Raw genomic sequence first — 66509 nt, 5'->3', positions numbered from 1 at the left:
CACTATCTTGATGATTATTATAAAACATAACACTTATGCTCCCACTAGCTTCGACATGTATTCATAAACATCTTAACTTTCAGAAAAACAATGCTTAATGAATTTCTTGAGTCCATGTTTCTAATACATAGTGCTTTGATAATCTTTTATCAAGATTTCTTGAACTTATACACATTTGCCTTCGATAGTCCATATGTGTGTCTAAACAACTAAGACTAATTGCCAAACCTCACAATTCAAATTATGGAAAGGGATGCCGTAACCATGATTGAATTTGAGAATGCAATTTTACAATCACTATCTTCTTAAAATCTCTCTTAGTGAAAGCATTTCTTCACAATCATTTTCATGAAGGAGGAAATCTTATGACACTTAGATTTGAGCGGTGTATGTGCTCTTATCCATGTGAATTTGTTAAAACTAAAGTTTACGACAAATTCAAACTCTTATGGATCGAACTTTCTTAATCTCGATTTCTTGCCTTTATGGTAGCACAGCTGCCCACCATGTCTTCCAAGTAGTTAAGCAGCTCACCCTTTCCTATCAATGTACCTTTCATTGATTAAGGTGCTTTGCCTTTTATGCGTTCAAAATGAGAACTCATAGAACTCACATGCATAATTAACTCGATTGGATTGGCACAGAATCAAAATAATGTCAACACGATAGGTATAAACCTCAACTCGTGTGCTAGTGATGATCGATAAGGTTTATTTGATTTGTTCTTGAAACCTTTCAAGACCATTAAGACTCCCACTGACTCCTTGACATATATGATTCTCTTGTCAAAACATTTCTTGACAAACAAATATTCAAGAGTTAGTGTAGCTTTTATCAAAACACTTCATAAATTGGTCCAAGTTGGTCTTTGTCTTATTCAAGACATCACAATCTTACCACATTTAATGAAAGTTACAAACCTTCTTAATACTTATCACTCATTGTCACAATCTTAACTTTAAGATTTATCATTGGAACGAAGTATGATTGACTTCTCGATTTAACCATTTCTTCAATTCTTGATTCCTTTTCTCAGACATACAATTGTATTAAGACTCACTTAGAGGATCAATTGAGATATGGTTCTTAATCACTAAGACATATCATAAAGCATAAAAGCTACTCTCCCTTCTTCTTAGAATGGAGAAACTTTTATCTTTCTGCCTACTTGATTCTTCTTATTCGTTCTGCTATTGATCTAAAACCTTTAATTAATTCAAAATTACACTTAGTCTTGTAAGTATAATCATATTTACTAACCTTTAGTAAATCATGACGAATATCTTTGTTACTCTTATGGTGGTCTTGATCAACACGCAACTTTGTGTACTCGATCTTCTAGTCCTTCACTTGACACTTTGTCAACGAATTGGTCTAATTTCCAAACATGAAATTTCTCATTCATCGTGCAACCAAGTTGCATGATTCCAAATTTCTGTCCAATTGAAACTTGGGCGATGAGAAAACTCTCCCTATTTGGTAAATTCTTGATTTTTTTTCATAAACACCATAAATAAGAATCATATCTATTTGTTGTAGAAATATTCAAACACCAATTTTCATAACGATTTCATTGCAAGGAAATAACCAAATAAATAAATAAGTCAAATGAAAATTTATTTTATTTATAAAAGCAGCGGAAAACATTTGTCCTTACAATGCAAAATCCATTGAAAACTATGTATTTCAAAAGAAAATTTTCTAACAACTCTATCATAACTTTCTAAGATCAAAATCTAATCTTCAAGTCCATGCGATCAAGATCCATTCCTTGTGATTAGATTCATCTTGCTCTTTCACCAAGCTTCCTTTCTTTTCACCGATCCTGTAAAACATTTAAATGCAATCTTATTACATTATGTATTAAGAATTAATGAATAGGAACTTAATGGAGTTAGATAGTGGATTTTACCTGAAGCGCAGCCACACTCTTTGACTCTCCCAGCTTCTGGACTCTTCAGGCTTTTTGGGCAGACTTGTATCCAACGCCCTTTCTTTTGGCAGCAAACGCAGGTCGGTTCTCCTAGAACGTCCTCGGAAGTATGGTCGGTTGACTCTCCCAACAAATACGCTCCATTGCTTCGCCAAATCATTTCTGATTCAGTAGCAATGAGCATGTAAGTTAGGTCAATGAGGTTGTCATCATGATTCATCATATAATACTTTCTTTTGAACTCATTATATGATTCTGGAAGTGACTGCAAAACCCAATTCACAGCCAACTCATTCGGGAATGACACACCCAACATTTTCAACCTATCAATGTGTGATTTCATTCCTAGAACGTGGGCACACATGGGTTTACCATCTTCATGTTTCATTTCCAATAGGGCTTTAGTGATATTGAACCTTTCAATTCTTCGATCTTGAGGGTTGGGGAGAACAATAGGAGGAGGAGGAGGAAGTGAAGTATGATTTCTCGTTCCTCGATCGAATCGTGGAATATCATCTTCATGTGGAATGCTTGTTCCACGGGATTTGGGAAGACCATAGTTGTCGAACTTTGACATCTACAATACGGGAGAAAACGAATTCAAGTTAGTTGATTGATTGAGTCCTTGGTAAATCACCCAAATGAAATTCCAAGGCTAGGACCCAACACAATACGCTACAACCTAGAAAAGGGATGCCGTAATCTAGTTGTAGAATATTTGAAGGTAAGTGAATGACGATTCACTAATTTCCACCATGAAAAACGAAAAAGAAATTTAAGTTTTAAATCTATGAAAACTCCTAGATCCTTTGAGATACATTGAACTTTCAATGGCATGTTTATATCTCGATATGCCCCTCTTGTTTGTGACTGGGATGCCGAGGATCACAAAGCGGGTGTGAATAACCATGCAAACCACATGGTGCCCTCACATGTTACAGTCACCTATTCGATGTGCCGGTAAACCACACACGCTCCACCGAACTATGACAAACATTGAGTCACCCTTTGCTACCTTTGCTTAGACCCATTTAGTGTGCCGGTTAACCACACACGCTCCACTAACGTCTTTGCAAGGGCACAAAGTGTAATTTCATGGAATTGCATCAATTCACTTTTGCCTAAGTAACTAAGATTGGGAATTTTATAAAACATTTAGTTACTTGATAATTCATTATACTTATAATGGAAGGTTTCGTCCTATCCTACCCGTTCGGCTAACGACCCTCCACTAGTCAAGAGTGCGGTGGGTAAGAGTGGATACCCATTCAATCGCCATTTTATAGGCAATTTCCTTAAACACCCCTTATAGACCAGCTTCGTGAATGAGGCCTACTAACGGTAAGACTGACTTTTAGTTATACATATATATAATGTTAGACTTTTAATGTTATATATAGTATAGGGTGTATTTTATAACTTTTAAAATACTATGTGGTTAACTTTAACAATTACACTTTTAATTCTATTAAATGGTTAACCTAAACTTTAATGGATTTATTAAATCTCTTTTAATTATACACCTTAATTAATTAATAAAACCATAAGGGTGTGATTTGAACATTTTCAAAACTATACTTGAGTTTTAGAATTTTAACATTTCTAATTAAACTTTTAATCAACCTTTAAATTCCAAAACTTGAGGGCAAGTTTTGAAACATTTCAAACCATAAGGGTTTAGAATTTAAATATGCATCAAAATTAAACTATTTAAATCAAAATTTAAATTCCAAAACTTGAGGGCAAGTTTTGAAACATTTCAAAACATTAAGGTTTCAACTATTTAAATTTCAAAACAACAAAACTTTTGGGGTTCAAATTTAAACTATAAAACCTAAAGGGCCAAATATGAAACTTTTCACAACAACAAGGATCAAATAACAAATAATTCAAATTAACATTTAATCACATAATTATCCATATTTGATGATTTCTTGCAAAATAATTTATCAATTTACTTAAAATAATTAATCAATTATCTTATAAGGAAACAATTATCCTATTAATTGATAAATATCTTCAATTAGATTAAAAATATAGTCAAATATATCACATAATCGGATTAATATTAATCTAACATGATAAGGTAATTATCCATAAGCAAAAACAGCAAGAAATCCCGAAGTACCCTCCTTCTGACGAGTTGACTCGTCGAGTCAGCCTTGGACTCGTCGAGTCACCTTGGACTCGGCGAGTTCAGCCATGGACTCGGCGAGTCCAGCCTCCAGAAACCCTAAAAACAAATTTTCCAGATATCTAATGCATCAATAAAATTGAAACCAAGCTAGGCTCTGATACCACTGATGGGTTTTGGTCATAAGACATCCTATGTGCTCATACAAACCCTAAAGCTCGGATCTAGGTTTCTCTATTGTACATACTTTGAATCCAAGACTTTGAACCCTAATTCTAGCATATGGAAATCAGAATTCACATGTAAATAGGTTTAAGAACATACCTTGATTGTTATATAGCAATAACAATCCAATTCCTCCTTGAATTGACCTTGGAAAGCAAAGAGTCACAAGTGTCACTCCTCTAATGGCTTACAAACACCATAAGCAAGTGGAGAAGGTATAAGGAGAGAGGAGGGAGGTTAGAATTCGTATTTGGCACCTCTTGGGAAGGGATACACGAATTCATAACCCTAGGGGTGTTTATATAGGTGTAGAGATAGGGATTCAGTCATTATCCTTATCTAGTTGATTATCCATTAAGCAACCAATAAGATAATCCTTGAATCCTTATCATACTCGAATTCTAAGGCTTTTTAACCTTAAATTCGTTCACCATACTTATAAGGTAATCCTTACCTTATTTTGTAACTATCACATAATTACAATTCAGCCCCTCAAGTTTAATTAATTACACTTGATCACAAAATTAATTCTCAATTAATTATTGACCAATATTAATTAAACAAATATGATTTCTCTTTTAATATATTATTCTTATAACATATTAATAAATCATATTATCCTCTCTCTCTTTATTCATTTCTCCAATCAAGTTGCTTTGGTGAAGGCAACCCAAAAGGACCATGCACCATCGGGTCAAGTACATACCAAAATAGTTATGGACTTAGACACTAATCCAACAAAAACATCTTCAAATCTTTTTCGATCAATCCGGTCAAGAACGCTGTCAGTCTTAGGCTTGCTAGAGCTAGGAGGAGGTTGAGAGGACTGAGCCTTGGACTGAAATTCCAGGAACTTCTGCATCTGAGCTTCGAACGATCCCTTGGCCTGAAGTTTGTGCTGAATAAGAGATTCATCAGCTTGAGCAATGTTCTTTAGAAGCTTAGCTCGATTGGCTTCATCAAGAATTTGCTTGACTTGATCAGGGGATATGTTCCATTCAGTGGCAAGGTTTGAAATACTGACAATAGACTTGGGTTTCTTCACAGTTGAAGAAGTATCAATTTGAGAATGATCCAAGTCAGTATCTGCTACCTTCCGCTTTCGAGACAACGGATGAGATTCTTCACTTGCAACATCCGAATCCTCTCCTTGGACCGGAATGATGGGATCAGCAATAGGATTGGCTAGTATCGGATGAGATTCTTCAAGGTCATCTGAGCTTTCTTGCTGAACTGGAATGAGAGGATCAATGAAGTTCATGTCAAGAATTTGACATTCGTCATCAGGTTCATCATGCTCTTTATCATGCTCACTGTCTTCAAACAATTTTTCAGTAGCTACTGGACTATTATGCCCCGCAGAGTCAGATTCACGAACGGGGTTGGGAGATTCATGCTGAATGATAGTGTTGTCAGCAGCAGGTTCTGTGTCTTTCTCATTTGGTTCACCATCAGCATGAGCATTTGGTTCACCATCAGCATGATCATCAGCATCAGCATCATCATCAGTATCTCCCCCTTTTTGAACATCATCAGAGTTGGGACTAGTGGGAGGGGTAAGTAAGAGAACCTCCTTGATTTGTTGAACATCAGCCTCAATTCGAAGCAGACGCTGACTCATGTCCCGAGTAAGTGACATCAGTTCAGAAAATGCTGAAGCGGAAATTTGAACCATTGAGGTACCTGGGGCAACTGGAGAGCTAGGAGGCATCCTTGGAGAGAAGTGGTGAGCTGCTGGTGACGGATGCTCCCCCTGAGAGTGATGCTCCCCCTGTGAGTGATGCTCCCCCTGAGAAGGTTGCTCCCCCAGAGGCATGGAATCCTGTGGTGCTGAGGAGGCTTTGCCAGAGTCCGAGATGAGGTGATGAGATAGTTGAGGGGAGAAATGACCGTCATCATGATGTTCCACCTCTTGATCAGCATGATCCATATGATTACCATCAGCACCTCCTTCATCAGTGTCAGCGGTGAGAGAAGGCACAGTGTATGGATTGGCAATCCATTCTCTCATCGTATCGGAGATTCCAATGTCAGTATCCAAAGGATCATCCTGATACATACGAACTGACATTCGAGGGCATTGGATTGGATTCCCAGAGTGAGAAAAGTAGTCACCAGCGAAGAATTTATCGAACACCAGGGCAATCCAGCGTGGGAAGGGAACATGATCAGCACGCACATTTGCACGTAGAAGCTGAACAAGCTGATCAAAGAATAGTGCCCCATAATCTAATCTTTTGTTGAGAAGAAGGGAACAGACAACTTGTTGCTCGTAGTTGCTCAATTGATCACCACTGCGAGACTTGTGACCCACACACTTGCATAAAGCACCAGTGAAAAACTTCCAGCCTGGGGTCATGCATTGACGCAAAATAAGAGCTGATCGAGTGCCAGCCTTTGAATGATCATAGCCCAGTTGATCAAACATGCGTTTACATCTTTCAATAGTAGGAGGTTCAGAAAAGGGTTTGAAAATCGGTAACCTTAACGCAGCACTGAGTAGTTCTGCGGTGATGAAGACGGAGTGTCTGCCATGGCCAATGGTTCCGGTGATGGCATTGTTTTCTTTATTAACTGTTGCAGTATAGTAGAACTCACATACTTGTTCTGGGAAGAACTCGGACGGTACATCACTGATTGCATATCGAAGGCGACAAGAAGCCAAGAAATTGACGAAATCATCGAGTTCAAGACCTCGATGAACCTCTGGAATGTCAGAGTTGAAGACGACATTGGTTGCCTTAATGTGAATTGGAAGTGGAGGGGAGTTTGGGGCAGGAACGACTCTTCGAGAGGTTGAGGAGTATGTGAACAGAGATGCCGCCATTGGAGAGTATTTTAGGGTTTTTGAGAGAAGTTCAAGGTTTTGGAAGGAAAAATTAAACCAAGGGAGAAAGAGGTTTAAATATGGAATAAAAGGGGGTTTTTAAAAGGTAATGATTATCTTCATTAAAAAGGTGATGATTATCTTCTGATCTGCTTGATTATCGTCATTAAGGATAACGGCGCATCTTAACAACCTGTCAGAGTAGAAAATAGCCGTTGGATAAAAGAGTCGTTGACTGAAGGTGAAACGTCAATCAGTGTTTGCGGAAGCGCTGAGCTCAGTGTCACAAAGGTTACATGCTGAAAATATTTCTCCGTCAATTCAAGGTACAGCTTGCTTATTCAGGGCTAGCAAGGAGATTGGTGCGTGTGATAGATACTAGTTACATTATCTAACCATCGGCACAGAGTGTTGTGACTTCATCAGTGAGTGGTTTATCTTACTGAATCATTAGACACCGAATAAGAGGAGGGTAAAGAATGGATTGTTGCGTGTGATAAACCTTGGTGTTTTGGTCTAACCATCGGCAAAGATTTTTAGACTCTCATCAGCGTGTGTTTTGGCACACTGAATCACAGAATCAGTGTAAGATTGGTGAGAAGGGGTAGTTGCGTGTGATAGATCTTGGTGTTTTGATCTAACCATCGGCAAAGAGTTTCAAGTCGTTATCAGTGTATGGTTTAATACAGTGAATCATTCAACTTTTATTTAGAAGACTTGAAGAAGAGATAAAGATAAGAAATCAAACCAAAGTGCTCAGTAGCAAATATCATCAGTATGTCATCATCAGCACAATGTACATCAGCTTATAAGACAAAATCAAACATTAGCACAATGAAACATCAAAATTAATTACAAGGTAATCATTCCCAGTTCTCCGATAATGTAAGCAGTTGATTGAGAATCCAGTGCCTTTGTGAAGATATCAGCAAGTTGCTCCGAAGTCTTGACATGTTCAAGAACAACTTTTCCCTTTTCAACATTATCTCTGATGAAGTGATGTCTGATCTCGATATGCTTTGTCTTTGAGTGCTGAACATGATTTTGTGTGATTTGAATGGCACTGGTGTTGTCACAATAGATGGGAGTCTTTGAGAACTTGAACCCATAGTCGAGAAGCTGATTTTGAATCCATAGGAGCTGAGTACAACATCTCCCAGCGGCAACATACTCAGCTTCTGCAGTTGAGATGGCTACTGATGTTTGTTTCTTGCTAGACCAGCTGATGAGACGATTTCCAAGGAAGTGACATCCACCAGATGTGCTCTTTTTGTCTAAATTGCATCCAGCATAATCTGAGTCAGTGTATCCATAAAGTTCAAAAGCTGAGTCGCGAGGATACCACAGAGCAAGGTTTTCAGTTCCCTTCAAGTATCGAAAGATACGTTTGACAGCCATGAGATGAGATTCTTTTGGATTAGCTTGGAATCGAGCACATAGAATGGTTCCAAACATGATATCAGGACGACTTGCTGTGAGATATAAGAGGGATCCAATCATTCCTCGATACAGAGAGTGATTGACATCAGTTCCAGTTGGATCAGCGTGTATCTTATCAGTCTTAGACACTGGGGTAAAGGCTGGTTTGCAGTCACTGAAAGAATACTTAACAAGCAAGTCAGAAATATATTTACTCTGGCAAATGGAAATACCTGACTTTTGTTGTTGAATTTCAAGACCTAAGAAAAAGGTCATCTTCCCCATCATGCTCATTTCGAACCTTTGAGACATGATCTCTGCAAATTCCTTGCTCAGTGTCTCATTTGGAGAGCCAAAAATAATGTCATCGACATAAATTTGAACAAGAACCATATCTGAGCCTTTGTTTTTGATGAAGAGATTATTGTCGATTGCTCCTCGTCTGTATCCATTTTCAAGGAGATACGATGTCAGCGTCTCATACCAAGCCCTGCGAGCTTGCTTCAGTCCATAAACAGCTTTGTCTAACCGGTACACGAAATCAGGATGATCTTTGTCCACAAAGCCTGGGGGCTGACTTAGGAACACTTCTTCTTCTAACACACCATGAAGGAATGTTGTTTTCACATCCATCTGATAGACAATGAAGTTCATGTAGGATGCGTATGCGAGAAATAGCCTGATAGCTTCAATGCGAGCAACTGGGGCAAAAGTTTCCCCGTAGTCGATAGATTCAATCTGAGTAAACCCTTGAGCTACAAGCCTTGCCTTGTTGCGAGTGATGATTCCATCTTTATCAACCTTGTTACGATAGACCCAGCGAGTTCCAGTGATAGTCTTCCCGGATGGTCTTGGGACAAGAGTCCAAACTTTGTGCCTTTCAAACTCATTCAGTTCTTCTTGCATGGCTTTGATCCAATCAGCATCTTGAAGGGCTGTGTGTACTTTATCAGGTAAGATCATTGAAACAAAGTTAACATACATGCAAAAGTTATTAAGAACACTAGATCTGGTTCGAACACCATAATGAATATTCCCTATAATCCGATCAACAGGATGATCTCGATGTTCAATGACTGATGCTGATTCCAGAGAGATAGACATTGACACATTGTCAGTTTCAGGAGAATCTTCAGCTTCAAGGGTTTCATCAGCACTTAATGAATTATCTGCTGATGTGGCTGCAGTATCTTGATTCAAGGAACATGGAACTGGAATGATAGGATCAGAGGAATCAGTCTTATCTTCAACAGAAGGAGCTTCATCGAATGGACAAGAGAGAAGCTCTTGAAAGATAGAAGGAGAATGATTGACTTTTTCATCAGTGAATGATTCCTCATCAAACTTCACATGAATGGATTCTTCAACACATTGCCTGTTCACATGAAAAACACGAAAAGCCTTTGAAATAGATGAGTACCCAACAAAAATACCTTTATCAGCTTTAGGTTCAAACTTGGATCTTGGGTCACGCTGATTTAGAATATAACAAATGCATCCGAACACATGAAAAAAGGATACATCTGGTTTTCGATCTTTCAGCATTTCATATGGAGTCTTCTTGTGAATCCTGTGAATTAGAGATCGATTCTGAGTAAAACATGTTGTATTGACAGCTTCAGCCCAAAACGACATAGGAAGACCAGCATGGATCATCAAGGTCCTTCCTGCCTCAATCAGTGTTCTATTTCTTCGTTCAGCAACACCATTTTGCTGAGGAGTGCGAGGAGCTGAGAAGTTTTGTCCAATTCCTTTATGATCACAAAATTCTTCAAGAGTTGAGTTTCGGAACTCAGTGCCATGATCACTTCTTAGTTGCTTAACTTTAAGACCTGTCAGTGTCTCATTTTTACGAATCAGTGAGATAATTTCCTGTGCAGCATGACTTTTCTTCTTTAAGAAAACTATCCATGTAAATCGAGTGAACTCATCAATGACCACTAGAGTATACTTATTTCCACCTAGAGAACAAACATGAATAGGTCCAAACAAGTCCATGTGGAGTAGATGAAGAGGGACTGATATACAAGAACATGACTTGGGTTTGAAAGAGGACTTGGTTTGTTTTCCTTGTTCACAAGCTGAACACATCTTGTCTTTCACAACGCTGAATTTTGGGAGCCCTCTAACTAGATCTTGATTGGATATCTTGGATAGATTCTTGAAGTTCAGATGAGAAAACCTTTTGTGCCAAATCCAGCTAAGATTCGTCTGAGACTTTGTAAAGAAGCATTGCATCAGTGCCTTGTCACTTGAGAACATGTCAAGAACATATATATCATCTTTTCTACTTGCTGAAAGTACGATGTTCTTGTCAGTGTTTACAACTCTGCCTTCCTTCTTTGTAAAGTGAACTTCATAGTCAGCATCACACAATTGACTGATAGAAATAAGGTTGTGTTTGAGACCCTTAACATATGAAACGTTCTGAAAAACCACGTTATTGCATTTGATGTTTCCATATCCCTTAGTGAACCCCTTTCCATTGTCTCCATAAGTAACTGCAGGACCAGTTTTCTTTACATAATCTTCCAGGAGAGACTTTGATCCTGTCATATGCCTTGAGCAACCACTATCTAAGTACCAAAGATGCTCCTGACCCTGCAGTGCTGAGAAACTAGTTAGAACACACTGACCCATTCGAAGATGGGTCATTCACAAAGTTATTTGATAATAGATTATAACACTCCTTAGGAAGACAGTTTAAAGAGTTTGACTTAAGAGTCCATTTTTCATTCCTAACTTTAATATTTTCAGCTCTTGAGGATGATTTATCAAAAGAACATTCATTGATCTTGTGAGAGGAATCACCACATCTGTAACAAACTCTAGTTCCAAAGTTCTTCTTGGTGAGCAAATTTTTTGATTTAACACATTTTGATATGTAAGATTCACCAATAGAGCTTTGAGTCCTTTTGTTTATCACTGAGTCACGACTAAGTTCAGTGTCAGAATGAATTTGATCAGTGTTAGGAAATGAACTATCAGTATCTGATTTTGACTCATTCATAGATGGATTGCAATCAGAGAAGTGCTTGAGTTGTTCATGAACAGCATGAAACACTCCATTAGAGATAGGAAAAGCAATAATATTCTCAGTTAGAGGGGTTGGTCTAACAAGATGTGCAGGATAAGAGGTAGGATCAATTCCGGTAATTTCAACATTACACTCAGTAATACCATCAGAATTAATAGTACAATATTCATCAACTAAACTTTGATTAATAAAAGAGTTACTGACAAACTTATTTTTGAAATTGTTTTTCATCTCATTCATGGAATAGACCTCAGATTCCTTTTCTTGTGATTTAAAAACTTTTTCAGCTTCTGCAAAATTACCCCCAAGAATTTTTTCACAAAAATGTGGAATTTGAGCTGAAATAATATAATTGGCATTCTTATGAGATTTTGCCCAAGTGTGAAGCACAGTTTGTTCTTTGATCAAAAGATTTTTAACATCGTCAATTTCAGCAGATAAGGATGAATTTTTTCATGGATATATCTGTTTCAAGAAGATCAATTTGATTTTGCAAATTTCTTATGGTTTGATTCTTCTTAGAATTAATGACACCCAAATACTCAAACATTTTGATTTTTTCATTCATTGAATAGGAAACAAAGTTTTTAACCTGGTACATTGAAGAAGAGTCAATGTTGTGCTTCCTGGAATTTTCAGCATCAGACATATCGGTGTCAAAAGTACTTTTGTCTTTATCAGGAATATCCGGGTCCTCTATTTTGACCATGAGACACTTGACTTCATCATCTGATGACTCTTCATCAGTTTTCCATTTTTCTTCTTCAGCTACAAGCACTTTATGTTCCAAATGTTCAGCTTTCAGCTTCTCAATCAGCTTGTTGTACTTCTGCTTCCAATATTCATCTGAGCCTTGTTTCTTTTGTTTACAATCCTTTGCAAAATGATCAGTGCTCCCACAGTTAAAGCACTGAGCCTTCTCTTTCTTATCAGCACCATGCCTTTTATCAGCTCCTGACCCTTTTGAGAACTTTCCACCAATCTTCTTTTGAAACTTTGAGAAGTTTCGACCTGATTTTTCAAAGGTCTTCACAATCAAAGCTGCACTAGCTACAACCTTTTCAAGATCATCAGTGTCAGTTTTAGATGAATCAGTGTCTGAATCACTTTCAGTGTCTGAGTCTGCCACCAGCTTTTTGTTGGAGAACAAGGCTACAGAAGATTCACGCTGAGAATCCTTCATCAGTTCCTTTCTTTGAAGCTTGGATTCTTCATAGTATCGAAGATTTCCATAGAGACTTTGTAAGTCCATAGAGTTGATCTTCTGACTGTTTTTCAGCACATCAACATGATTCTCCCAACCTGCACCCAGAGAATCCAAAAACTTTTGCACTAGAACAGTTCTATGCTTCAACTGATCTAGTCTCCGAAGATCGTTAACAAGAGTATTGAATCTGTTAAAAGTTTGAGTCAAGGTTTCACCCTTCTTAGCAAAAAAATGTTCATACCTTCGGTTAAGATCATTTATTTGAGTAGCCTTGACTTCTTCAGTTCCTTCGAAAGATACAGTCAGAGTATCCATCATCTCTTTTGCTGAGATGCAATTTTAAACCAGCCCAAAGATGTTGTATGGCAACGAGTAGCTGATAGCGGCACGAGCACGAACATCTAAACCATGTTTTCTCTTGTCATCTGCCGTCCAGTTTTCTTTGGGAGTTTTCTTCATAGTGCCATCAGGAACATTATTTTTAAGAGGCTTATACATCGGAACATAAGGACCTTTTTCAACGATGTCCAACATGTCTTCATCAATAGACTCCAAGGCATATAGAGCCTTTATTTTCCACATAGCAAAGTTAGTTTCATCGAAAGTGGGGATTTTAGCAGCAGGATGATTTGATGAGTTTGATGAAGAAGAAGATGAAGCCATTTGTTTGATAAAAGAAACATGCTCTGATACCAATTGAAGAGGCCTTTAGATCAATCGAAATATCAAACAATGACTACAAATAAGAACAAGAGAAATTCACAAAGAAAAACTTTCACTAAGAAAGATAATCTCACAAAGAGATTATCGTGTGCACAAAGCGAAGATTAGGGTTTGTGAAAGGCGTAACCATTCACAAACTTGTACAAGATAATATATACTGCTATTCTAGACAATCCCTACAATTCAGGGATACGCTAGCTAATAAATCAAGATAACTAAGGAAATAGGATAAATACAAGATTTGTTACAACGCACTGAATAAACTAAACTATTACAAACTGAGCTGCTGATACGCTGGTGCTGACGCTGAGTCTGTTTTAAACATTATCATATTTCAAGGTTTGACCTTACACCGTCTGACCTGCTGGATATGCTATGTCGTCTTGAGCATTATCCCGGTGCTCCCTATCACTCTCTTTCCGACCTCCCCCCAACAGATAGGAGTCTGATCCCCCCAGCAGATAGGAGTCCGACATCTCCTTCCATACAAAAGCTAAAACGGAGGCATCCCAATGATAGAGTGATGGTTGTTTTTGTATGAGATCTTAGACAAGTTAGATAGGAATCCCAACTCCCACCAAAGTCCATAACACAAGCGTGTAGCATGTCCTCGAGCGTCAGAATCATTCGCTCGCTCTGCCCGTCTGTCTGCGGATGGTATGCAGTGCTAAAATGTAGTCGGGTACCCAAATCCTCGTGAAATTTCTTCCAGAACTTGGAAGTAAAATGCACATCATGATCAAACATTATCAATTTCGACACTCCGTGCCGAGCCACCACCTCTCGAATGTAGACCTCATCCAATTTCTCCGTAGGAGAGTTATCACTTATAGCCACGAAGTGAGCACTCTTTGTCAATCGATCCACGATCACCCAGATCGTGTCCACACCTTTCGCAGTCCTGGGTAGCTTAGTGATGAAATCCAGGGTAATCTGTTCCCACTTCCATAAGGGAACCTCCAAGGGATGCAGTTTTCCATGAGGGCGTTGGTGCTCTGCCTTGAACTTGCGACATGTTAAACATCTCTCAACAACACATACCATGTCTTTCTTTCATACATGGCCACCAATAATCGCGTTTCAAATCCAAGTACATCTTCGTGGCCCCAAGGTGGATGGACAACCTCGACTTATGGGCCTCCTCCATTAAAATCTATCGTGCTCCACCCGTATATGGCACCCATATCCGTCCATGGAAGGTCATAAGCCCCCTACTGTCTGTCTCAAACTCCGAAACCTACCCAATCACCCGCTCTCTCTTGCGGTTCTCTGGTCTCATGGCCACCGTTTGGGCCTCCCGGTTGACCTCCAAGTCTGGAGTTATCATTGTCATCCTCATACATACATCTCGAATCGGGGCACCCACTGCTATGCGGCTCAGGGCATCAGTCACAACATTGGGCTCGCCCGGATGATACAAGATCTCACAATTGTAGTCCTTCACTACGTCCATCCACCTCCTTTGCCTCATATTTAAGTTGGGCTGGTCCATAATGTATCTCAGGCTCTTATGGTCCATGTAGATGGTACACCGAACACCATAAGGATAATGACACCAAATCTTGAGGGTGAAAACCACCGCCCCAAACTCCAAATCATGGGTGGGATATCTCGTCTCGTGAGGCTTCAGCTGCCTCGACGCATATGCTATAACATGACCTCTATACATCAACACAAAACCTAACCCTGCTATGGATGCATCACAATAAACTACAAAGTCCTCTACTCCCTCAGGGAGGGCTAGTATTGGGGCCTCACACAATCTCTGACGAAGTGTCTCAAATGATGCTTGTTGCTCAGTCCCCCAAACAAAAGCAGCATCCTTCCTTATCAGCTTGGTGATAAGAACAACAATCTTGGAGAAATCTCTGATGAACCTCCAATAATAACTTGTCAGACCAAGGAAACTCTGGATCTTAGATGGAGATCTCGGTACCTCCTGCTGCATTATCAACTCTATTTTGGCAGGGTCAACCAAAATATCGCTCTGGTCGATGAGGTGTCCCAAGAAATGGACCTCTCGCAACGAAAATTCATACTTGGAGAATTTGGCATAAGGCCTCTCCATCCTCAGAACTCACAGGAGCTCTCGCAGGTGCTCCTCATTGTAACACCCGGATTCCCAGGTCTATATTATGTTCCTGTATTTTGGGTTTTGTGGGGGAACTCGGCGAGTTGGCGTCTAGACTCGCCGAGTATGGTCGCGGATTGGTACGCAAGTTCACAGCTGGACTCGGCGAGTACATGAGTGGACTCGGTGAGTCTGCGCTGTTTAATGAAACCCTAATTTCCAGGGTTTGAGACCTATTTATAGGGCCTTATGGCCGTCATTTGCGGCCACCAACCCCAAAGAGAAACCCTAAAGAGACCTAGAGCGTTTGTGAGGAAGGAGAGGCTAATCTTGAGCTTTGGTGGGTGTTTTTGCAAGAAAGAAGTGTTTAAGGCATGATGAGGCTGAAGGAGGTGCGATTTTTGGTGGTTTTGAGCTCATAGAGACTGCATTAAGGTATTATTCTCGGACCTTCTTTAGTTTTGGTGTTGATTCTTTGTGTTAGGGTTTTCCTAACCCTTTTACAGGTTGATTAAGTGGTATTTTGGTCCCTCCTCGAGTTTGTGTTCTGGATCTGGACCCAAAGAGGTCCAGAGACCTTAACCTTTGGAGCTTTATGAGTCATTTTGGAAGTCATAAGCTTGGAATGTCATTTTTGGGGCTAAATCACCATTTTGGATCATTTCTATGTTATATGTGTGTCAAGGTCCGAACTTTACGTGATTATCATGCTTGGGGAGGCCAGGTCTATGATTATATGGAACAGATCTGACCTCAGAAGTTGTTTTGAGTTTGTGCATGGCATGAACTTGCCGAGTCCCAAGAACAGACTCGGCGAGTAGTATGAAGGTTGCTCGTTAATCACTCAGTGAGTGGACTTGCCGAGTTAGGGGAATGACTCAGTGAGTCAGGGAGAGTCAGGGGTCTGAGTTCAAGTTGGAACTCGCCGAGTTGTTCTTGAGACTCGGCGAGTTGAGTCGAGGTGGCCTCGCAATTCATGCCAGGTGGAACTCGTCGAGTTAAGGGAAATACTCGATGTGCCAAGAGAGAATCTAAGACAGTCAGTGGACACATGTAGACTCGCCTAGTCGCCCTTGTGCACTTGCCGAGTCGGGTCAAGTTTGACCGTTGACCTTGTTGACTTTTAGGGTTAAGTATTGTTGTATTTATGAGAGTATTACTTTGTGTGATTAGGTGGAGGCTAGATCACATTTCTTCCGAGATAGATACTTATCGAGACCGCGAGGTGAGTCTTCTCACTATACGTTACCTAGAGTGGTACTATGCGATGACCAGAGGGTCTTATGTGTTATGTATGAGATTATGTGCTATGTGATATTTGTGTGTTGTATGATGATATAGACCGGACCGGAGGGTCCAACGAGCTATGACCGGACCTAAGGGTCCAACGAGCTACGGGACTGGAGGGTCTCGCTGAGACACATCGACCAGAGGGTCATATTATAGCCTCGAGTGGCGTATGTGTTGTATGTGGTATTTTGGGGAACTCACTAAGCATTCATGCTTACAGTTGTTGTGTTATGTGTTTCAGGTACCAGTGATGAGCGCGGGAAGGCGCCGACATGATTCGTACACACTTGAGGAGTTTATGTTTTGGATTCCGGGGAGATGTTCTTGTGATAAATACATTTGATACAATATGTTTGGTGTTATTTTGTGAGTAAATGAATGTTTTAAAAATGAAAAATTGTTTTGAAAATTTACGTTGTTACACTCATGTTGTTCCCTAGACTACGAATACACCAGGATCGATGAAAACGATCATTGAACGATCTAACATAGGTCTACACACCCAGTTCATGAGATCCATGAACAGCGTCAGCGCGTTGGTGAGCCCAAAAGGCATCACCACAAACTCGTAGTGCCCATAGCGGGTTCGGAAGGTTGTTTTCTGGATGTCTTCCTCTTGAACCCTCATCTGGTAATACCCATACCTCAAATCAATCTTGGAGAACCATGACGCTCCCTGCAGCTGGTCAAAAAGGCCATCGATCCTTGGCAATGGATAACAATTCTTCATTGTCAACTTGTTCAGCTCTCTATAATCAATGCACATACGATGCGATATGTCCTTCTTCCTGACGAAAATAATCGGAGCACCCCATGGAGAGTTGGTTGGTCTAATAAACCCCTTTCCCAACAGCTCCTACAGCTGAGAGGATAATTATTGCATCTTGGGAGGTGCAAGACGGTAAAGTGCCTTGGCGATCGGTGCCACACCCGGAATCAAATCAATTCGGAACTCCACCCGCCTCTCAGGGGGCACACCCGATAATTCCTCAGGGAAAACATCGGGTAAATTACATACCACCGAAACATCAGATACAAAAGTTGACCCCTTCTCCTTAGCTCGAGTGTGCACCACATAAGCCAGGAAACCCGCATACCCATGTTGAAAACTCTGCCTTAAACTGGTGGCAGAATAGAAGGTTGATCCTGATCTAGTACCCTGACTGTAGATGGTCAGTACTCCCCCACTAGGATCTCTGATGGTAACCAATTAACGCTCATAATCGATAAGATCCCCAAATTGGCCCAACCAATCCATGCCGACAATAACACTGACATCCCCAATTGGGATAGGGATGAGATCAATCTGATAGCCTATACCAAAAATCTCAAGCGAATAGTCCCGGTGAATCTTTGAAGCTGATACAGAGTGCTCATCCAGAATTGAGACCCTCAGAGGTCGACTCAAGGCCTCCAGTGGAATGCTAAAACTGCGACTAAAAGATAACAACACAAAAGACTGACTCGCACCCAAGTCAAAAAGCACAAGTGCAGGAACAAAGTTCACAAGAAATTTACCTATACAATTAACAATATAAGAAACATAAACAAAAAAACAAAATATAAAGAGTACATACCAGCTACGAGATCTGGAGCTGCATGGGCCTCCTCTACTATCAGCTGAAATGCTCTGCCTCGAGCCCTCGATGCCTCGGCTTTTCCCTGCCAACCATTGGTGATATGAAAAACTGCTGAGGGGGGCACCTGAACCGCCCTGGATGCAAGCTGAGGACAATTGGCCTTCAAATGGCCCATCTAATTGCAATTGAAACATACCTGAAATCCCTTGGGGCGCTCCCTAGCCATATGCCCCTCCTTGCCACATAGATAACAAGTTGACTCGGACAGACATGGCCTGCTTAGTCACCGGCTATGACAGCACTGGTCTCCAGTCCTTACCCTAAGCCTCTATCTCCTCTTTAACTTGAGTCTCCAGCTTGATCTCCCTCATCCTGGCATTGGTCTGAAACTCAGCCAATGTATTGTACGTGGTATTCACCACGAACTCCCTGATGTCCCTCCTCAGAACAATCAAATATCAGGCTACTCGAGCCTACTTAGTTGATACCTGCTCGGGGCAAAACAACGCCCTCTCATGAAACATCCTGGTGATCTCGGTCACCGACTTTGTCCCCTGCTTGAGGGACAAGAACTTTTGGGCTAACCTCTCCCTCTCAACTACAGGCATAAACTCATCTCTGAACATCGCAGTGAACCTCTCCCAAGTCATCGCAACATGCTCCGCAGGCGTGTAATCAGCGGTCACAAATTTCCACCAGTCCTTCGCTCCCAAGCGAAGCAGGTTCAAGGTGAACCGAACCCTCAAATTCTCTGGACAGAAGCAAGTATAGAAACATCCCTCAACATCTGAGATCCATCTCATAGCAACAATCAGTTCCTGGGTCCCATCAAACTCAAGTGGCTTCGTGTTGGTGAACTCCCTGTACCATAATGAGTCACCCCCCTACGGTCTCGTAGCAGCAAGAGCTCCAATGGCTGCGGCAACAACAACCTCGATAATAGGGGCATAGCGTTCATCAAAAGTCTCAATCAGTGTGGTCTTGATAGACCCAAACATCTATGGAATAGCCCCTCTGATCACTGTGGCCACCTCTGCGACAATCATACTACGATCATCATCGCTAGCTCTCGACCTCCCAGGGTCACTAGAGCCTTAACCTCGGGTAAACACCATACTGAAATGCATAAGAAATTTTCCGGCAACAAGTTATTAGCACATATAACAACACCCGCAACCACCTAGGTTCTTTAGTTCCTGTGGTTATTCCCTAAGTCGCATACGGATCTAGTGCTTCCAGTAGTATGGGCAAATACTACCTTCCACACCAACCTATATTCGTCCCGAATCATACCCACAAATCCCAAAACTAACCCTCAACATAGCTGCTATAGACCCGCTCTACCGGCTCCTAAGAACCTCAATTCTTGTCTAGACACCATCTCTAGACTACATCCCTCACTACTCTGGCTCATGAGATCTCCACTGCTCCCACTAATTACATCGTGTATGTCAATCATACATAGTACCAGACTCAATAGATATTCGAATAAATGACCTTGCCTCAATCCACATCCAAACAAGGAAAAAGGAAGAAAGACTAAACCAGGCATTTTAAGGCTATAAAATCCTATCTATGTACAACTATATGACATATGCCAAGTAATTAGTAAGACCAACTTCAAGCTCATGATAAGCGACTTCCTAGGCTAAGGCATTATAGAATGACAACACATCATAATAATTCTGCAAGATTCCTTAGCCTACACCTAATTAGCATGCAAATCTGACTGTTCATAACATAATAATTCTGCCCTGTATTTCTATAACATGATATTTTGGGAAACTACTGCGTGAGCGTTGGTCGATTTTACACACTATGAGTTTTTCTTTTGTAAAGGTCCTCCTTCTTGGTAATTTTCTTAAAAAAGTTTGATTTTGGAATCCCCCTAGGGTTTATCCAAATCCCTCAAACCAGGGCTCTAATACCAAATTGTAACAGCTCAAATTTTAGACCAATTTTTTTTTTAAAGTTTCCAAAACATAATTCCACAAACAAAATTCAAGTACAAATCATCTCAAACCACAAGTATCAATGTTATCAGAGTACATAAACCATGTCTCAGTAATAAAATCCCAGTGCGTGTGTATAATCAGACCTTCGCCTTCCCGCGGTCCTACGAAGTATCTACCACATATAATCTCAACAACTGTAAGCATAAAGTTTAGTGAGTTCCCCAAGATATCACACATAACCCAACATAAAATAAACAGCTATGGGTTATCTACAACCCTGAGGCTACCAACAGTCCCCTGGAGCTAACAACATGCTCGGGAGGTTATCTGTAGTTCTTGATTGGCTAACAACATCCCAACATACATAACACATCATATCATAACACAACATATCATATCACAACATATCATAACACAACATATCATAACACATCATATCATAACAACAAGACCTAGTTGGTCATCATAATACAACTACCCTACCACACAGGCAAGAGTAGCTAATATTTAAGGTCCAAACCTCTCACGATTCCTAAAGTCCACAATCAAGCCCATTAGGGTAAAAGGACCATATTACCCTTCTCTAAATCCGAAACCCTAGACTTTGACCAAAGGTCAAAGTCAAAGGTCAACAAAAAGTCAACAGAAATCAACACTCAATGGGTACGCTAGGCGTACACTACAAATAAAATGACGTTTAGTGGCACAGAAAAAATGTCACTAAAAACCAAAAAAGTGCCACTAAAGGCCCTCTCGACCATCAGCGACACAAAAAAAGTGTCACTAAAAACGATGCCACTAAAGGCTTTTAGTGGCACTTTTTTATTGTGTCGCTACAGCCCTTATAGGTTTTAGTGGCACTTTTTTATTGTGTCGCTACAGCCCTTATAGGTTTTAGTGGCACTTTTTTATGCCACTAAAGCTCTTTTAGGTGCTGTTTGTTTTTTGCAAAAAACTGCTTCATACCTCTTAATGTTGCGCGATGCAGCACACACACAACACGTTTAATCTCGAAGTTGTTTGTTTTTTAGAAGTCTTCAGAGTAAAAAACCTATGTGCGTGTTCTGTTTGGCGCAACATTTATATTGCCTCTTTCAACCTCTGATTCTTGTTTTTTTCTTGCTGAATTCTTTATTATATGTTACTGAAATCTTATTTTACATTTTTTTCATTTTTTTTTTGTTTATTGTTGTTGGATTCTTTTTTTTCCTATTTTTTTATATTGAATAATGATAAGTTCTTGATGAAATATCATTATTTTTTGCTAAAATATTTTCATTTTTTGTTGAAATATCATTATTTTTTGTTGATATATCATAAATTCTTGCTGAAATATCATACATTATTAATTTTTTGGTATTAAAAAAAACTATTTTGGTTTATAAAATCAGTTAATTTTAATTTTCTAATATCTGCAACAGTATGTAGATGTTAAAAAAACAAGCAAACTTCTTATTACAGTCTACAGCCGTTTGATCCACCTCTTCTACTGCAGATGGTTGTAGAAATGGCCCGCAGACTTCATGAATTTTTACTTCAAAAAAAAAAGCACCTTAGGTTTTGTGGCATTATTTTTATGCCACTATATAATTGCTAAAACTAAAAAAATATGTTTTTAATGGCATTTTTTACAAAAAAAAAAAATATTATATCTAAAAATTAGTTCCAATTTTTAAAAAAAAAATGGAATATAAAATAATAAATGCAAAACACAAAACCATTTTTTAAATTAAAACTTAAGCTATATTACAACAATATTCTCTATATTTAAAACAAAAGTATCTTCCAGAAGGCATAATAAGTCTAAAATCTAAAAGTGTGCTAATAACTACTCAAAACATTAAACTATCAAAATAAATACTAGTTGAGGAAAAAACACCAAAGTTGACATGAAGATGAACTTTCTATAGTTGCTCCTCTTGTTTATCCAACTTAAGAACAATTGCCTACAAATTGATCTTTGTTCACCAGTCTATCATTGTCTATTTGTTGTGAGACAGCTTCATCAACCGTAAGACTTAGATCATATGCATGTGATTTAATAAACATTGCCAATGCATCCACATTTTCCCATGCTAAAAAATATCTATTGTTTTTTATAAAACTTGTTTCGGTAGGATGAATAATTGGAATGAAAGTTAAATATGTTAACAAATACACATAGAATAATAAAATAAATTTCAACAAAGTAGACCATTTTGTCATGTTTTTCATACAACAAAAATACTGTTTATGTAATAAATTACTGCCACAATGACCTTTTTTGTAAAAGATATTTAAGGGACAATTTATGTAACCTATCATATCAAATTTCTACAAGAAGGAAGATGGTTATATTTATCTGAAAATTACTCAACTCACAATAACTCACAATGTAGTTCTTAAGATACAAAAAGATAAGTAAGATGCAAACAAACACGATCCATTTAAGTTATCGTTATAACGTTTTCATAAAATAATAATAATTTTTTTTATAACATCTTAGATAAAAATACATGTAGGTCATACATAATTCTCTAGAATGAGAGGGGCATACTTGTCCAATAAAAGGAAATCTGAAATATGTACTCATATTGGCAATTCGTCTGAAAGGGAAAAAAAGGAAAAGGGAAGCATACAATAAGGAAGAGTGAAAAAGAAAAGGGATGGTAATAGAAAGAGAGAACGTATGGTGGTGGTGGTATTTGTGCTCCCTTTTTTCTTGCTTGGAGGCTAGCCTAAAATTAGAGTTAACCAACCAAATAACAAGCATGATGTATATTGAAGTTACAATGACCATTTAAGCTATAAAAATTAGAGTTAACCAACCATATAATCTACTACTACATGAACCATTTATGCTACAATGCTACAGAAACTGTATAATTTCTGATTTCAACAATTCTTTTGATCCTAGTTTAACTTCATTAAAATATGATCAATATAACTTTGGTAATTTTGATAGGATTTAAATATGCAAAAGTTGGTTGCCAGTGATCATGTTTTAGCCTAAACTTCTTGTTTGTTTCTATGACTTCTTTTTTTAGAGTATTGCATTTTTTAGAAATTTATCCAAACATAGTAGTGTACTTTCACTGATTTTAGAAATCTATCCAAACATGGTAAATATTTCACAGCATGATGCCTTTATATGAGAAAAATTAAATGTACAATGATGCTATCCTTGCCTATATTTTCTAAATAATGATGTATTAGAAAGAAAAGAAAGAAAGAAAGAAAGAAATAATACTATAAATCTAAAGTCAGTTTTTTACCTGCGGCTTGACCTGGAAGATAGAACGAATTCTTGAGCATGGGCTTAAACAAGGGCTTCACATCTAAAATTTAATAATTAAGAAGAAATAGCATATTAGAACTCAAATAGGAAAATGGAGAACAACAAATTAGACGAGAAAGCTGGAAATCAGTTAAAAAGTTACACCTAATAGCATGTATTGCATTTTTCGGCGGTGCGGAGAGCGAGGGAGGGGGTGAATGGTGGAATTGCAGACATAATCTCTTCAGGCATTTCGTCAAGCAATTGTTGTGCATCTCTAAACAAACAAGATATTAAACTAATATTAAAAAATATTCTTGATGGGGAAAACCTATCATTGATTGTACGAGGATACAAAGGAGTTACGGAAAACTGAATGTGATTATGATTTGCATAGAAGAATTATTTGAGCATGATAAGCGAAAGTGGAACGAGGAAAACTTCATTATGTACCTGATATGGCGATGCTTGGGTAGAACACAACGGAAAGCAATGGTAGCAGGCAGCGGTGGCGAGTTGCGGAGGTTGAGCATTGGCGACTTGTGTAGGTTGAGTGACGACGATTTTAAGGCTACAGACATCACAATAGCGATGATGATGGAGATTTGGGATTTAAGGCGCAGGTGGAAAACAATGTGATTTTGAAGCGTGGGTGACTGGAGGTAACTAGAGGGTAATGGTGAAAATGAAAATTTTCAATAAGAGGGAAACAAAGTGTATAGCGGGATTTTGTAATGTTTGGGGAAAACATTTTCCCGCTAGGAACAAAGGTTTTCTAATTTTTGGGATGTTTTTCTCATACACAATTATTTGTTTTTATATCACGATTTTATTTATCAAACTAGGTGAAAACCCGTGGGACCCATGGATGTTAAAATTAAATAGAATTTAAAATTTAATTATGTAATAAATAATATATCATTAAGTTAGAAAACTTATATAGTATTTTGAAATAACTTTTTTATTTATAAGTATTTAATTGCACAAAAAATTGTAACTATTTAACTATAAATGAAGATTAATAAAATCTTACTTTTTACTGGTTGTTAATCGTTCATGGTGATTGCACGTTATATTAATACAAATTGTTGTTATTTTCATCTGTTTTTCTGAAAATTTTACATTGATTTACTGTGTCATGTGTTTATTTTTTAGGCTTACTGACTATAACATTGAAAGCCGTTCAATGCTACTGTTTTTGTTAGGATATTTTCTCTATTTTTATTAAATTTGTAAACTTTGAGAATTTAATCACAAATTTAAATCCACATATTTTATAAAATATATTGATTTATATAATGCAACATAATTTTAAATAACTACCAAAAAAACCCAAAACAACATCAGAATTGATTCGATACAAAACAAACTATATATGTATGTAATGAAATTAAACTAAAAAAAATACAATAAATAATTATAAATAAATAAATTTTATGATGGATGAAATGTGCTTTAGTAAAAATGAGTAAAAGATGCTACAAAGAAGTTGCTTATAAATTACGAAAAACTTCCTTATAAACAACATTGGAAGTTTTATTGGTGACTTCCAAATACAGTGACATTGAGGTGTACAGACCTATATAAAAAAATAATTTAATTAGTATGGAAAAATATGATTCAAAATAATAAGAAATTTAAATAAACATCATCTCACTGTAAGTTGCTAATAGTCATCTTTATGTAATGCCTTGATGGATTAGGATTTCTTGTCTCAAGTGGCCTGAATGAGACAATTTGCCCAATAACATCTACAGAATTTTAATTAAAAAAAAATATATAAGATTAAGTTAAATATGTAAATACTAACATTTATAATAAATTACACAAGTTATAAAAGTGAATTGAATAAAATTAAACAACTAACCAAAAAATGAGCCTCTTGGGCATTTCTGTTCGATGATAGAGTTAAAATCAGCAAACACAAAACCATTAATTGGACCAGAAAAATCATCACATTTTTTTACGATACTTTTCTAATCCAAAGTTAAGGTTTGTTTGTGGCCGGTAACACTAAAACCATTTTTAACAGCCGCCATGTTTTGTTTTAAAATGATATAACTTTCACCTTCCTTTAAAAGGTCACGAAATTTGGAAAAATTTTGGTTGAAAACACGAGATTGGTATTTTGTACCGTGTTAAAACAAACAAAAACAATTATTCATTGAAACAAATGTAATATTGAGTTGGTTTAAAAAAAAATTAACCAACCTCCTCGTCCATGACGATCATTTCAATTGCTAAAACCTGGTTATTTTTTATAAAATTCCAAATCTTTAACACTCGTAGTTTGAGATGCGAATCATCAGCAATAACTTCAATGTCTTTTAGGTATACTTTATTGCCGATTTCCTGCAAACAATTGATAGAATATGAAAAATTATATCCATTTTACTGTTTTCATTTAAATTGAAAACATATTAGTGTTGTAGTGAAGACCATGAGAAGCAATAGTACCAAACAAAATCCAAAATCACACATACAATAAACATATAATTTTATTGAAACATTTATATTTAATTGGTCTATATGAGTGTTTGTGTGGATATATATTTTTGACCATGGGCAAAAGGGTCATTTTTGTAATTATTGAGGTGCTACACAAACAATTAAGTAAGGCACACCAAATGTCACAGTACCATTAACTGGACCAGAAAAATCATCACATTTTTTTACGATACTTTTCCAATCCAAAGTTAAGGTTTGTTTGTGGCCGGTAACACTAAAACCATTTTTATACATTTGGTGTGCCTGACTTCCAAATATAGTGACATTGGTACTTATGAATTGTAATATTATATTTTTTTTAATAACCTTGTCATTTTTAAGTTAATATCAGATTGATACTTTCATTTCTAAAGAATGAGCTTTTCAAAATACAATGTTACAACAAAGAAATAAAAGTGTGATGCTATAATAAATAAATCAACAAAAATATGTTGCCATTTCTTGTCAATTATATAATGTCTTAATGAGGAAAATAATAATAAGAAAATTTTTTATTCAATTTGAGTTTTAAGGAAGCCATGACTGAATAACTTGAGAACCTAAAAAGATGCAACAAACTTTAGCAACCAACTCTTAAATACATAGCACCAACCAACACTATAACAATGAAACTGACTGGGAATTAGGAAGTAATCACCATAACAACCCCAATGACATCGAGCATCAGAAGACATTTGTAGAGACACAAATACGATGTACATAAAAAATTTGATGGGTATGCAACCTCTAATGATATGAAGTTTTATATTTTTAAACATGTAACTTTAAGGAGTTATATATAAACGTGATAAAATAATTTTAGAAACATGGTTATATATAAACTATCATATTTCAATCTAAATTAGCAAGGTTTACCCCTTAATGCTCATGCAATATGATTCGTTTGTTTTGAAAAAAACACACCATAATGAAAGGCTACAATGTGCAAGTTCTAAAAAAACAAATTGAAATATTATAATTAATAGCTTAGTTAAAAGAAAAAAAAATCAAAAACTTATAATACAAGTAAGTAAAGAACACACCAAACAAAAGTAAATCAAAAACCTTATTTAATGCATGCATGTCTAATTATTTGCAGCTTCCTTAAATGTTTGTGTGTGCTGAACTACATCATATAAAGATACTAATGTTAATCATACGATCTAAATCAAAATCCTATATAGTTAAAAACGATTGTTACCTCAATTAGTAATGTCAAACTCCAATATGAAACCAAAATTAATACCGAAATACTAAAAATGATCTTCTCTCCTAGTTGATGTTGTGTTTCCCTCTTTTTTAATGTCAAATTATAGAAAATTGAACAGCACCAATGTCTTGCTTTTATTCACCGTCATACTGATCTACCCTATTTTTGAGGTTTTACAATTTGTATCTATACATAGTAAAAAACCCCAAGATTATAGTACTAACGGTTATTGTCGGAGTTCAAGCAATTAACATTATAGCTAATAAATTATGTTCTTTCTTTTGCCACTGAAACCACATGAAATATGTTCATTTTGTATTGATATTAGTTGATATGCATATTAATTAATAATATAATCATAATGAAATATATGAATTCCAAAACATAAAAATTTCCCATATCAATCACTTTTTTGCAAATTTCATTAATTCTACATATTTATGTATTAATATAATACAGGAGGTTAAACTATACCTTTTATATATGCATTCCCAGGCTTCTTTGAACTCCAATGACTTCATACAGACAGATAAATTATCGAAGATTTGTAGATCTATAAACAATATTGATTCAATGAAACAAAGATTAGAATCAAAATGTCCATGTTTTTTTTTAATGTAAAAAAAGAGCAACCCAAATATGCTAAAATTCATATACATGAGGTAATACAACACAAATCAACATATATCAATTCCAATGTAATCGCAAAATTTAAAAAAAAAATAGAATGATATATGTATTCATTAAATATTGTTTGTACCTTATTGAACCTCTTCTCCTGCAGCAGTTCCCCCTCTATCTCCATCAACCTAAAAGAAGAAAACCAAAGACCCTAAGTTATGCTCATATAAATAATATTTATATTGAAACCATATGAAATCAAACAATGGAATGAGTGAAGACATAATTCAGATTTACAACTTCGCATTTATCAAAAATAGTCTTTGGTGTTCAGATCCTTTGATTAAGGGCACCGAAGAGAAGTTACTATAGGATCCTTCCCTCCTCAGCCACGAAAGACTACTATCATCTGCTCTCTCACATTTATCTCTTCAATCAGGAAAAAAAAGATAATCTGGACATTACATCGAGCACCTGGTGTGCACAAGCAACATTATCATTATGGATTCAAGTATGAGTTTTCCTTTGTTAACACAAAGAAAACAGAAAAACAAGAAAATATAATAAATTTACCTATAGTGGTTTCATGTTTGATATCTTCTGGCACAAAGATTTGTTTAATTAGTTTTGGTTGTGGGAAAAAGATTGAAACTCTCTCCATGTAAATCCTGAAAAATATCAAGGAACCTATCCAAAAGCAAAGCATCATACTCACAAGATTTCTAGACGGTGTCTACTTCCATCACATCTGTAGCACACACACATAAACCAGAACACAAGGTCGATGTTTTACTTCTTTCTTTTCAGCATTGAAGAGTCAAATTAAAGCTACAACATAGGAAATCGGAAGAAGAAAAGGAAATGAAATTTGTGATTTGGTTCCTCATATCAACGTCAGTGACACATAATCCCTGATTTTGTGGGATACATTGACAATTTCATTTGATTGAAACCAATTTAAAAGGATAGGATACGGGTGTAAAGAATTTAAAATAAGAGAAGGGTAAAGCCGGAAATACACTTTGGTATTTTGAGCGGGAAAATTCAATGGGGAGGTGCTTAGAGAATGCCACGTGGCAAAAATCTACTTATTTATTATATTAGGGGATTACTATAATGGTTTATTTATTTTTTTAATATTTTTATTAGAACTTAAATTAAATGTAACATATTATCTATGATTCATGATTTTCTCTTTTTAGTTTACTATAATGATTTAATTTCTTTTTTTTAATAGTTTATTAGAATTTAAATTAAGTATAACATATTATTTATAAAAATTTCAGTGATACTATTTTTAGGTCAATAATTATAAAAAACATGTCATAAAAGTATTTAATGTCATTAAAAGTAGGTTATTAGTGTCATAAGTTAAAAAGTGTCATTGTATGTTAAAACTTATTGTGACACAAAACAAAAGTCCCACTAAAAGTAGGCTAGAGTGGCACAAAGGCAAACTGCCACTAAAACTTTTGTGCAACTAAATGTAATTTTATTTGTAGTGGTACAACCTCCAACGCGGAGCGTATAGTTGATCAAACGTTCGGCGGGGTTCAGCCAGGCTACGCTACGCGTAGCCAGGAATACGTATGGCGTACTCATTCTGTTTCCCAATTTCCTTTCTAAATGTCTTAATCCGTTAAGACACTCATCATAACCTCATGTCTGACTAAAATAAGGTCCCTAAAGTCATAAAGTCGATAACTTTGAGCATTTGCATGGCTAAGGAGGACTAGAACTTCATTTCACCTCTTTCCAACTTGATTACTCATGCGTGGGACATAAATGATGATAAAGCAACCATTTTTATTCATCTATACACTCTAAAATGCAAGAAAGCACAACCCAAAATCTCTGGAAGGCCATAAACTCGAAAAAGTCCAAACTTGGGGACTAAAACTCATGAATCTTGCACCAAAAGAGATCTAAGAGAGTAACAACCAAGGTGAAAACTTTATACCTGGAAATGAAGCATAAAAGTGAATGTTTTGTAATCTTAAAGTTGCATAACACCTTCTTCTTCTTCCTCTAGCTTCCTTCTTCTACTACAAGGCCAAAGAACCACTCAAACTAGCAAAAACACACTGACAGGCACACACTTCGGGGTTTAGGGTTTTGGAGGGATTGAAGGTTCCTAAAGGTGGTCAGAAAGGAGGCCATCATATTCTTTATATAGGGACACAAGAGGTTTAGGGTTTTGCAATATGTGACTAGTACGCCCAACATACTAGAAGGATCCCGCGTTTTGCATGGCGCATGAGTATGCTGCGCGTACTCATGTGTACGCCCTACGTATCGACTGTCATCCTTCTCTTTTAAGGGACTAAAAGTGACAATGGTAGAAAAGATAGGAAAGGAATATTCATACCTCCATTAGGATGTTACAGATATAAAGACCGCAATAGAGGTTAGTTAACAAATAGAGAACAAGGATAAGTAATCAATAAACGAAGAAGAAGGTTGACTAGTAGCAGTCGGCTGGCAACAATATATTTTATAGTGAGAAATCTAGCAGAGGTAAGCAATCTGGTATATGAGATATTTTCGGTGAGCAAATCTTTTTTTTTGGGTTGTTACGATGCTCCTTTTATTTAGGATTCTATAGTTTCTCATTGTACCTTAGAATAATTTCAACTTTTTTTTATAGCTTTTCTTTTCCTAATAAGTTTGTATCCTTGATTTACTATGACTCATTTTGATTTTTTCGATAATTTTCTTGATTATATTTTTAGTTGGTTTACTAATTTAGTAGTTATAGAATGAAATAATTAAATTCAAATAAGTTTTTGAGGCTTTTTTAAGTTAATTATCTAAATATGTTTTCAAGACTTCCCATAATAAATATCAAAGATGACCGGCCAAAAAGGTAGTGAAAAAAAATCAGATATATATATATATACCATACATGTAACAAGTAAAAAATATCAGAAAGGTCATGATCCCCTAGTCCTATATATGTTCCGTTCCGCCTTCTTGTAATGAGAGTCGAACCTTAGACTACCCCCGTTAGGGTAATTTGAGCAGTTCATCAATTTTTAATTAAAAATAAATGAGTTTTGGTGATCTAAGCCGAAGGAACGATCCATGCTCATAAAGGCTTGGCACTTTTTAAAATCAAATACACCCACGTGTCCATCATTCACTAGTGAGGTTAAATAATTTTTTCTAATTAAGAGGGTGTTTGGATAAATGCATTTTTAGCTTAATTAGCTTATTGCTTATTGCTTATTGTGGTGGGAATAAGCATTTTTTTAAAATGTGTTTGGATTAGTTTATTGCGGTGGGAATAAACAATAAGCAATAAGCATTTGAAGTGTTTGGCAAACAAGACAGCTTATATGAGTAAAATGACTAATAAGCAATAAGCAATAAGCAATAAGCATTACCCCCCTTGCTTATTAAAATCAGTTTATTTAGCTTATTCCCACCGCAATAAGCTAATTTTTTAAGCATCCTATCCAAACACTTAAATTAGCTTATTGTGGTGAAAATAAGCAATAAGCAATAAGCTGTCATTTTTTTCCCTATCCAAACACCCTCTAAATCTAGCTTTATTAATAACTATATTTTATTTTAAGTATAAAATTAAATAAACTATATCAAAATAGGTGACTTTACAAAATGATACCAACATTGATATTGTGTTGGATTGTTAATGGAAATAAAGATTGAGTTTTAATTGAGTTAAGGATACCAAAGAGGAAGAAATTAGTTTTATGATAAATAATTGAGTTGGATTGGATTGAATTGTGAATGAAAATACTCTTATATATTCCACTCAACCTCAGAAGCAAGCACATCACACTATTGCCGATGATAACGTATGTTACTAACTTATTTGTGGAATATAATTAACCTTTTTCTTAAACCATAATTTTGGAAAAGTTTAAAAAGTTTTGCAATCTTTTTTGCAGAATAAAAAAATTTTCTTAAGCTAAAGTGTTTAGCGAAGTCCATTTTACAAAATATATAAAAACAGTCTTTTCACAAGACCTAGTTTTAAAAGATCTTACTTGAGATGCATATCATCACTTATTCACTTGTCACTTGTCCTGTTAATATGTATATATTAGACGTAAATATTACAATAATCAATGGTATGATTGTTTACATAATAATTTTTTGAATTTAATTTATTTTTTCGAAGGGTTTCAATTTTGGCCCAAAACATATATAAAATAAATGGCGAGAGATAAACGATAATGGGCAGAGAAGTGTAAAGATATTTTACAATTTACACAACAAAATCAGCAGTTGTTGAGATATGATCGACCGAGTAAAACCAGTTGTACCCGCTAACATATTCGACTTGTACCCTTTGATAAATTAGTATTATTATTTTGTTACACCCCACCTTAAATTTATCAAATCGAGAAAATTCTTGTTTTTGTTGTAAAATAAGGGTGTTGACAGCAAATAATAAAAGAAAATCTTGTAAGATACGTAACCTGGAACCAAACTGACACCCACACATGAGACCACCCCCCATCTCTCTCTATCATCTCTTCCTTTTGTACCACATCCTACCCCACCTACTTGTACCTTCCGCTTTCTTCCTTGTACCACATACCATTTACTCAAGAATTTTCAACCGTCTGTCAATTTTTATGATTTTTTTTCTTTTTACCGATTTTTTTTTTTAAACCAAATGGTTTTTGGATACTAACACTCCTTACCTTTTCGGAAACCAAAAGTGTAACAACATAACTTTAAGTCGTGCTACAACAAAGTTTTTTAAGCCATGTAGGATTTTTGAAACCAAATGGTTAGATAAAAAGAATGATGGTATAAAGGTAAGGAGTGTTACTATCCAAAAAGAACAGTTATTTTTAATAGGGTTAAAAGAAAAATAGAACCACCCAATCACAAACGTTTATCATCTTTTCTCTTTCACTCTCCTCTCGCTGCACAGGTGTGACGAGGCTTTCTTGGCGATGCTTCTAGCGACTTTGATGGAAATGGTTTTGGCGAGGATAGCGAGATGGAGGCGAGTCTCTAGCCACTCCCTCAAGCCTAAATCTAAATCTGAATTTCATAAAACTGGTATCATCTATTCTTTTCTTCCATATTTTTAAGTATGTGGTTATTTTTTATATTTTATTTAAGAGAAATTAAATATACTTTTATTCAAGGTTCTAAATAACGTAAGGCGTGACTTGGCGGCAATGTCAAGCCTCAAGCTTTTCCGAGCCTTGGCGATACATGACGTTTGTAAGGCGTGACTTAAGGCAGCAATTTTTTATATAAATAATATTTTTATATGTATTTTCAGTTATTATTCATTTTTTATACACATATATGAGTTAAAGCAACGTTTTGGCAAAGCTTGGCGGCAGGTGAAAGTCTTGGAGTCGTGGCATGTCATGGCGGCGGAGCCATGACGAGCTTTTTACAACCTTGCTTTTATTTATTCTTCTTACTCATATTTCTATTATTTTTAGATAGTTTATGACAAGTGCAATAAAATTTTATTAAATTTATTAAATATGTCAAATATCATAATCTTAAATGTGTAGTAAAACAGCTAGAAAAAATAAGTAGGAAGATATTTTATAATAATTGGTGGGACATCGGCAATGATAAATAGAAAAAAAAACATTGATTATGAACATTTTAAAAGAAAATATGATGTTTATGTATACATTAGGATCAAGGATTGAACATGAAATCACCACATTTGCATTTCCAACACATGGGTTTGTAGTTGGAGATATCGTCACCTCTTGAATTAACTATGCTTTTAGGGGTTGTACCCAAAGCTTCTTGAGTTGTTCTAATGAATCTAGGTACAATTGGGACTTGAACTGCCACACAATGACCACAATCACTACAATAACTCTTCTCACATCTTGGTGGTCTTGATCCAATCAAAAGGCTACTTCTTTCCATCTGCATCAAATGCAATCATACAAATTAGGCTGTTCTTTGACTTTTTCACGTCAAACCTTAGAAAGTAAGAATAAAAAGATGTTTTTTTTTTTATTATTATTGTTATTTTGGAGGTCAAATAGCATAATTTTCAACTTCAATATTGACAGAGAAACTTGTGAACGGACTATAGTGTAGTGGATATCAATTATTATTAAGGGAAAGCTTAAAGTGTAATTAACAGTATGCATCCTAAATTAAGAATAAAAATGGTTCTTTTGACTTTTGAGGACAGATGGCATAATTTGCAAGTTATACCAAGTGTTTAATGCTAAAACATACATGGGTAACAATATACATCTCAAAAGTAATCCATTCAACAAGGAGGATGGAATTATAAAATTCCTTTCACTTTTGTGGTCCAATTTGCTAACTTTCTACTTCAAATTTCATATTAAAACAGGGTACAATCATCTGACTAAAACTTAAGGAGTGTACAAATTGTTGAAGTCCTAAACAAAACACTTATATAGTTTTCATATCTGTTTTAGTTATTAATCCAAAATCAAGAGTTACAAGTATAGGGCTTTGACTTTTGACAAAAAATATATTAACTTTCAACCTTTAAAATTTTGATGCTAGATGTAATCTTTTACAAAATTTCCCTTAACTAAAATAAAATTTATACTAATTAATACATAGTGATGAACATCATGTTTAGATTTTACATCAATTTCAAACCAAATTTTGCATATTGAATAAAGAATTAATTTGCAAGACAGCAACCAGCAAAACAGATGTCAACCATGCTTTATTTGAAGTCTCACCTGGCCATCGTTGTTTATCAGCTTCGAATTCGATCTTCCTGCAATCACATTGTAAGAAAGAAAACCAAAAGTCAATTATATATATATATATATATATATATATATATATATATATATATAGAGAGAGAGAGAGAGAGAGAGAGAGAGAGAGAGAGAGAGAGAGAGTAGTAAGATGAGGAAGAAACCTTGAGGTAAAAATCGTGAGTGGGTGGAGGTTAAAATGAAGAGAAAGACGAAGAGAGCAGATGGAGTTTGAAAGAATCCCATTTTGAGGAATTGGGAATTTGGTAGAAAGAGGAAGAGGGATAATTATGAAAGAGGTAAAAAGAAGAAGAAGAGATCACGATCTTTTCTTGATTTCATTCTCAATCCTTTTGGTCACTCACACTCACTCTCACTCTGGTGATGCTGATGTAAGACAGACAGAAAATAAAAGAAAGCAACTAAACTCCTGGAGAGAGAGAGAGAGAGAGAGAGAGAGAGAGAGAGAGAGAGAGAGAGAGAGAGAGAGAGAGAGAGAGAGAGAGAGAGAGAGAGAGAGAGAGAGAGAGACGCCTAGTCAGTCTTGTTTTATAGACCAAACTCTATCGAACAATTTAATTTCTTTTTATAGAGTTAGATGCGGTTACTTTTTTTTTTTTTTTTTTTTTTTTTTTTTTTTTTTTTTTTTTTTTTTAATTTATTAAAGAAAATGTATTAATATCGAATAGTTTAATTTCTTTTTTGTAGACTTAGACCTTAGTTTTTTTTATATATAATCTTTTAATCTAACACATAATTCTATCAATGTTCACAATCAGATTTAATCATTTAAACCTTTTAATTCAAAGAAGAAAGGTAACATCGGATATCACTCGTTTAGAAACCATTGTCAAATTAAACTGTCAACAACACTCATAGAGAATGAAACATGGCTCTTTTTTTTTTTTTTTTTTTTTTTTTTTTTTTTTTTAATTTATGGTTTTGATCTAAAAATACATGTTAATACATAAATTTTATTTTGTGGTTTTGATCTAAAAATATATGTTAAAACATGAATGATTTAATTTTAGATATGTTGTGTTGTTTTGAATTTTATAATTGTCATTTTTTGTTTTAGTTTATATCTACTTTGAAATTTCAAATGTCTTTAAAGTATTTATTTTTAAATTTTTTTGAAAAGTTTTTAATTATTTTAATTAAAAACCAAAATCTATCTCTGTTTGTGTGTGTGCACGCGTGCGCATCGCCAAAAAAAACCTTCACATGGTGGAAATATTGGCTTTTGATTTCTTTTCGTCTGATGAAAATAAAAAATATCCAAGGTAAGGCTTTTAGATGGTATCAAAGCTCAAGGAGGAAAGCTCTCCAGATTGTGAATCGAGTTTTGGGTTTGCGATCGTGGTAGACTTTAAATGATTGTTAAAGTTCATGTCATAAATCCTACTAACTCCGTCCAACAAATGGTGGCCAAAATTAGGCTCGTTAAATTGGTTATCAACTCTAACATCCCAAATTTCAAACTAAAATTTTCATTTAAAAACCAAATTAAACATTCAAGCATGTTCCTAAAAACAAATTATACCCCTTTTGTTACAATAACATAAGTTTGAAAAAAGTGACTATATAGAAACCAACAAAAGTCAATAGCAATAAATCTTCGATGTGAATGTACAGTAATGTCGCACCCTTCTCTCGAACAACCTGAAAATCATTTAACTTAACAATGTAAGCATAAAGCTTAGTGAGTTCCTGTCACACCCCGAAATCTAGGGCGTAAACGTTCCGGGGTGGAGGTGACTTCATGTTAAGTATCACAACCAATATACATAGTAAGCAAAGTAAAACAAACATTACATTACATATTAGAATTTACATTTGTTTTTAAGTAAAAAGTATTACAAGTGTGATACATATGTATATATATAGACAAAAGTAAGACGTGTCTTCTACGCTCTCCGTCTTCACCAAAAGGATCATCGAGTACTTGTCTAATGTGGACCTGAGAATACAAGCAGTTTGAAAATCAACAAAAAACTGGTGAGTTTATAAGCGGATTTGTTTTCTGAAAAATGTACAAGTTTCCTTTCGGTTTCTGAAAAAGTTATGTATCCAAGAAAATCCCATATTTTCTTATATGTAAAGTTTAGTTATCTGGTTTGTTACCCGATTCTGGTTATGTATAATTGTTATCCCAAGAAAGTCCCATATTTTCCTAAAAGTTGGTTACTGATCCGAAATGTAATGTAAAAGATGTATACTGAAAACCTGGTTATCCTTGTGAAGTGTATTAGTTTTAACATGCACATAAAACTAATAAGTGTAAATCAAACTGGTTACAATCCCATTAATACTAACAAGTAAATCTCTGTTATCCAAATTGCGAGTTCCATAAACATACAATAGACTAGATATGGCAATAAGTAGTCCACATCACCTTATGACTTTCATCACCCTTGAACCTTTTGGTTCGGCTGTAGCTAGTAGCCAGGTGTGGGGTAGTCAGCCCCGTATAGATCTATACACTCAAGTCACACTCCCTATCTAAGATATTCTAGTTACGGGTGCGGTCCTCCACTCGCGTATCTCTGTGGAGTGTTCTCCGAGGACGTGTCTCCAATTTATAGGAATAACAAATTTACTAGTAATAATACAGAAAGATACTGTTACAAACAATGATCCTCCACTCGCGTATCTTTGTGGAGTGTTACCGAGGACAACATAGTGTACTAAGTTTTATGTTCAAAGTTCAAATGTTATGCTTTTAACTGATATAATGTGGAAAACCATTTGTGAAAATATAAAATACAACATTTTATAACGTTTTTCACAAATAATACGATAATGTGTTCTCCAAGTTCAAACGGTTATCTGTTATGATTGTCAATGTTAAAAGCATATGAAATATGAAACACAACACATGTAAAACAAGTTTTTGAGTACAATTATTCCTTGTACTTTGCTTGTATTCCCCCTGAAAACAGTGAAAAACATTGAAAAATGGTAGGGGTATGAACTCACCAGGCGAGAAAACGTGACGGTTTGAATGCTAAGTGTCGGTTTGGGGCTTGATAACGCGTGAGGTTCCTATGTAATATGAAATGGTATACAAATGTATCTAATTATACTTTAAATTACTAATTAGATATGATTATACACTCCAATACAAGAAAACACTTCAAATCAAGTGTTTGGAGTGACCCGGGTGACATCTACGGACGTATAGGGCTCGGATAATGTGTTTGCTCTTCAAGAGTAAACTCCTTAGGGAGTTTACGGCCCTAAGACCATGACCACATGAGTTCACGGCCGTGAACTCATGGTTGATGGGTTTTAAGGTGCTAAATGGTCAAATATCACTTGGGGAATGTTGGTATGATTTAATCTAAGGCATATGAATGAATTAAACCACCAAAGGTATTACCAAATGGAGTTTACGGTTGTAAACTAGGAGTTTACGGCCGTAAGCTCCTATATATCCATTCCTTTCATGATTTGGTGGCCCCAGATCAATCACATGTGATTCAAACTAATTTTACAAGCCTTAGAATGCATTTAGGGCATCATTTGACTAGTGTATATGAGTTTACGGCCCAAGAACCCATTCTTGGGGGGTTTACGGCCGTAAGATCCTAAAGGGAGGTTTTTTTTTCATGTTTAAGGACCTTAAATCGATTGTGGTTGGTTCTAGAATTTAATCCATGGCTATTGGTGTGTTTAAGTGGCATTTAAACACTTGAATTTGAGTTTACTCCCCATGAATATGAGTTTACGGCCCAAGCATGTTCTTAGGCAGTAAACTCATGTTTACTCCTCAAACGTTGGATTCAAGGTGTTCTAAGTTCGTTCCATTAAGACATTAAGCCGTTTCTAAGCCCCAAAGGTGATATGGAAGGGTTTTAAGGCTCAAAAACCCCTTTTATGTGTGTTTACGGCCCAAGCATGTTCTAGGGTCGTAAGCACATGAAAATGGTCCTTTTTCAAAGATTAAGCACGAATTTGAAGGCTAAGGATGCTAATCTATGAGTTAGGGGAGTTAGCTTGATGAATTAGAGCCTTAATTTGATGATTTTGGACCTTAAGTTTGGATTGAGGAGAGAGGTTAGAGAGAGAGTAGTGAGAGAGAGAGAAAAAGCTTCAAATTGAATTCTTTTGGGCTTTAAATAGGATTCAAGTTTGGGAAACAGGTGGAATTCTGCCCGATACCGACGTTAGACGTGGCTTTTGGTCGTACCCGATCAAGTTGCCGTAACCCGATATGGTCGATTCTAAAAATTTTCCGATTACTAGTATGGGTTGTTAATATGAGTTCTAAACGCGTTAGGACACCCATTAAGTCATAATAGAAGTCCCACATTTATGACTTAATTTAATGACGTAAACAGAAACGAAATTGAAAACGACGAATGTATTAACGGAAAGGGTTACAAATAATGGAACGAACTTCGGGTTGTCACATTATCCCCCCGTTTGTCACACCCCAAAACCGGAACGGCGGAAACGTTCTGGGGTGGATGACGTCATGTCAAGTATCACAACATATGCAGTATAGTAATCGAAGTACAACAACCATTGCATTAATAGTAATAGTTTTAAATGGTTTACATTACATTACATCATCAAAGTAATACAAGTAATAATATAGGTGCAGCTTGGTACTAAACAATCTTCATCAAAAGCTCCGGGGATGTACCTGTCTATTGCTGACCTGAGAATACAAGTTATTTGAAAGCAAGTATCAGCATTTTTACAAATGCTGGTGAGTTCATAAGTATTTAGTGTCATTTTATCCAAATAACTTTATAAAAGTAGTAGTTTTAGAGTCTACAGTGTATTAGAGTCCTTTCCAGAAAATCCTATCTTTTCTAATTAAAAGCAGTCTTCTACCAAGACTGGACAGATTTATGATGAAAAAAGTTAGTTTTCCCTTAAACACTATCATTATTGTGACATCCCCAAAATCTCGGCCAGAAAAGACCGATTTTCATTTATGCTTTTAAATATTTTCAGAGTAAATCCTTTTGATTTGAAAGAGTTGCGGAATTTGTTCCCAAAAACAAAACATGATAAAACATTGTTTACCGAAGCATTTCATAAAAGAAATGTATTTTCATTATAATCAAAACTCGGGGTGTCATGTTCCGATACAGACCAATAAGCATAAACGAATACATTACAAGTCATATAACAAATATAAACATATGCAGACTTGTAAACAAAACAACTTGATGGTTCATCCATCTCATGCCCTTCCGCCACTACCTGTAATACAATTTAAAACTGAGTGGGTCAGGCTTGGGAGCCTGGTGAGCATATAGGGTTTTCAACCCACAATAAATATCATATTTAATTTTCACCAACCAACAATAACCCAATTACCCATTCCCGTTATTCTCACTTTAATGTCCCTAAAACAACTAACATAAGGGACCTAGTCTAAGAATATTTCATCGGGGCGACAACACATGCTTCGGGGGTACCTCAGCAATATAAGTCAAATAAGGCAACCATGAGGGGGATGGAGTACAGCGAATGAACACCCAAGTTCATTAACACCTACAGGTGGCGAACCTGCTAATGTTTCCACAAGACTGTCTAGAATAGCCAGTGGTCGTCATCTAAACTCCGCTAGATGACTCAATCAAACACCAACGAGGCCTCTCATCTGTTTATTACACACCAACTGTCTACCCATGTTCTACCCAACATATTAGTAGATAAAAATATACATTTGTATACATAGTTTAAAGAAAACCTGTATAGCATGCTTTAATCAACACATATATCACATAACAGATGAGGCACACACACATAACACATATCTCATAAAGAAATAAGCAGATCTATAAGATAGAAGAGAGTGAATACTCATTCACACATAACACAACCAAATATATACACATAGCACGTATTTTATTATAAAATACTTCGTATTATTGTATTAGAAGAAATAACTACACACTCACACTTATAAACAACAATATAATTAATACACTCGAACCAAACTCGTATTATTATTGTGTTTAAGAAAGTTAGTATACACTCACTTGATCAGAAGATGATCGGACAGCACTACGACTTATAAAAGTAGTATTCCTCAGCAGATCTGGAAGATCTTCACAAAAATCGAACTTCTCGCGGGCAGAGCTTCGACTCGGGAACCGCACTTTTCGGGATCTTCGGGGTCTCGGGACTTGCCTCGGGGCTAGAGTATAATACCGGGGCTTCGGGATAGCTTCGGCACGAAAAACGATGCAAAAGACTAGAGAGAAGAGAAGAAAATGAACAACAAAGAAGGCTGTCTTCGGATCCTTTATATATAGGCTGGAGCCTCGGAGTACGCGGGGCGTACAGGCGTACGCAGCGCGTACGCGTCCGAAATCGTCATTGCATGCGTCATCCGAAGTGTCGACACTAAGCTGAGTACGCGGTAGCGTAACCTCGTACGCGGGGCGTACTCCGGATCACACCGGTGACTCGGCTTCGGATAATGCTTCCGATTTTGAATTAAAAATAAATATAAAATGATTAATAAACTTCGGAAATTCATAACTTCTTCATACGAACTCCGTTTTCGACGTTCTTTATATCCACGGAAAGGTGAGACCATGCTCTACGACTTTCGTTTAGACTCCGTCGGCTAATTTTGACTTTATTTTTATTAATTATTTTTAATAGGCCGGGACAGAAACTTTCGTTATAAATTCATAACTTCTTCGTTTGACGTCCGTTCTCGCCTAACTTTTTATCGTTTCAATACCAACAATGAGATCTTCGATTCTCATTTAGATTGCTTCGGCTAACAACCGCTCGATCTCAAATCGAGTAAAACAGGTTGTATATCGCTAAGCCGGAACTTCGATAAATCATAACTTCCTCATACGAAGTCAGATTTGGGCGTTCTATATATATTCGGAAACCTCGTTTCAACTACTACGACATTAACCAAATATATTAAGTTTATTTTACACTTAAATTTTGACGCTTATTTTTATTCTTAATTAATCAAACCACATAATTAAGCAATTAAGCACAAAACACAAAATACTCAAATAATACAATCTTATTACTTCAAAACGGGTTACAAAGGTTAACCTAGACTATTACATTGCTAAAAGTGGCAAGCCCGGAAACACAGGCGTTACAATTCTCTCCACCTTAGAATGATTCCGTCCCCGGAATCACACATCAACAAACAAATGCGGATAGCGACTCAACATGTCACTCTCCGTCTCCCAGGTGAGATTCGGCCCATTCGTGTGTTTCCATCGGACAAGCACTAACCCAACCATTTTGCGTCGCAACTTCTTAGTCTTTCGGTCAACAATTGCCTCTGGTTCTTCAATCAACCTTTTGTTCTCATCAATTCTCAATTCCGAAATTGGAATTATATCGGGAACTTCTCCCGTGAACTTCCTCAAATAACACACATGAAAAGTGTTGTGAATTCCATTCAGCTCTTCGGGTAATTCGAGCTTGTAAGCTTGATTCCCAATCCTCTGAAGGACTTTAAAAGGTCCAATAAACCTTGGACTCAACTTTCCCCTTTTACCAAATCTTATAAGTCCCTTCCACGGCGAGACTTTAAGCAAAACCGAATCTCCAACCTCAAAAGTTATCGGTCTTCGCTTCTTGTCAGCATAGCTCTTTTGACGATCCTGAGCTGCTAACATTCTTTCCCTAATTATTTTTAACTTTTCAGCAGTTTGATGAACCATCTCCGGTCCCATAAACTGCTTTTCCCCAGCCTCAAGCCAACAAGACGGCGTACGACACTTCTGTCCATACAAAGCTTGATAAGGTGCCATCTTAATGCTCGAGTGAAAACTATTATTATAGGAAAATTCTACCAACGGTAAATGTTCATCCCAATTACCTAGGAATTCCAAGGTACATGCTCTCAGCATATCTTCAAGTGTTTGTATCGTTCTTTCACTCTGACCATCAGTCTGCGGATGGTAAGCTATGCTTAAACATAACTTGGTACCCATTTCCTCTTGTAGACATTTCCAAAACCTTGAGGTGAAACGGCTATCACGATCCGATACAATCGTTAACGGAACACCGTGAAGCCTCACAATTTCCCTTACGTAAGAATTCGCAAGCTTTTCCATAGACCATTTCTCCCTGGCCGCTATGAAATGCGCACTCTTAGTGAATCGATCAACGACCACCCAAATCATGTCGTGACCATTCTTTGTTCTGGGCAGTTTAGTGACAAAATCCATAGCAATGTCTTCCCACTTACCCATAGGCACAGGCAAAGGTTCTAAACTCCCGTAAGGTTTCTGATGTTGTGTCTTGACTCTCGCACAAGTCACACACTCAGCCACATACTTTGCAACATCAAGCTTCATCGTCGGCCACCAGTAGTAGGGTTTTAGGTCCCTATACATTTTAGTGCTACCCGGATGAATTGAGTACATGGTTTTGTGAGCTTCTTCCATCAAAAGATCCCTAATTCCTCCTGACTTAGGTACCCAAATACGATCTTGGAATACCTTCAGTCCATGACCGTTAGTACCAAACACCAACGTTTTACCCAAACGTTCCTCCTTTCGGTCATTTTTCTCAGAAGCTTCCTCTTGAGCTTTCTTTATACTTTCCAAAATAGTCGAGACAACGTCAATTCTCAACGCTCTTGGCCTTTTCCTTTCAAGATTGACTTTCCGACTGAGAGCATCAGCAACAACATTAGCTTTACCGGGGTGGTAAAGTATCTCGCAGTCGTAGTCTTTAAGTAATTCTAGCCAGCGTCGTTGCCTCATATTCAATTCTTTCTGATTAAAGAGGTATTGGAGACTCTTATGATCAGTGAAAAGTTTGCACTTCGTGCCATAGAGGTAATGCCTCCATATTTTCAGAGCGAAAACTACCGCTGCCAACTCCAAATCATGAGTCGGGTAATTCTTTTCATGCTCTTTCAACTGTCGAGATGCATATGCTATCACCTTTTCTCTTTGGGTCAAAACACAACCCAATCCAACACCAGACGCATCGCTATAAACAGCGAAGTCTTCAACTCCATCGGGTATAGAAAGTATCGGTGCCTCGCATAGCTTCTTCTTTAACTTCTCGAATGCTTCTTTATGCTTCTCACTCCAAGCATAAGTAGCTCCTTTGTGGGTCAAAGCTGTTAATGGAGTAGCAATCGAAGAAAAACCTTGGATAAACCTTCGGTAATATCCGGCTAATCCTAAAAAGCTTCGAATCTCCGTGGGACTTTTCGGTTGTTCCCACTTCGTCACAGCTTCGATCTTCGCTGGATCAACCATTATCCCTTCTTGGTTGACCACGTGACCCAAGAATTGGACCTCACGAATCCAAAAATCACATTTGGAGAACTTCGCATAAAGCTTCTCCTTCTTCAAAACTTCTAACACTTCTCGCAAGTGTCTGCCATGCTCCTCCTGGCTTTTCGAGTAGATCAGAATGTCGTCTATGAACACTATCACGGATTTATCAAGGAAAGGATTACAAACCCTATTCATCAAATCCATGAACGCTGCTGGAGCATTGGTTAGTCCAAACGACATAACCAAGAACTCGTAGTGTCCATATCTAGTTCTGAACGCAGTCTTCTCGATATCTTGCTCTCTTACTTTTAGCTGATGATATCCTGACCTAAGATCGATCTTCGAGAAATAGCTCGAACCTTGCAATTGATCAAACAGGTCATCAATCCTCGGCAACGGATATCTATTCTTTATTGTTGCCTTGTTCAGCTCTCTGTAATCGATGCACATTCTCATACTTCCATCTTTCTTCTTCACAAATAACACCGGAGCTCCCCAGGGCGATGAACTAGGTCTAATGAAACCTTTGTCCAACAACTCCTGAAGTTGCATCATTAGCTCCTTCATCTCCGTCGGTGCTAATCGATAAGGTGCTTTTGCTATTGGTGTGGTTCCTGGTAACAAGTCTATTCTGAACTCCACTTGTCTATCAGGTGGTAATCCAGGAAGATCCTCGGGAAATACTTCCGGAAAATCACACACCACTGGAATGCTCTGCATCACCTTCTTTTCTTTCTTAGAATCAATCACGAATGCTAAATATGATGTACATCCCTTGGTCAAACACTTTCTGGCTTTCATTAGAGAAATGATTCCAGAATTCACTCTGCGTTTGTCCCCATACACCATAAACGAATCTTTTCCAGGCGGGTTTACTTTAACTATCTTTTTCTTGCATAAAATTTCGGCATCATTGGCGCTAAGCCAATCCATTCCCAAGACGATGTCGAAACCATTAAGTTCGATAGGCAATAACGCCTCGTGAAACTTATTCCCATTCAGATCAATTAAGATGCTTTTCATACGATGGCTAACAGGTACAAACTTGCCACTAGCTACTTCGACTAATAAAGCATCATTTAGTCTATCAACAGGCAAAGCTAGCTTTCTACCAAACTCATGCGAAATAAAGGAGTAGTTGGCTCCAGAATCAAACAATATATGAGCAGGTAATTCGTTTACGAGAAAGGTACCTGAAGCGACATCAGCTTCATCTTTCGCAGCCTCAAGTGTCATCTGGAAGGCTCTTGCCTTCGGCTTTGGTGGAATGTTGGGCCTAGCTGCCTCCTTCTTCTTCGGACAGTCTTTCAAAATATGCCCCTCTTCATTACAACCAAAACACATCCTTTTGTTGTTCGGACATTCATTGGCAAAATGTCCCACCTTCCCACACTTGTAGCAGGTCACATCCTCGCTACATTTCCCAAAGTGCTTTTTCTTACACTTATCACACCACTTCGCTTCGCCTCCTTTTCCTCCAAACTTTTTCGAATCAGATTTCGAAAATTTGCTTCTTTTACCGGAACCAGATGTTCCCTCAAACTTTCTTTTCTCACCAACCTCAACCTTGTCGGTGGTTCTTCCCTTTATCATGTTCTCCACAGACTTGGCAGCCCAGATAGCTGCCTCTAGAGTAAGTGCCTGACGTACCGGCACCTCATACTCCCATGGAAGTCCCTTCGCATACCGATCCACCTTTGTCAGCTCGTCTGGAACGATACGCAAGGCAAACTCCATCTTATCGGTGAAGTTATTGGTGTACTCATCCACTGACATGCTACCCTTTGTCAATGTCAAAAACTTATTCTCCAAATCCAACAGATTTTGAGCCGAGCAGAACTTGCGCTTGAACTGCACCAAGAACTCTGCCCATGACAATTGCAGTGGCTCGTTAGGGCTTAAGGTCTTCCCTAGAGTGTTCCACCAACGAACAGCTCCACCTCGGAATTGACGCACGGCATAGATAGTTTGCAACTTACCTCTGCAGCCACACGTCATGAAGGCTAGCTCCATTTCGGAGATCCAATCCATAACCCCAATCGGATCCTCCTTTCCATTGAAGGTCGATGGTTTGCAAGTCAAAAAGTCCTTGTACTTGCATCCCATTCCATCATTCCTTCCTTCATGGTTATCTTGCCTAACTATCGGTGGGTTGGCTGGACCAACAGACCCACTGAAGTTTCCTCCTTCTGAGTGCCCTTCATTCAGTTCAGGCTCTTCCACACGAATCGACAGTTCTTCACGATTTTGTTGAAGCAACCGTCTAGTTTCATCCATCTGACGATCCAACATCGTCTGAATCATCAATTGCACACCAGCCATGGTTATTGGCTCTGGTGCTGCTGCTACGACAGGTATTGGCTCAATCACTGGTGGTTGATTCCTGTTTTTGTCAGCATTTCCAACTCCACTTCTTGTTCTCACCATTTTGATCTACACACCGAATAAGGTGAAATTAGATCCTCAATCATGATGGATATTCAAATCATCCTTATCACTCCGAAACGTTTACATGCTATTTCTAATATCGTAGACGTACGCTTAGAATCCTACACACATAAGGTTTCTAGATCCGGTCGGCAACAGACCATAGATCCGAACAAATAATATCATATATGGCAACATATAACATTTAGCACATAAAGCATTTTAGGCAACTTTCCTAAAATAAACTAGTGCTCGTGTCTAAAACATAACAGACACGCATCTCAAAACTTCACTTAGCATTCTAAGTTTAAGTCTAGAAATCCAACAAATTCCTAGTTCGCTTAAACTAATGCTCTGATACCAACTGTGACATCCCCAAAATCTCGGCCAGAAAAGACCGATTTTCATTTATGCTTTTAAATATTTTCAGAGTAAATCCTTTTGATTTGAAAGAGTTGCGGAATTTGTTCCCAAAAACAAAACATGATAAAACATTGTTTACCGAAGCATTTCATAAAAGAAATGTATTTTCATTATAATCAAAACTCGGGGTGTCATGTTCCGATACAGACCAATAAGCATAAACGAATACATTACAAGTCATATAACAAATATAAACATATGCAGACTTGTAAACAAAACAACTTGATGGTTCATCCATCTCATGCCCTTCCGCCACTACCTGTAATACAATTTAAAACTGAGTGGGTCAGGCTTGGGAGCCTGGTGAGCATATAGGGTTTTCAACCCACAATAAATATCATATTTAATTTTCACCAACCAACAATAACCCAATTACCCATTCCCGTTATTCTCACTTTAATGTCCCTAAAACAACTAACATAAGGGACCTAGTCTAAGAATATTTCATCGGGGCGACAACACATGCTTCGGGGGTACCTCAGCAATATAAGTCAAATAAGGCAACCATGAGGGGGATGGAGTACAGCGAATGAACACCCAAGTTCATTAACACCTACAGGTGGCGAACCTGCTAATGTTTCCACAAGACTGTCTAGAATAGCCAGTGGTCGTCATCTAAACTCCGCTAGATGACTCAATCAAACACCAACGAGGCCTCTCATCTGTTTATTACACACCAACTGTCTACCCATGTTCTACCCAACATATTAGTAGATAAAAATATACATTTGTATACATAGTTTAAAGAAAACCTGTATAGCATGCTTTAATCAACACATATATCACATAACAGATGAGGCACACACACATAACACATATCTCATAAAGAAATAAGCAGATCTATAAGATAGAAGAGAGTGAATACTCATTCACACATAACACAACCAAATATATACACATAGCACGTATTTTATTATAAAATACTTCGTATTATTGTATTAGAAGAAATAACTACACACTCACACTTATAAACAACAATATAATTAATACACTCGAACCAAACTCGTATTATTATTGTGTTTAAGAAAGTTAGTATACACTCACTTGATCAGAAGATGATCGGACAGCACTACGACTTATAAAAGTAGTATTCCTCAGCAGATCTGGAAGATCTTCACAAAAATCGAACTTCTCGCTGGCAGAGCTTCGACTCGGGAACTGCACTTTTCGGGATCTTCGGGGTCTCGGGACTTGCCTCGGGGCTAGAGTATAATACCGGGGCTTCGGGATAGCTTCGGCACGAAAAACGATGCAAAAGACTAGAGAGAAGAGAAGAAAATGAACAACAAAGAAGGCTGTCTTCGGATCCTTTATATAGAGGCTGGAGCCTCGGAGTACGCGGGGCGTACAGGCGTACGCAGCGCGTACGCGTCCGAAATCGTCATTGCATGCGTCATCCGAAGTGTCGACACTAAGCTGAGTACGCGGTAGCGTAACCTCGTACGCGGGGCGTACTCCGGATCACACCGGTGACTCGGCTTCGGATAATGCTTCCGATTTTGAATTAAAAATAAATATAAAATGATTAATAAACTTCGGAAATTCATAACTTCTTCATACGAACTCCGTTTTCGACGTTCTTTATATCCACGGAAAGGTGAGACCATGCTCTACGACTTTCGTTTAGACTCCGTCGGCTAATTTTGACTTTATTTTTATTAATTATTTTTAATAGGCCGGGACAGAAACTTTCGTTATAAATTCATAACTTCTTCGTTTGACGTCCGTTCTCGCCTAACTTTTTATCGTTTCAATACCAACAATGAGATCTTCGATTCTCATTTAGATTGCTTCGGCTAACAACCGCTCGATCTCAAATCGAGTAAAACAGGCTGTATATCGCTAAGCCGGAACTTCGATAAATCATAACTTCCTCATACGAAGTCAGATTTGGGCGTTCTATATATATTCGGAAACCTCGTTTCAACTACTACGACATTAACCAAATATATTAAGTTTATTTTACACTTAAATTTTGACGCTTATTTTTATTCTTAATTAATCAAACCACATAATTAAGCAATTAAGCACAAAACACAAAATACTCAAATAATACAATCTTATTACTTCAAAACGGGTTACAAAGGTTAACCTAGACTATTACATTGCTAAAAGTGGCAAGCCCGGAAACACAGGCGTTACAATTATCAAAATACGGGATTTGATTTTAAAGAAAGTAGGAGAATATCAGGGAAAATAACATATGCCTCAGCAGTGAGGACTGCTGACTAAGGCAAAAGGAATCATAGACTCCAGGAGAGTATCGACTGAACGACACGCCTGGCTCAGTCTAACAAAAGGAGACACAGACCCTAGATGGTATTAATTTATCAAATGAAAGATACATCTAGTAAGGTCCAAAAACAGTGAAATACAGACCCCAGACAATATCAAATGAATGATATGTCTAGCAAGGTCTAAAAACAGTGAACACAGACCCCAGACAGTATCAAATGAATGATATGTCTAGCAAGGTCTAAGAACAGTGAATACACTATATATAGTGAATACAGTGTTAAACCCGTTACCATAAGGCCATGAATTATAAGGTAACCCCGAGATACTCGTAACCATACTGATAGACACTAGAGAACTTGATGCCCTGCAAACGTCTGTGTAAGTATGACATTTGTCACCCCTTGGCTTGGTAGGCCGTGGATTGTAGCTAGCAGTCAGGGTGCGGGGGTGTTAATCACGTATAGATCTATACACACAATGTCCGCTCTCCCTACAAGAGACTCTGGTTACCAACTTGACAACGGAGAAGGCCGTGTACTGAAGATGTATCTCGTGTAGTGAGATCTGATGTAAAATACCGGACTAATGATAGAGACTCACAACTGAACTGACTAATGTAAACCTATATGTCTATACATGTACACATGATATATAATTAATGATCAAACGACCTTCGGATGGATATCCGATCCCACCAGACCACATCTCAACGAATAAAAGGAAATAGGGCGAACTAGCCTTCCTAATTCCTTTAATCATTATTTATATAATTATACAAGTACATGCATACATTTAACTAAGTGGAAGCGTTAACAAGTATAAGTGAAGTAGGAGTGTTAACAAGTATAAGTGAAGTAGGAGTGTTAACTAGTATAAGTAAAGTAGGAGTGTTAACAAGTAAAAGCGTATCATGAAGTAGAAGCGTATTGTGAAGTATAAGCGTATCGTGAAGTATAAGCGTATCGTGAAGTAGGAGCGTATCATGAAGTATAAGCGTATCGTGAAGTAGGAGCGTTAACAAAGTAGAAGTGCTACTAAAGTATAAGCGTTTACGAAGTAGTAGTATTAACAAAGTAGAAGCGTTTAACAAGTATAAGTGAAGGAGAAACGTTAACAAGTATAAGCGTATCACGAAGAGAAAGCGTTATCAAGTAGGAGTTTAAACTAAGTAGAAGGGAAGCAGTAGTATCTAACAAGTAGGAGTATAAAAATATGGAAGAAAACCTTGATGAAAAACTTTGGGAAACCTTTACACTTAAGAAAATCACGACTTGGTATTCTTTTGTAAAATGAGTTTGAAAACCTTTAGAAATCCTTTGGAAACCTTTCATAAACAAGTTTTAAATGAAACTTTGATAAGACAATATAAGTAAGAGGTTTGAACAAGTGAAAACATTTTAGAAAACCATTTATAGTATCATACTTGGTAAAACAGTTGACAGTGTAATAAATCCTTGTGCATGCGGGTTATCAATCACATGTGATTGATATGATAACTGGCATGTTTAACTTGTATTCCCCCCATAAAACATCTAAAAACATTTAAAAAGGTTCATTTAGGGGTATGAACTCACCTGATGTAAGTGGACCCGACGAAGGTGCCGGTTGGGTGCTCGGTGTCAAGTAAAGACTTGAACACATGTAGTGACCTATTAACATATGATAACATATGATTACATACAATTAGTACATATAATACTAATTAAACAAGTATACGCATCCGAAAGTGCGAAAAGCACTTTGATTAAGTGCTTGGAGTGTCCTGGGTAACGTTTAAGGGCGTGTATGGCTTAAATAGGGAGTTTACTCTCCAAGAGTAAACTCTTTATAGAGTTCACGGCCCTGGGACTAACTCCCATGAGTTTACGGCCGTAAAATCATGGTGAGGGTGTTCTAGGATGCCAAAGTGTCTTATATTACTTGTGGAATTATGCTAGGCTCAAATCTAGGAGTTATAAAAGGATTAAGACCTCAAATGCACCATTTTAGGGAGCTTACGGCCCTAAACAAGGAGTTTACGGCCGTAAGCTCTCATGTGCTCATTTCTTTTGTGTTTTAAGGTCTTAAATGGTAGAGAATAAAATCCTATGCATTTTTCCAAGTCAAATGGGGAGTTTAGGGTATCATTTGGGTGCCTTTTAGGAGTTTACAGCCCATGGACCTTTCCTAGGGGGGTCCCCATCCTAGTACTACTCTCGCCCAAGCACGCTTAACTGCAGAGTTCTGATGGGATCCGGTGCATTAGTGCTGGTATGATCGCACCCGATTTTGTGGTTGTATTTTGACTTGGTTAAAACTAACATTTTTCTAAGGGAATATTGAGGGTGTTTCTAATTTATTTCAACCCTTACCAAGTCATTATAAAAGTCCCAAAATTAATTAACCTCTTCCAAAAGGTTAACGGGCAAATAAATAAAGCGAGGCTTATTAACGGAAGGAGGTTAAAAATGACGGAATAAACATTGGGTTGTCACATCATCCCCCCGTTAGAGGGAATTTCGTCCTGAAATTCAGGTTTAGGCTAGGAAATAGGTATGAATGACCGAGTAGAGGCAGGAGGGTACTTCCTATTCAGTTTGTCCTCGCACTCCCCGGTGAACTCTGGCCTGTGTTTGTCATTCCAACAAACCTTCACCTACGGGATGCGGATTCCGCCTCGTGCAGTTAGCGATTTCCTACAGGTATGTCTACGAAGCTAGGGTTCTCAATGGTTTCTATCAAGATGAGTGGGATACAAAGTGTGACGTCGGGCAAGCACTTGTCAAGTCTAGGTAGTGGGTCGATCTAGGGTGAAGCTTGTGGAATATCCGAAGTAGTAGTGGTCTGACGAGGGTTGGACCAATCTCCGTAAAGGATCTCAGATGGTCCAAAGCTCTCGGAAGGGTAGAGATTTTTTCAGTACTTAGGACATAGTGTACTTCTATGGCAAGATCACCACTGGCGTGATTGCCATTCCGAAGTTCCAAACGTTCTCTCTCATACTGGAAGTGTAGTCTTTCAGGTTGTGTCTATATCATCGGATTGATTGCGTGTCTACGGTTATCTGTTTGCTGTAGAGTGTCTATCTCAAGCTCGTGCAAAATGAACCTGCACTTCTGATGCTTGAGATATTTCTAACGGAAACCCTCAGGGTCGGGGAGATAGGGTTTCACCAGACGAGTGTTGGACTATCTCAGGAGGTGGTTCTACTATTTCTGTGTGAGATAGTATTCGTGGAACACCTGATAGTCCAATGAATCTCGTAAGACATGCCCTAATTTCCAAGGCATTGGTTTATTTTAGTACGGAAAGTGCGTGCTCCCGTATAAACCATCGACTAACACCTAGACTGGTGTCAAGTCTATAATCTCTTTGGGATCTAGGTTATAAGGCTTAACGCAACTACTTCCACATCTTGCCCAAGTATTCTTGGCTGCAGAGGTTATCCTGTGGTTCACAGTATCCTAGTGTTCACTTCGGAGAATGAAGTCTATCGTCTACAGGGCGACGGCGGTTTCCTCCATGTGATGGGGCGGACGATCCTAGGCACTACTCGTCTATAACGGGGTGGACGAAGTGCCTGAGTAGCGCGGATATCTTCGGCAACTACTCTTCCGAAGGTTCTGAGTTTTCTCAATCTAGGTCACATCTAGTGAGTATAGGGTTCCATCACTCGGAACTAAATCTCCTCATCCACTCTTCTCAGATTTTTAACTCCTCACAGCTTTCGGATCTCCGGGATATCCGCTGAGATGCTTAATTCGGGGGATTAAGCGTGAATGGATGGTCGTAGTCAATGTCCTTGACTCTTACGACTCAGATTTCTTTACCAACTGAGGGTGTTAGCTACTATGTTGGTCTAACCGGGAGGACTACAAATTTCGGATTTGTGGTCATTATAATAGCTCAACCCGCAGGGGTCCTCTTGACTCCAACTCCTATTCTATGGAACAGGATGAAGGGTCTTACTCTGAGGTTCGTAGTAGGGCTCATACTCGGCTTAACCACTAATACTTGGTGTATGCAAGATGTATATAATTGAGGTCGGTAGGATGTTCAGTTGTGCGACTCCACCCCAGACCCACAACCCAACGAGGAACAGGGAGTAGGGAGGAAGCACACATCTTAAATCTTTTTGATCTCAATTATATACCACCCCTACGCATATACTCAGTTACAGTGGTCAGTCCCATGAGTTCTATCCTCTTAATTCACGAACTTGATTGCGAGGTGCGAAGGGTTTTTCTGGGTTTCTACTGAGTATGCTTCGGGTGGTTATCGTCTTCTGGAGTATCTGCAGTGTCTTTCGCTTCGGTTTCTATCTCTCTAAGGGGTTGGTTAACCGTGCGCGGTACCTTTCTCCTGGGTACTTTGGAAGGTTTGAAATAAGAGCGACGACCGACGGATCGCATTAGTCTTTATTATTTTTATTTTGTTTAGGTTCGGAAGAACCTTTGTTTGCCGAAGTGGCTACGGAGAAAGTTCTTTTTACACAGCACTAGGGATTTACACATGGTTGCACTACGTCAAAGCATGATTGATAGAGTCGTCGAAGTTGGCACACTTCGACATGATACAGTATGAGGGTCGATTGAGTCATGTGCCGAACGAGCACACAAGTTCTAGGCATCTCGGGTTTCGTCCCGTGTATCCCTGTCGCGAATACTTGGACATATAGAGTCGACGCGGAACTATAGAGGGTTCTGAATGTTTCTGAGTAGAGTACCTTTTCATGAATGGATTCTCACGAGGCATTTCTATAATCGCCTAACATATACTAGTCATGTATAATTATGGTGGGGAGGACTGTTGACTGAGCGACTCCGCCTTAAATCCACAACCAAACGAGGAACATGATATGAGGCGGCATTCACTCACTCTAGGTCTATCCATCTCAATTATACATGGCCGTAACGTATATACTTAGCCATTATAGTTTTACCTAATGAAAATTTTAAATTTTATAACAGTGTTGTGACTTTCGCCTTAATGGGTAAATAATTACATTTTTGAATAAGTCTTTTAATGTTTTCGGTTAGTTATCTGAGATTGAGATACGTGACAAAAATCTACCGGGTTCCTTGATGCTTCTCCCTAAGCATTAGGGTCAGAATCCTCCTGAGTCATTGTTGTTTCCTTCGGTTGGACAGTCCCTCTTGAAGTTTCCAATCTCACCACATAGACGGCAAACTGGATTGGCCGCCACATTGGTGGTTGATGTAATAAACTCAATCGGGGTTCTGCAGACGCGGGTAGTATGCCCCTTCATGTGGCACCTAGCACAATAGAGTTCCCGACATATACCATGATGATGGTAGCTACACTTGCCGCAGTGGGGAAGGCTTCCTAGGTATGGTCTCCTAGGTGTAGGGATGGAAGGGTTGGCAGGGATATTGACTGTCTCAGCTCGTTGCCCTTCGAAAGGTCCTTGAGCTGAGGTACTTCCCTCCTCGATCTTGATCTTTCTCTTCAGTGGATTTGAGTGAGGTTCTTGGGTGGCTGGGTATGCAGAGGTTGGTTGTTGCTGTCCATTACTAGGATTGGAATTTTCGATAGGGCTCTTGCTAACATTGGCGTTGTTAGCATTCAGTTGAGCCAGGACAGCTGCTACGGCTGCCGAGACTGCAGTCTGGAAGGTAGCTTCATCGAGTAGGAGAGTAGGTTTCTTGCTAGTGGATTGGTTACGCTTGCTTGGAGGTATGGTTTTTCCTATACGGAAAGGAACTCAAGCGGATGAGAGACGATGGTTAACCCTGGGCATATCTGTCCTTACTATATTATGCATAAATTTTTCTTGTGTCTCGGATATTGGTTGTCTGAGTGCCGACCTACATCCCTATGATGTAGTCCTGGTATTCAAGGTAGGAGTGTGAGTATCGGAAAAGGCCATAAGATGGGGTCGTTCCTACTAAGTTACCTTTATACTGGGAAAGGTTTCACTCTCCGGCTTGGAAAGATTTAAGAACAGTTCGGAACAAACACCGCGGGAAGAGAGGCTCATGAAGGCTTATGGCTAAACATTCTCCATAGAGGTGTGGGGATCCGCTCTAATCGTGTTATTGGCAACGGGAAAAAGGCGATTCACCTAACACATAGCGTGAGTAGTGTGACTACTAACTCACTAAATTGTATTATTTTATGGGTGTATTAGCATGACGAACACGAGGAAAACACACTTCTCGGGTTCCATGTACTGGCTCCCTCTGTCTTCCTCGTAGATTTGGCTGGGACCGACGTTGGTTTCCTTCGGGTAGTTACCTAGGGTTCTCCTTTCTTAGAGACGTATTGAATTTCTACTCCGCCTTTCTTCCGAACCCGACTCTGGGTGTCATCACTTCATGATGGATGACTGGAAATCTCGGAAGTTTAGGCGAATTTCTCACCAATGTCCCTAAGAAGATATAGGCACTCGGTGGTCTCAATAGTCTCAACCTTTTTCATTTATTTCCGAACTGGAAATCTCCTCAATGAACCTCTTTTGGGTCTGAATCAACTCTTCTGTCGAGTACTGAAGTGGATAGGGTTTTCTACAGGGTTCGTGCGATAATGGAAATGTCTAAAGAATCCTAAGAGATTATTAACATTTCACTGGATGGTCCATATCGAGTCCTGCTACGATTACACAGGGTACACAAATCATATATAGCTTAGATCCGATAGGCCTTCGAATATGTGATACTACTCAATATCCACATACTTGGTAAAACCATTTATAGTATCATACTTGGTAAAATAGTTGACAGTGTAATAAATCCTTGTGCATGCGGGTTATAAATCACATGTGATTGATATGATAACTGGCATGTTTAACTTGTATCCCCCCCCATAAAACATGTAAAAACATTTAAAAAGGTTCATTTAGGGGGTATGAACTCACCTGATGTAAGTGGACCCGACGAAGGTGCCGGTTGGGTGCTCGGTGTCAAGTAAAGACTTGAACACATGTAGTGACCTATTAACATATGATAACATATGATTACATACAATTAGTACATATAATACTAATTAAACAAGTATACTCATCCTAAAGTGCGAAAAACACTTTGATTAAGTGCTTGGAGTGTCCTGGGTAACGTTTAAGGGCGTGTATGGCTTAAATAGGGAGTTTACTCTCCAAGAGTAAACTCTTTATAGAGTTCACGGCCCTGGGACTAACTCCCATGAGTTTACGGCCGTAAACTCATGGTGAGGGTGTTCTAGGATGCCAAAGTGTCTTATATTACTTGTGGAATTATGCTAGGCTCAAATCTAGGAGTTATAAAAGGATTAAGACCTCAAATGCACCATTTTAGGGAGCTTACGGCCCTAAACAAGGAGTTTACGGCCGTAAGCTCTCATGTGCTCATTTCTTTTGTGTTTTAAGGTCTTAAATGGTAGAGAATAAAATCCTATGCATTTTTCCAAGTCAAATGGGGAGTTTAGGGTATCATTTGGGTGCCTTTTAGGAGTTTACGGCCCATGGACCTTTCCTAGGGGGGTCCCCATCCTAGTACTACTCTCGCCCAAGCACGCTTAACTGCGGAGTTCTGATGGGATCCGATGCATTAGTGCTGGTATGTTCGCACCCGATTTAGTGGTTGTATTTTGACTTGGTTGAAACTAACATTTTTCTAAGGGAATATTGAGGGTGTTTCTAATTTATTTCAACCTTACCAAGTCATTATAAAAGTCCCAAATTAATTAACCTCTTCAAAAAGGTTAACGGGCAAATAAATAAAGCGAGGCTTATTAACGGAAGGAGGTTAAAAATGACGGAATAAACTTTGGGTTGTCATACCGTTAGAGGGAATTTCGTCCCGAAATTCAGAATTTAGATACAAATCATGGATCTGGGAAGAGATGCGGATACTTTTGTTTCACCGAGTCTTCACGCTCCCAAGTGAATTCTGGTCCCCGCTTGGCATTCCAGCGAACCTTCACTATCGGGATGCGACTTTGTTTCGTGCGTTTGATCTCTCGATCCATGATTTCGATTGGGTCCTCCACGAAGCTCAAGTTTTCATTGATCTCGATCTCTTCTAAGGGAATCACTAGTGTTTCATCGGATAAGCACTTCTTGAGATTTGAGACATGGAAGACGGGATGAATGTTACTGAGCTCATGGGGTAATCGAAGTTTATAGGCTACAGGAACGATCCTGGCGAGGATCTCGAAGGGTCCAATGTACCTCGGATTAATTTTCCCACGCTTTCCGAAGCATACCATGCCTTTCCAGGGCGAGACCTTCAACAGGACACGGTCTCCAACCTGGAACTCCAGAGGTTTCCGTCAGTTATCAGCGTAACTCTTTTGGCGATCTCGTGAAGCTTTCAATCGATCCCGGATTTGGATGATCTTTTCGGTGGTTTCGCGGATGATTTCAGGACCAGTGAAAGCACTGTCGGGGACTTGAATCTTAGCTAGCTGCGTATCCCCTACCTCGGCCCAACACAGAGGGGATCTGCACTTGCGACTATAGAGGGCTTCAAACGAAGCAGCCTTGATGTTGGTGTGGTAACTATTGTTGTACGAGAACTCGATCAAAGGCAAATGCGTGTCCCACGACTTTCCGAAATCGATGACACATGCTCTAAGCATGTCTTCCAGGGTTTGGATAGTTCTCTCACTCTGTCCATCGGTCTGAGGATGATAAGCCGTACTCATGTCTAGTTTGGTTCCAAGAGCCTTCTGGAGAGACTGCCAAAATCTAGAGGTAAACCTGCTATCTCGATCAGAGATAATGGATGCAGGTATACCGTGCAGTCGGACTACCTCTTGGATGTAGAGTCGCGTGAGTCTTTCCATCTTGAATGATTCTTTGATCGGAATGAAGTGAGCGGACTTTGTCAAACGATCGACAATTACCCAAATGGTGTCATACCCACTCGGACACTTGGGTAACTGATGATGAAATCCATGGTAATCATCTCCCATTTCCACTCGGGTATATCGGGTTGCTGGAGCATACCCGAGGGTTTCTGGTACTCGACTTTCACTTTGGCACAAGTCAGACGCTTGTCCACGAATGTAGCGACCTCGACTTTCATGTTTGGCCACCAGTATTGTTTCTTGAGATCCAAGTACATCTTGTCCGAACCTGGGTGAACAGAGTATCTAGTCTTGTGTGCTTCTTCCATGACAATTTCCTTGAATCCTCCCGACTTTGGAATCCAGATTCGGTCCATGAAACAGTAGACTCCGTCACCTCTGATCTCAAGTTTCTTGTCCATTCCCCTCAAGGATTCGGTTGACACGTTCTCGGGTTTGAGGGCTTCTAATTGGGCTTCTCGGATTTGCATGGATAAATGGGAATGGATAGTCATCGTCAGGGTCTTCACTTTGCGGCTCGAACTTTTCTTTCGGCTAAGGGCATCTGCTACCACATTGGCCTTGCCGGGATGGTAGCGGATCTTGCACTCATAGTCACTGAGTAGCTCTACCCATCGCCGTTGCCTCATGTTTAAGTCTTTCTGATCAAAGATGTGTTGCAGACTCTTATGGTCAGTGAAGATCGTACACTTGGTCCCGTAGAGATAATGTCTCCAAATCTTCATTGCAAAGAATACGGCTCTTAACTCCAGGTCATGGGGTGGTATAGTTGACCTCGTGTGCCTTCAGCTGTCTCGAGGCATATGCAATCACTTTTCCCCTTTGCATAAGCACACAGCCTAAGCCCTGGTTAGACGCATCATAATAAACAACGAAGTCCTTTGTCCCTTCGGGCAGGGACAGGACCGGTGCGCTGCACAAGTCTCGCTTTAACGTTTGGAATGCGTTTTCTTGTTTTTCACTCCAACAAAAGGGTACACCTTTCTGCGTCAGAGTGGTTAGAGGTTTGGCGATTCTAGAAATTTTTTGGATGAATCTCCGATAATAGCCGTCGAGACCCAAGAATTGACGGATTTCTGTGGGTGTCTTCGGTGCCGACCAATTCTCTATTGCCTTGATCTTGGATGGATCCACATGAATACCCTCTTCGCTTACCACGTGGTCGAGGAAAGTTACCTTCCGAATCCAGAATTCACACTTGGAAAATTTTGTGTACAACTTCTCGGATCTAAGGGTTTCCAACACTAGCCTCAAGTGCTGTTTATGATCTTCTTCACTTCTGGAGTAGACAAGTATGTCATCCATGAACATAATGACGAACTTGTCTAGAAAAGGGCGACACACCCGGTTCATCAGGTCCATGAACACTGCCGGTGCGTTGGTTAGACCTAAGGGCATCACTACGAACTCGTAGTGTCCATACCGAGTCCTGAAAGCTGTTTTGGAAACATCACTCTCATGAACTCGTAGCTGATGGTACCCTGACCGAAGGTCTATCTTTGAGAAGTAACTGGCTCCTTGGAGTTGGTCGAAGAGGTCATCTATTCGCGGAAGAGGATATCGGTTTTTTACGGTCAACTTATTCAGCTCACGGTAGTCGATGCACATTTGGAAGGATCCATCTTTCTTCTTTACAAACAGAACCGGAGCTCCCCAGGTTGAGGAACTCGGTCGGATGAACCCTTTGCTGAGCAACTCGTTGAGTTGGCTGGATAACTCCTGCATTTCTGCCGAGCTAAGCGATACAGGGGTTTGGCTACGGGGATAGCTCCAGGAATTAGGTTAATGCGAAATTCAACTTGATGTTTAGGAGGAATTCCCGGGAGCTCTTCGGGAAAGACTTCAGGAAAGTTGCAGACTTTGGGGATGCCCGCGAGGTCTTTAACTTCCTGTTTCTCGTTGATGACATGGGCTAGGAATGCAACACTCCTTCCGCAGAAGCTTTTGAGCTTTGATGCAGGAAATGGTACGAAGATTGGAGCTAATTTTATCTCCATAGATCATGAGAGTATGACCAGAGAGGAGGTTGAGACGAATGGCTTTTTCGTAACAAAGAATATCAGCATGATTGGGACTCAACCAGTCCATGCCGATGATAACGTCAAAGCTCTTTATGGAGACTGGCATAAGATCAATGGGAAAAGAATGATCGTTTAGGGTAAGGGTACAACCTATGAATACATCGCTAGCACTCTTTTTCTCACCGTGAGCCATCTCGACGGTAAACGTTTCGGTTAATGGTTGGGGATTAGGTTTTAGATTATGTTTGAACGTATGACTAACAAAGCTTCTTTCAGCACCCGAATCGAAAAGGATACTAGCATAAGAGTTGTCGAGAAGGAACGTACCCGAAACAACGGTGGGATCGGCAACTGCCTCCTCTCGTCCCATGGCTAGGACTCTCCTAGTATTATCAGTTGTCGTCTTCTTGGGGCAGTTCCTCTTGAAATGCCCGACTTCTCCACAATTGTAGCAGGCCTGACCAACACCTGCTCCGGAAGATTGGTTGGCTGATTGGGCTAGTGCTTTGCAGAATCGGACCGTATGCCCCTTTTTACCACAGTTGGTGCATGATAGCTCACGGCCGGGGCCGGGGTTATGGTGGTATTTACACTTTTCACATTGGGGAAGGCTACCAGTATACCTACTAGTAGGTGTCTGAGCTGTGGATCCCACAACAGAAGCAGCAGCAACGGGGGTAGTAGCAGCATGGACTGCTACAGTCTGTTGTTTCTTTGAGGATCCTTGAGAAGATTGACCCTTCTTTTTCTTCCAAAATTTCCTTTTCTCACCACTCCTCTTGGTCGGTTCAGGAGTGGTGGTTGCTTCCTCGACATCATCACTATGGTTAATTAGGGTTTGGGCTAAACTTTTGGCGTTGTCATATGTATCCAGTTTCGCAGCTAAGACGTTTCCTTTGGTCGGTTGGGTCAGCCCCCAGATGAACCTCTCTATCTTCTTGCTCTCCGAGGTAACCAATCCCGGACAGAGTAGCGCCAGGTCATCAAATATCGAAGTGTATGCGAAAATATCGGAACCCTTCATCTTCAGGTTCCAGAGCTCGTGCTCTAATTTATGTATTTCGCCCCGAGGGCAGTACTCAGCAAGAAGAAGTTCTGTCATGGCTTCCCGTCCCATAGCATTGGCTATAGGTAGGGTCAAGGATTTGACTAGGCCGTTCCACCAAGTCAGGGCTTTATCGGTAAAGGTACAGGCTGCGAACTTTACTTTGTCAGATTCTGAACAGGCACATATTTCAAAGATAGATTCGACTTTCTCGAACCATCGGGTGAATGATACCTCCAGTGCCATCAAAGGACATGGGTTTTGCGTTCATGAAATCTTTATAGGAACCCTCTTTTCAGTGTCCCTGGCTATCTTCTTGGTTTTGGGGCTGGGGACCACCTCTTGAACCACCGAGGTTCATTTGTGACATGGCGGATGCTACTGCGGCAGTAACAGTTGCCTGGAACATTACAGGATCAAATTGAGGAGGAGGTGGTGGCGGAGGAGGATTGTTGTTCTTTGAGCTGGGTCTCTTTCTTGGAGGCATCTTGATTTATAAGGATCAGGAAAGAGAGGATGATAAGTCCTCTGAATTGAATCAAGAGATATGAAAGATATTGAATTCTATTAAGCGATAAAGCCAGAATGAGTTATCAAAGCGGATAAATTCTCGCTAAAAGAATGATCGAGGAGCAACGTTGAAATGAGGATTTCTCTAACGAAGCTGGCACTAGAAATACTCCCATAGTATTTCGTGATTCGTTGCGACGACGGCTCATTGTTTGGGTATTAGGTAAGTTTTAGGCATGCTGAACACTACAGTCACTCCAAAGCACATGTTGGCCGTGTCTCGAATGAATATAGTTGGCCAGGCTATATTGATCTCAGACACGACTACATAACTGCTCAGGTTTAACCGCAACGTACAACGCCCATTTACTTATGTTTTGTTCTACTTGTAGTTACGGATTTCAACGGTTAGGTATACTTGTATACTTTTGAAAATACTTATATTTTAAAGTATACTTTTAGTTCAGAGCACTTATGCCCCTTTATGTTTATAGTCTTATACCATGTAAGGTTTGGTATACTTAGTTCACTATAAACATGGGCTCTGATACCAATATGTCACACCCCAAAACCTAGGGCGGAAACGTTCCGGGGCGGAGGTGACTTCATGTTAAGTATCACAACCAATGTACATAGTAAGGAAAGTAAAACAAACATTACATTACATATTAGAATTTACATTTGTTTTTAAGTAAAAAGTATTACAAGTGTGATACATATGTATATATATAGACAAAAGTAAGACGTGTCTTCTACGCTCTCCATCTTCGCCAAAAGGATCATCGAGTACCTGTCTAATGTGGACCTGAGAATACAAGTAGTTTGAAAATCAGCAAAAAGCTGGTAAGTTCATAAGTGGTTTTGTTTTCTGAAAAATGTACAAGTTTCCTTTCGGTTTCTGAAAAAGTTCTGTATCCAAGAAAATCCCATATTTTCTTATATGTAAAGTTTAGTTATCTACTTTGTTACCCGATTCTGGTTATGCACAATTGTTACCCTAGGTTAATCCCATATTTTCCTAAAAGTTGGTTACTGATCCGAAATGTAATGTAAAAGATGTATACTGAAAACCTGGTTATCCTTGTGAAGTGTATTAGTTTTAACATGCACATAAAACTAATAAGTGTAAAGCAAACTGGTCACAATCCCATTAATACTAACAAGTAAATCTCTATGATCCAAATTGCGAGTTCCATAACCATACGATAGACTAGATATGGCAATAAGTAGTCCACATCACCTTATGACTTTCGTCACCCTTGAACCTTTTGGTTCGGCTGTAGCTAGCGGCCAGGTGTGGGGTAGTCAGCCCCGTATTGATCTATGCACTCAAGTCATGCTCCCTATCTAAGAGATTCTGGTTACGGGTGTGGTCCTCCACTCACGTATCTCTGTGGAGTGTTCTCCGAGGACGTCTCTTCAATTTATAGGAATAACAAATTTACTAGTAATAATACAGAAAGATACTGTTACAAACAATGATCCTCCACTCGCGTATCTTTGTGGAGTGTTACCGAGGACAACATAGTGTACTAAGTTTTATGTTCAAAGTTCAAATGTTATGCTTTTAACTGATATAATGTGGAAAACCATTTGTGAAAATATAAAATACAACATTTTATAACGTTTTTCACAAATAATACGATAATGTGTTCTGCAAGTTCAAACGGTTATCTGTTATGATTGTCAACGTTAAAAGTATATGAAATATGAAACACAACACATGTAAAACAAGTTTTTGAGTACAATTATTCCTTGTACTTTGCTTGTATTCCCCCTGAAAACAGTGAAAAACATTGAAAAAGGGTAGGGCTATGAACTCACCAGGCGAGAAAACGTGACAGTTTGAATGCTAAGTGTCGGTTCGGGGCTTGATAACGCGCGAGGTTCCTATGTAATATGAAATGGTATACAAATGTATCTAAGTAGACTTTAAATTACTAATTAGATATGATTATACACTCCAATACAAGAAAACACTTCAAATCAAGTGTTTGGAGTGACCCGGGTGACATCTACGGACGTATAGGGCTCGGATAATGTGTTTGCTCTTCAAGAGTAAACTCCTTAGGGAGTTTACGGCCCTAAGACCATGACCACATGAGTTCACGGCCGTGAACTCATGGTTGATGGGTTTTAAGGTGCTAAATGGTGAAATATCACTTGAGGAATGTTGGTATGATTTAATCTAAGGCATAAGAATGAATTAGACCACCAAAGGTATTACCAGAGTTTACGGCTGTAAACTAGGAGTTTACGGCCGTAAGCTCCTATATATCCATTCCTTTCATGATTTGGTGTCCCCAGATCAATCACATGTGATTCAAACTAATTTTACAAGCCTTAGAATGAATTTAGGGCATCATTTGACTAGTGTATATGAGTTTACGGCCCAGGAACCCATTCTCGGGGGGTTTACGGCCGTAAGATCCTAAAGGGACGGTTTTTGTCATGGTTAAGTGTGACATCCCCATTTTCACTGCCAGAAAAGACCGATTTGTTTATGCTTTGTTTTATAAAGTCAGAGTAATCTTTTAAAGAAAACGGTTGCGGAATTTGTTCCCAAAATAAGATATGATAATAACTTATCAAAACATTTCTCAAAGAGAATGTATTTTCATTTAATAATAAAACCTCGGGATGTCATGTTCCGATACAGATATATAAGCATAAACAGAACTTACATTCAATTACACTAATGATTTATATCTCCTTTAAATCTCTCTGTGAAATATGTCTTCGTATCGATACATGTGATACAAAGAAAACTGAGTGGGTCAGGCTTGGGAGCCTGGTGAGCATATAGGTAGATATAAAATACATATACAGTTTAACTCATTAAAACCTATATAGTTCATCCATTCCACCAACATCTCAAATAAACAACAATATATAAACACATATCACATATTTCGTAGCAAATACTTAATATTTATGTGTTAGAAGAAAGTGACCACACACTCACCCAAACATATACTTAATACATTCAAACAATACTTGTATTATACCCGTGTTTATGAAAGGGACTATACACCCACACATATAAACAACTTTATATTATACACATAGCTCGTATTTCATAGCAAATACTTAATATTTATGCGTTAGAAGAAAGTAACTACACACTCACACATATAAACAACAATATACTTAATACACTCAAACAATACTTGTATTATTATCGTGTTTATGAAAGGGAGTATACACTCACTTGATTAGACGATGCTCAGACAACACTACGACTTGTAGAAGTAGTATTCTTTGGTAGATCTGGAAGATCTTCCCAAAAACCGGGCTCCTTGCGGGCAGAGCTTCAGCTCAGGAATCGCACTTCTCGGGATCTTCGGGGCCCCGGGACTTGCTTCGGGGCTCGGGAATGATACCGGGGCTTCGGGATAATTCTTGCACGAAAAACGATGCAAAAACGCGAGAGAAAGGGAAGAAATGAGCAAAAGAATCGGTTGCCCTCGACATCGTTTTATAGGGGGCTGAAACCCGAATTACGCTGGGCGTAATTCTATGTTACACTGGGCGTAATGTGGATAAGCCCGGTGACTCCCCCCTTTGGATAATATCCGAATTTTTATTTAAATTAAATACTTTAATTATTTAATAAACTTCAAAAATTCATATCTTCCTCATACGAGCTTCGTTTTCGACGTTCTTTATATCCCCGCGTAGGTGAGACTACGCTCTACAACTTTTGTTTAGACTCCGTCGGCTAATTTTGAATTTATTTCTATTATTTATTTTTAGTAGGCCGGGACAGGATAACTTCGTTATAAATTCATAACTTCTTCATCCGACGTCCGTTTTCGCCTATCTTTTTATCGTTTCACTACAATTGACGAGATCTTCAATTCTCGTTTAGATTGTTTTGGCTAAAAACCGCTCGATCTCAAATCGAGTATTCCGGCTGCATATTGCTAAGCTGAAACTTAGAAAAATCATAACTTCCTCATACAAAGTCAGATTTGGACGTTCTTTTTATGCACGCTCACGGTTTAACGAACTCTACGAATTTCATTTAGATTGCTAAGGCTAAATATCGCTCTAACGTAAATTCACTATTTACATCGCGCTATGTCGTGCCGGTTCTGTCGCAAAACTTCGATAGGTCATAACTACTTCGTTATAACTCGGATTTCGGCGTTCTTTATATGTACGGAATCCTTGTAACATATACTACAACTTAGTTAAGATTATTCATCCTAAATAATCTTTTATAAAAAGTCATTTTTGACGCTTATCGTCTCTAAATTAACTAGCCGTGATCTACGGGCATTACATTAAGGCCCTTAAATCGATTGTGGTTGGTTCTAGAATTTAATCCAAGGCTATTGGTGTGTTTAAGTGGCATTTAAACACTTGAATTGGAGTTTACTCCCCATGAATATGAGATTACGGCCCAAGCATGTTCTTGGACAGTAAACTCATGTTTACTCCTGAAAAGTTGGATTCAAGGTGTTATAAGTCCGTTCCATTAAGACATTAAGCCATTTCTAAGCCCCAAAGGTGATGTGGAAGGGTTTTAAGGCTCAAAAACTCCTTTTATGTGTGTTATGGCCCAAGCATGTTCTAGGGCCGTAAACACATGAAAATGGTCCTTTTTCATAGATTAAGCATGAATTTGAAGGCTAAGGACGCTAATCTATGAGTTAGGGGAGTTACCTTGATGAATTGGAGCCTTAATTTGATGATTTTGGACCTTAAGTTTGGATTGAGGAGAGAGGTTAGAGAGAGAGTAGTGAGAGAGAGCAAAAGCTTCAAATTGAAGTCTTTTGGGCTTTAAATAGGATTCAAGTTTGGGACACGGTGGAATTCTACCCGATACCGACGTTAGACGTGGCTTTTGGTCGTCCCCGATCAAGTTGCCGTAACCCGATATGGTCGATTCTAAAAATTTTCCGATTACTAATATGGGTTGTTAATATGAGTTCTAAACGCGTTAGGACACCCATTAAGTCATAATAGAAGTCCCACATTTATGAATTAATTTAATGATGTAAACGGAAATGAAATTGAAAACGACGAATGTATTAACGGAAAGGGTTACAAATAATTGAACGAAATTCGGGTTGTCACAGTTCCCCAACAATCCTTTGAAGCATAA

General features: G+C 38.3%; 2 protein-coding genes, 3 long non-coding RNA genes and 2 pseudogenes across 6 annotated transcripts; 1 reads left to right on the top strand and 6 right to left on the bottom strand.

Annotated features, from left to right (window-relative positions):
• Positions 1–18076: 18076 nt before the first annotated feature.
• Positions 18077–18621, bottom strand: LOC111909549 (uncharacterized). Its single transcript, XM_023905347.1, has 2 exons — positions 18444–18621; positions 18077–18384 (listed from the first exon to the last, which is right to left on the bottom strand). Exons 1-2 carry the CDS (start codon positions 18619–18621, stop codon positions 18077–18079), a joined length of 486 nt encoding a protein of 161 aa, XP_023761115.1.
• A 3483-nt stretch (positions 18622–22104) lies between these two features.
• On the bottom strand, positions 22105–24418 carry LOC111909552 (uncharacterized). Its single transcript, XR_002856233.3, has 3 exons — positions 24111–24418; positions 23823–23934; positions 22105–23718 (listed from the first exon to the last, which is right to left on the bottom strand). It is a non-coding gene; the product is annotated as an uncharacterized LOC111909552 (long non-coding RNA).
• A 679-nt stretch (positions 24419–25097) lies between these two features.
• LOC128128728 (uncharacterized) lies at positions 25098–27880 on the bottom strand. The gene is made up of 4 exons (XR_008226739.1): positions 27829–27880; positions 25869–26009; positions 25315–25408; positions 25098–25236 (listed from the first exon to the last, which is right to left on the bottom strand). It is a non-coding gene; the product is annotated as an uncharacterized LOC128128728 (long non-coding RNA).
• A 4784-nt stretch (positions 27881–32664) lies between these two features.
• LOC122196170 (uncharacterized) lies at positions 32665–33484 on the top strand. 2 transcript variants are annotated; one of them, XR_008226842.1, is made up of 3 exons: positions 32665–32768; positions 32888–33018; positions 33108–33484. It is a non-coding gene; the product is annotated as an uncharacterized LOC122196170 (long non-coding RNA). The 2 variants fall into 2 exon arrangements; XR_006187415.2 differs by lacking the exon at positions 32665–32768 and having other exon boundaries at positions 32775–33018.
• Positions 33485–33500: 16 nt separating this feature from the next.
• LOC111909553 (EPIDERMAL PATTERNING FACTOR-like protein 2) lies at positions 33501–35194 on the bottom strand. The gene is made up of 3 exons (XM_023905351.3): positions 34856–35194; positions 34671–34708; positions 33501–33864 (listed from the first exon to the last, which is right to left on the bottom strand). The coding sequence occupies exons 1-3, from the start codon at positions 34935–34937 to the stop codon at positions 33625–33627; spliced, it is 360 nt and encodes a 119-aa protein (XP_023761119.1). The 5' UTR covers positions 34938–35194; the 3' UTR covers positions 33501–33624.
• Positions 35195–51176: 15982 nt separating this feature from the next.
• Positions 51177–51297, bottom strand: LOC111909554 (5S ribosomal RNA; annotated as a pseudogene).
• A 5161-nt stretch (positions 51298–56458) lies between these two features.
• Positions 56459–56579, bottom strand: LOC111909555 (5S ribosomal RNA; annotated as a pseudogene).
• Between the last annotated feature and the right edge of the window lie 9930 nt (positions 56580–66509).

This window comes from Lactuca sativa, chromosome 9 (assembly GCF_002870075.4).
Source record: "Lactuca sativa cultivar Salinas chromosome 9, Lsat_Salinas_v11, whole genome shotgun sequence".
Taxonomy (NCBI): Eukaryota; Viridiplantae; Streptophyta; class Magnoliopsida; order Asterales; family Asteraceae; genus Lactuca; species Lactuca sativa.
Note: the sequence above shows the minus strand (reverse complement) of the source record. Positions and strands in the feature narration are given on the sequence as shown.

Bases quoted from the DNA above. Each gene is read 5' to 3' on its own strand.
- LOC111909549 (XM_023905347.1), bottom strand. From the start codon at position 18,621: ATGGGCCATTTGAAGGCCAATTGTCCTCAGCTTGCATCCAGGGCGGTT. The intron at 18,385-18,443 runs GTATGTACTCTT...TTAATTGTATAG, and splicing joins AGCTCCAGATCTCGTAGCTG to GTAAATTTCTTGTGAACTTT.
- LOC111909553 (XM_023905351.3), bottom strand. From the start codon at position 34,937: ATGGGATTCTTTCAAACTCCATCTGCTCTCTTCGTCTTTCTCTTCATT. The intron at 34,709-34,855 runs GTTTCTTCCTCA...ATGTGATTGCAG, and splicing joins CTCACGATTTTTACCTCAAG to GAAGATCGAATTCGAAGCTG. The intron at 33,865-34,670 runs GTGAGACTTCAA...CATTTGATGCAG, and splicing joins TGATAAACAACGATGGCCAG to ATGGAAAGAAGTAGCCTTTT.